This window comes from Tachysurus fulvidraco, chromosome 11 (assembly GCF_022655615.1).
Source record: "Tachysurus fulvidraco isolate hzauxx_2018 chromosome 11, HZAU_PFXX_2.0, whole genome shotgun sequence".
NCBI lineage: Eukaryota > Metazoa > Chordata > Actinopteri > Siluriformes > Bagridae > Tachysurus > Tachysurus fulvidraco.
In genome coordinates this window covers 12,736,569-12,808,367 of record NC_062528.1, presented here as the reverse complement: position 1 = coordinate 12,808,367, position 71,799 = coordinate 12,736,569, and the positions used below count along the sequence as shown (strand labels likewise).

Genomic DNA, 71,799 nt, shown 5'->3' with positions numbered 1-71,799 from the left:
GTAGTCCAGAAAGAGTGAATGGGCCGGCAGAGCCAGGTGGCATGGAGATAGGTATCTGTGTTCCCAGAAATGTACTGTGAGCAGGTATCTGTGTCAGATAGTCGCATTTTAAATAGTTTACTCTGAGTGATGTGGATTCTGTGGATAGTTTTATATTGTATGAGTTGTAAATTGGCGTTGGTGGTCATGTTGAAGGTGTTTCTACAGATCTGTGTCCATAAATCCGGGTCTGAAGGTAGCGTGAGGTTGATATCCCATTTTTCCTTGGGCAGGGTAATTGTGGGGTTAGATGAAGTCATGAGTCTGTAAAGTTTAGATATGAGTTTTCTTGTGTGGTTGGCTATTTCCATTAACTGTTCACTGGTTTTAGAAGGCTGTAAGGTATTAGTTAAAGTTATTTTACTTTTAAATAAAGATTTAAGCTGTTGGTAGTGAAGAAATTGGTCTTTCTCAATCCCAAAATTCTGGATAATTGAGGTGAATGGCATAAATTTGTGATTTTCAAATATGTGGTGTAGGTGAGTGATGCCCTTTTCTGCCATTTAGGAAAATGGATTGATTTATTGTGAAGATGGAAGTCAGGGTTGTGCCAAATTGGGGTGTATCTACATGGTGCTAAAAGTGATTTGCTAATTTTATTGGTTTTCCACCAGGCTGCCAGAGTTGTTGATATTGTAATGTTATTATAGAAGTCGAGTTTTTGATTGACTGTGGTAAAAAGGGAAGGTCTGCGATTGAATTCAGGTAGCACAGATATTGCTCAAGATCAAGCCATGAGTTGGAATATGTATGTTGTTGAGTCCATTTACAGTATATAAGTGCTGTAGTTGATTTGCCAGGTAATAGTGCAAAAAATTTGGTGCTTCAAGTCCGCCTAACTGTTTTGAGTTTTGGAGTGTTGTAAGTGCTATCCTCGGTTTTTTATCTTTCCAGTAAAATTGAGTGGTGAGAGAGTCTAGTTTTTTGAACCAATAGTCTGTCGGAGTAGTCGGAATCATTGAGAATAGGTAATTAATCTGTGGAAGAGTCTTCATTCTAACTGTTGCGATACGGCCTATGAGTGTAAGAGGGAGCTTGTTCCATCATTTATAATCATCTTCTATACTCATAAGAAGTGGGGCATAATTGAGGTTGTATAGTTCTGACATCTTGGGGGAGATTGAAATACCTAAGTACTTGATGTTGCCTATGTTGAGGGGGAGGGAGAGATCATGAATTGCTGAGTCCACACCGTCTCCTGATAGTGGAAGTATAGTTGATTTGTTCCAATTGATTGTATAATGAGAGACTTTGGAGAATTCATTAATGACATTGAATGTTTTGCTGAGTGATTGGAATGGAGTTTGTAAATATAATAATAAATCATCTGCATATAGACTAATTTTGTGTTGAGATTTGTTGACTTGGATTCCTTTAATTTTTTTGGTTTTGGCGTATTGCTACAGCAAGTGGTTTTATGAATATGGCAAAAAGGGATGGAGAGAGTGGACAACCTTGTGTAGTTCCTTGGTGCAAGGTGAAGCTTGGTGAAGTGATCCCATTTGTGAGGACTGTTGCCTTTGGGGAAGTGTATAGGGTTGTAATCCATTGGATAAATGACTTTCCAAAACCAAATTTTTCGGAGGGTGGTGAATAAGAATGTCCAGTTGACCTTATCGAATGCTTTTTCTGCGTCTAATGATGCAATTATGGTTTCCTGTGGCTGTCTTTGTGCGAGGTTGATAATGTTGAAAAGTCTGCGAATATTATCTGTTGCGTTTCTGTTCTTGATGAAACCTGTCTGGTCTGGGGGAATTAGTGAATGCATAACTGTTTCAATCCTGGTTGCTAGAGTCTTTGTGATAATTTTTAGGTCAGTATTGATTGATGATAATCTATTAAAAGTTGGTGATAAAATATCCCAAAAGTGTTTGTAAAATTCTGCCGGTAGTCCGTCGGGTCCAGGTGATTTGTTATTTGGCATGCTTTGTAATGCTTTGCTGAGTTCTTCAGAAGTGATGGGTTGTTCTAAAAAGTTTGATTCTTCTGCGGTTAATGAGGGAAGGTTCAGAGTGTTAAGAAAGGATTCAATTTCAGATTGTAGAGGTTGAGTGCCGGGAGAATACAAACAGCTGTAGAACTGGCGAAAGGTGTTATTAATTTCTTGAGGATCCTGTGTAGTTTTACCAGAAGAGTCCAAAATGGATGGGATGAGTGACTTTTCTTTTTTTTATATTGTAGTATATTTGCCACATATTTACCTGCTTTATTGCTGAGGTGAAATTGATCATATTTGAGTTGTTGTATACAGAACTGTATTTTTTTGTTTATGATACTATTCAATTGGGTCCTAAGTTGCTTTATTTCGGTTTGTGCTTCTTCAGATGCGGTGGTAGACTGTTGATTACTTAGCTGTTTAATTTTCTGTTGAGAGTGTTTTCCAATTGTTGATGCTGTTTATTCCTTGTGTGAAGAATATGATATAATTATGCCTCTTATGACTGTTTTGTCTGATTCCCAAAGTATTGATGGTGAGATTTCTGAAGAGTCATTGATTTCCAGAAAAGATGCCCACTCTCTTTTTATAAGAGTGTTGAAGTTGGGCAAGTCGTGGCCTAATGGTTAGAGAGTCTGACTCGTAATCCTAAGGTTGTGGGTTCGAGTCTCGGCACTGTACCCCCCAACTGCTCCCCGGGCGCCGCAGCATAAAATGGCTGCCCACTGCTCCGGGTGTGTGTTCACTGCTGTGTGTGTGTTCACTGCTGTGTGTGTGTTCACTGCTGTGTGTGTGTTCACTGCTGTGTGTGTGTTCACTGCTGTGTGTGTGTTCACTGCTGTGTGTGTGTGTGTGTGTGCACTTTGGATGGGTCAAATGCAGAGAACGAATTCTGAGTATGGGTCACCGTACTTAACCGTATGTCACGTCACTTTTTCTAGGAGAGAGGTGATGAAGCGCCATTTTGTGGAGGTTTTCTTAGTACTGGGATGTTTAATGTTAAAGATACAGGGGTGTGATCACCGATAATAATTGAATAGATAGTATTTTCTGATAGCTGTTGAATTAGTGAGTTGCTAACAAGAAAAAAATCTATGAGAATATTCTCTTAGTAGTGGGTTCCTTGCTCTCCGGCTATCGCTAAGGCCATAGGCCATTATGTATTGTTTAATTACTTCTGATGAGTGACCAGTTCGTGTGTTGCTGTGGTTGTGTGTACGGTCAAGTGATGGGTTGAGAACAGTATTGAAATCTCCAGCTACTATGAGATTTGTGGTGTTATACAGCAAAGAAAAAAGATCATGAAAGAAAAGTCTGTGTTAAAGTCAGATGGATCTTTGAGACTTTGTGGAGATGTTAACTGGGAATCGTAACTAGAGCAGTATCCTATTCCTCGCATGGAAGATATGTTCACAGTTCTGTCTGGAGGTGACAAATACACTAAACTTCACTTACACCAGATTACCTTTTTGAGTGAGTTCTAGTCCAGCAATTTTTCAGAGAACTATGGAGGGAATTCTAAAGGATGTTTCAAGAGTAACAGTGTACTTAGATGACATTCTGTTGACAGGAAATAATGATCAGGAACATCTGAGGACATTGGATCAAGTGTTGCAACGGCTTGAGGAGTATGGATTAAGGTTGAAAAGAGGAAAATGTAAGTTCATGGAAAAAGAAGTGGTGTTCTTGATACATAAAGTTGATGCCACAGGTATTCATCCTTTTCCAGAAAAGGTGCAAGCTGTAAAGAATGCACCAAGGCCGACATCAGTGACGGAGCTGAAAGCATACTCTTCTGGATCCTTTGCATAAGCTTTTAAGGAAGGATGTGTGTTGGGGTTGGAAAGAGCAAGAAAAAGCTTTCCAGAAATCTAAAGAATTGTTACAGTCCAACCATGTGTTTGTTCATTATGATGAAATAAAAGAACTAATCCTTTCTTGTGATGCTTCAGCATATGGTGTGGGAGTGTATTAGCACATCGTATGAAAGATGGAACTTGAAAGACCCATTGGATCCTTACGAAATCAGAGAAGGACTACTCACAGCTAGAGAAATAAGGAATGGCTGTTGTGTTTGGAGTTAAAAAATACCCTAAATATCTGTATGGACATACCGTTCAGGACATTACAGGACCTGTATCCTATAAGGTGGCTTTGTGAAATGATCAGGTATTGCGGCGTCATGTAGATCAATTGTTAATTTGCAAAAGGAAATAACTGATTTTCAACCAATCAGAGAGGTTCAGTTGTGTGATTGTGTCTATGGATACTGATGCTAAAATGTTAACATCACCCAGTAGTCCCTCAAAATCCACTCTTCCAAAATCTACTCCTGAGAAAAATGAACTGGAATTGGTACAACCTACACTATCAGAATTGTCAAGTACTCCTAAAACACCTAAAGTAATACCCAGGGCAGAAATACCTGAATCTGTAAGGGAACAGAAATTACCTACACACCTTAAAGACTTTGTAATTTAAATTGTGTTGAAGACTTCTGAACTTTGTGAACTTTACTGTTGAATAGGTAATGGGTAATGCACTTTATTAAATGGCCATTGAAGGTGAAAAAGGTACTGCCTATTTTTGAAGAAGAAAGTGTTTGACTTCAGTGTGGGGGAATGTTGTATGGTGAGATCTATCTATGTCTGTCCAGCAGGTGGCAGTAAAGTAATGGCTGGGCATTGTTAAAAGCCTGTGAAGAAGAGCTATCTGGGCTCACCACTGTTAAACACTTAATGTGTGTATGTTTGGCTGCTGTGATGTGTCCTAAATAAAGCGATCATCAAGAATGACTTCTCTGTGTATTTTCTGGTTGGTATTTCAAGATACTACAGTGGGGTCATCCACAATGATGTTGGCTTTGCAGATGCAGCATGTGGTGTAAATGTCCATGATCGATTGAAGAGAGACTCCAATGACCTTCTCAGCTGTCCTCACTATCTGCTGCAGGGTCTTACGAGCCAAGATAGTGTAGTTCCCAAACAAGACAATGATGCAGTCAGTTGCTCAGAATGCTCTCAATGGTCCCTCTGTCAAAAGTAGTAAGGGTTGGGGAGGATGATGTGCCATTCTCAGACTTCGTGAGAAGGAAAGACACTGCTGGGCTTTCTTGGTGATGGAGCTGGTGTTGAGTGACCAGGTGAAGAAATTTGGTGCTCTTGACGATCTCTACAGAGTGGTTGCTCTGTGCTCTTCTGAAGTCAACATCTATCTCTTTAGATTTTTATCAACATTCAAAGACAGGTTGTTGGCTCTACACCAGGTAGTTAGCTGTTGCACCTCCTCCCTGTATGCTGACTCGTCGTTTTTGCTGATCAGATCCACCACGGTCGTATCATCTGTGAACTTGATGATATGGTTCGATCTGTGCATTGCTGCACAGTCGTGAGTCAGCAGAGTGAACAGCAGTGGGCTGAGCATGCAGCCCTGTCGGGCTCCAGTTTTCAGTGTGGTGGTGCTGGGGATGCTGTTCTAGATCCAGACAGACTGAGGTCTCCCAGTCAGGAAGTCCAGGATCCAGTTGCAAAGGGAGGTGTTTAGTCCCAGCAGGCTCAGCTTCCCAATCAAGTGCTGAGGGATGATTGTATTGACTGCTGAACTAAAGTCTATGAACAGCATTTGGACTAATGTGTCTTTATTGTTCAGGTGGGTGAGGACTAAGTGAAGGGTGGTGGCAATGGCATCATCCGCAGAGCGGTTTGGACGGTACCCGAACTGCAGGGGGTCCAGTGAGGTTGGTAACTTGGTCTTGATGTGCTTCATGACGAGCTTCTTCATAACGATGGGTATGAGTGCGACGGACTATAGTCATTGAGGCAGGACACCGTAGACTTAGTATAACAGAGCTGTGGTCTGAGTAGCCGAGGTGGGGCCAAGGCTCCGCACTATACGCGCCAGGAATGTTTGTATAAACAAGTTCTAGCGTGTTTTCCCCTCTCGTTCCAAAGTCCACAAACTGATATAATTTAGGGAGCACAAACTTGAGATTTGCATGATTGAAATCTCAGCTGATGATAAACAGTCCGCCGGGGTGAACATTCTGCAGATTGATAATAGCCCCACAGAGCTCCCATAGCACCTCTTTAGCATTAGCGCTGTGGGGAATGTACACTCCGACATGAAAACCATGGTGAATTCACATGATAAATATAATGGACTGTATCTAACGGTCACAAACTCAATCAGCAATGAGCAGTGATTACAAAACAAACACAGAGTTCTTGCACCATTCTGTGTTGATGTAAACACACACGCCACCACCGCGAGAGTTACTTTTTTCACATTAGCGCCACACTTGTTGCCATGCTTATTCCATAGACTAACATTGTGGAGTGTTCTGACTATAGTTGTGCTGTGAATAGCTATCATATGAGCTGATTCCTGAGTTCTAACAGGAAACCAAAGTTAGAGAGAAACAACGATGTGTATTTATATTCCTAAACAAGATAATTATGGACTATCTAAAACTGAGAAAATAGGAGAGAATATAACTGATCTAACTTTAAGACTTTAGGAATGTTTTAACTCACTCTATAGTCAATTGTAATAGGTGTTGGTGGCATTATTGTATCAGGTTGTCTGTGCATCTGTCTGTCCATACATATAGAATCAGAATCAGAAAGTTCTTTATTGCCAAGTATGTTTTCACATACGAGGAATTTGTTCTAGTACAGGAGTTCCACAGTGTAAACAGAATGGCAATGATAAGAAATGAACACATATAATACAGTTGTATATACAGTGGAAAAAAATGTGCAAATTGAAACATAGATGTGCAAATTCAAATATAGATGTGCAAATTGAAATAAATGAGTATGTGTAAAAAATGTAAGAATAGGGTTTGTTCTGTGTATGTTAGGTGTTCATCAGATATGTTACATGTTCATCAGATGGATTGCCTGAGGGTAGAAACTGTTCCTATATCTGGTTGTTTTGGTGCTCTGGGCTCTGTAGCGTCGACCAGATGGCAACAGTTCAAAGAGGGAGTGTGCTGGATGTGAGTGATTTTCTTTGCCCTTTTGCTCACTCTGGAGAAGTACAGGTCTTGGAGAGTGGGGAGTGTTGTGCCAATGATTCGCTCAGCAGTCCGGACTACCATCTGTAGTCTCCTGAGGTTGGATTGGGTGGCTGAGCTAAACCAAACAGTCACCGAGGTGCAGAGGATGTATTCAATGATGGCAGTGTAGAACTGTTTCAGCAAATCCTGTGGCAGGTTGAACGTCTTCAGCTGACGAAGGAAGTACAACTTCTGCTGATTTTGGTTCCCAGGAATCTGAATGAGTCCACTGCTGTAACAATGCTGTCCAGGGAGAAGAGCAGTGGGGAGAGAACACAGCCCTGGGGGGCACCAGTGCTGACGGTGCAGGTGCTAGATTTGAGTTTTCCCAATCGCACTAGCTGCTGCCTGTCTGTGTAGTGAACCATGTGCAGTGAACCATGGTTCATCATTGTAAGTTAAGTGAGTCCTGGTAGGAATACACAAATTTTCACAGAAACTAATATGTGATGTTAGTGTCTCTGTGAGCTCCTCCAGGTCGGTGGCAGCATCTTCAAAAAAAGACCAGTCAGTGAGCGAGAAACAGGCTTGTAAATCCTGCTCCATTGTCCATCTTTTTACAGTCCTTAATACAGGTTTAGCTGATTTCAGTTTCTGCCTGTGGGTTGGTATCAGATGATCTAAGCAGTGATCAGAGAGCCCCAGAGCTGCCCGTGGGACAGAGTGATATGCTTCCTTTATTGTAGTGTAGCAGTGATCCAGTGCGTTACTGTCTCTGGTGAGACATGTAACATGCTGTCTGTATTTAGGCAATTCACGTGAAAGAATCGCTTTATTAACGTCCTCAAGAATTATTACTACAGAGCCCGGGTGTTGTTGCTCACTCTCTGTGATCAGATCAGCGAGTGTCTGTAGGGTCGAGCTTACGTGCGCTTGCGGTGGAATGTAAACACTCACCAGAATGAACGAGCAAAATTCCCGTGGCGAATAGAACGGTTTGTAGTTAATGAAGAGTGTTTCAAGATCTGGGCAGCACATCTTTAACACAGTTACATCAGAACACCACCTTTCATTGATGTAAAAACACGTCCCACCGCCACGCAATTTCCCCGTTGATTCTACATCGCGGTCCGCTCTAAAGAGGTGAAAGCCCGGCAAACTTAAAGCTCTGTCCGGAATGGTGTCGTTCAGCCAGGTTTCCGTGAAGCAGAGAGCAGCAGAGTTCGAAAAATCCTTATTCTTCCGGGTGAGCAGAAGGAGTTCATCCGTTTTGTTGGGTAGAGAGCGGAGATTCACAAGGTGGATGCTAGGCAGCGGTGTTCTTAAACCGTGCTGACAGTTCCATTGGCGCGCCAGCGCGTTTTCCCCGTCTGCACGTCTTGAAGCACTTAAACAACGCAGCCGCTCGACCAACTACAATATGCAGCAAAACGTCAGAATACTCAAAAACTGATAAAAGGTCTTGTGGTGTGTACTGCCGAATGTTCAGCAGTTCATCTCTGGTGAAACTGACCGGATTTTCTTGACAAACAGCAGAAAAAACTAACAAAAACAGAGTAAACACTGAGGAGCTAAGCATTGAGGCTGCCATCCGCGGCACCATCTTGCATATATTAGAGATTTTCATTTGCTTAAATTTGAGCAGTTGAATGATTGTAGGATTTATATGAAATTATTGTTCTAATGAACAGATAAACTGAAGATCATAGTGAGGTCAAATGTCTGAGTGTTTAAATATTCTTTTAAGGGCATTTTTCCTGTAAGTGTATGTGAGGTATACAGTTTAATAACACAACGGACTAAACTTGTACGTGACCGAAGGATCATTTTTAAGGCCTTTTGGTATCAAGTTCTATTTCTTGTTTCTATTTCCTTTTTGGAGATTCCATGGATTGATTATTGTATTCTTTTACTAATTTTATACAGACATTTCTCACAAACTATATGGGTTTCAATTAACACTGGTACATTGTTTTTCTGAGTTATCAGTAGAAACAATGTGCTTTATGTGCTTTAAAATTGTATACATTAATAATAGACAATACATTTAAGAGATGAAATGAAGATTAATATAATCAAACAATATGCAGGTTTTAGGCAGTTTACATATTTTATCTCTATAACATTGTGACAGACAGACAAAAACATTCATGCCAGTTCTAAAGCACATGAGTGATGTGTTCTTGGCTAAACTCAGTCTGTCTAAATCCTGCTAGCCAAAAGTGTATTTCACATTGTTTGATTGTTTTGTTGTTGTGTATTGTTAATATTTAAATGGACACATGAATAATTTATTTAGACTGTAATTGGATACTGTTGATCAAAATGTCTTAAAGCCTTCAATCACATCAGCAAAACAGAAAAGAGTGCCTACACACTCTGTATAGATGACAGATTAAAAGTGTTTCATTCATTAAAAGATATTAATCAAACATTTTTGAATAAATGAATCAGTGCTCATTATTGTAAAAAAGTAAAAGAAAAATAAATTGTCAAATTTGAATGATTTACCTCAGGTGATGAGACAGTACTGATAGGGATTATGCTGATAATTAAAGAAATCACTCGTTTCACAGTGTAAACTAATCATGTTGCAGTAATGATTTTCCATAAGTATATTAAGATATATTATTATCGTTCAGGAGTTTCTCCTTTTATTTCTTACTTTCTAAGCAACATTTAAAACATTACAACTTTACTTCTGAACCAGTTAATAGCAAAAGGGAAAAAGGTCAACATTTTACTCAGGAACACCTGTACTTCTGAGAAATATGGTATATTTATATACTATTGATATAAATATACAGTAATACTATATATTTCTATATATTTTATAATTTATGGAATATATAAATTGGGTATCGTTTGGACGGTTTTCCCTGGCCACCACATACATTAGCTATGACGCCGAGCTTTACGTCTCTGCCGGTATATTTTAACAAACCCTTGTCTTATCTGTGTTAGTTTAAATCCATATATTATTGGGTTTAGGAGAGGAGGCACAACAAGTAATTCAATACCCAAGATGTTTCGTAGAGCTTGCAGTCCCTGGATTTTGCCATAACGTGCATACATGACATCAAAGAGCAGGGAAATAGCAAAGTTTGTGACTGCTATTAAATGAGGAAGGCATGTCTGCATGAATTTTGCCCACTGTGTCTTGGATCTTAAAGAAGCTCTGATAATGCTTATATATGACACAATGATGAATGCAGCTTGAGATGTATGAGAGACTATTAGAATGTACCCATACACATTGTTCACGGTCACATCTGTGCAAGACAGCTTAACAACTTCCCAGTTAGAACAGTAAAGCTTGTCAATGACATTACTGCATAATGGAAGTCGGGCAGTCATCAAAACCCCAACAACAGCCTCTAGTATGGAACAGAACCAAGTAATAATCAACAATTTTAAACCTTTCTGAGGTGTCATAATAGAATGATACTCCAAAGGCTTACAAATGGATATGTATCTGTCATATGACATGACTGTTAAACATGTGTATTCACAGAAAATATAACAATAAATTATGCTAAGTTGTGAGAGACACCCTATATAGGAGATGACATGATATTTTGATAATAGGTCAGCAAGGATTTTTGGATAGAAAGTGGAAGCCCCAAGTATCCCATTAACAAACAAATTGCATACAAACATATACATAGGTTCATGAAGTGTTTTGTCAAGTATGATTGTAATAGCTAGTGTCAAATTTAGGAATAAAGTCATAATATAGATAATTAGTCCAAATGCAAAATAAATATATCTGTTTGTCCATGTGTCATTCAGTCCATGAAGCACAAACATGAATTCTCCAGAGGAATTTTCCATCACTTCTTTTTTGTGTATATGAGGACAAAAACACACAGCGAGCTATGAAATAGTCCTTTAAACAAATCACACTATGACTCCTCAGTATAGTTTACAACTGTCTACAGAGTTGATCACAGCTTGGTCACTGACTGTCTATCCTTTAGTAGGAGTCTCTGATTCTCTAGCTTATATACATTATTTTTATGTTCAGAATTTGCTGTTCCCAAATGAGCATGTAGGACGTCTCCCTGCAGATTTGTCAAGGATGATTCCATCTGGGACCACTTTCATCAGTGGCTTTAGCCAACTTTTTAAGTTATCCTGGTGACGAGAACATGGGTAAATGAGTAAATGGCTAAACTTGTATGTCACTGAAGCAACCCTTTTTGGGCCTTTTAGTATCGAGATCTATTTCTTGTATTTAATTATCATTTTGATTTGATTAACAACTTTAAAATATAATATAATATAACTAACACAGCATACAGCATACTTCCACAATATGGTATGCTATACACTGCACTCAAACTTCAACAGTTCAACACTGGACTATACACACACATGCACACTGCATTCGTACTGCATCAATACACACGGGACTATACACAGACACTGCATTTAATTTAAAATAACAATCTATCTGACAATAAGCTATCGGTACCACAGGACATTTCTGTATCTATACAGTCCGTCGCACCTTACATGTTACACATATATTACATGTATATAATACTTATACTTATTTATATTTATACTTATACATACATGTATGGGTATATATATATATATATATATATATATATATATATATATATATATATATATATATATATATATATATATACATATGTGTGTGTGTGTGTTTAGTAGTACACTGTGTGTACTGACTATGTATGAGCACATTGCATCCTTTCCACATTTTCCGCATTTGCACATTTCAAATGGTACTAAGCATTTTGCACATTTTTTTCAACCTGTTTGTAAATTGTTCTATTTATGTTTCTTAACTATTGTATGTGAATGGTTCTACAATTTCTGGAGCTCGCTCCCAAGAATTTCACTCACCATGGCACGTGTCGTGGTGATATGACAATAAAGGTGACTTGACTTGACTTAAAAAAAAATTGCTGTTTAGGCATACATGGATTTTGGAGTAGTTAGACTAGACTACCTATTTTTACATTAGCTTCTGTAGTGGCAATTTTAAATATCATGAGTGTTGTATGTGCTTTCATGTTAAATTCTGTGTGTCAGACTAGGGAGAGAGAGAACAGGAGGCCATGTCCCTGCCATAAACATTCCTACCACAAATGCCCCTGCCATAAGTGTTCCTGCCATAAACATCCCTGCCATAAGCATTCCATGTGTTAAAAGGATGGGAACTTAGGGGAGAGTGGGTGCACGTGCTTGAAAAGATCTGACTTTAATAAGGTGACTGAGAGGTCACATAAACACAAGCACATATCTAGGGTATAAAAGGGAGAGCTGAATCAATAATCTTTGTCTCTTCACTGTGTAGACTTGCAATTCTGCACTGGATGGAAGATGCCTTTCGCTGCCGCAAAATAAATATCATTTTTATATCACTTTGCTTTTACCACCAACTCTGAGTCTGACTTTTTTATATGTAGATCAAAACTGCCACCACATTCCACACTTGTTGCTATGGTTAATTTTTTTTTTTTTTTTTACCGGAATATCATTTTTGAAGCCTTTGGAAGTGTTTTGTCAAGTATGATCGTAATAGCTAGCGTCAAATTTAGGAAAAAAAGTCATAATATAGATAATTAGACTAAATTCAAAATAAATATATCTGTTTGTCCATGTGTCATTCAATCCTTGAAGCACAAACATGAACTATCCAGAGGAATTTTTCTTCACTTCTTTTCTGTGTACATGAGGCCAAAAGCACACAGCGAGCTATGAAATAGTCCTTTAAGCATAGTTTGCAAAAAAAAAATATCACAATACGAATTCTCTGTATGGTTTATAACTGTCTACAAAGTTGATCACAGACTGTCTATCCTTTCGTAAGAGTATCTGATTATCTAGCTTATATACTGTATTATATGGCACTTAAAGAGATGAGTCACAGAAGAACAGGCACAGAAATGGGATTAAAGCAAGCAGTGTCGTGGCTAAATTTTTCTTTAAAAGTCTCTAGTGCAATTTCTCTAAAAGAATTTAATTCTCTAAAAGAATTTAAAAGTCTCTAGTGCAATGTAGTGCAACAGAAAGTCAGTGATAAAGAAAAAACAAACTAGTTCCTTCCTTTAAGGGGTTATAGGTGTTTTTGGGCAGAAGACCAGGCTCCAAGCCTAGGCAGCAGGAGGGGGGACATCAGTAGCAATCTGAAGTCTTGGATCAGCTGGAGGTTTCTGAAAAAGAATATCAAAGAGATAATGTCCATTAGTTCCATCAGACACGCCCCCTTGAATCTTTCTAGCCAATGAGCCTAGCTTTCTGTGGTGCTCTCCACCTGGAGGGTGAATGCTCCAGTGGCGATCCTGATTTCTGCCGCCCTGCCTCACTCTTATGCCCAGCAGTGCTGACCGTGGTTCTGAAGTTTGAAAGATTATGCTACGCGCCGCTGGCCGAGGTGCTGAACCGTCGCCTTTTACACTCTCTCTCTTCTTGGCTGTCAATGCAGAAGGCGAAGAGCGGTTTTTCCTTCATGAATTTGCTCTGAGCCACAGAGGCCATAGTGCCTCGAGAGGCCATCAGCGTTCCCGTGCCACCTCCTGGCTCGGTTTAGGACCTGAAACGAGAAATCTTGTAAAGAGAGGAACCACCTAGTTACATTGGCATTGGTGTCCTTTGCCTTGGCCATCCAGAGCAGAGGGGCATTTTCCGTCACAAGGGTAAAGTGCTGCCCTGCCAGGTAGTACCGGAGGTCCTCAATGGCCCACTTGACCACCAGGGCTTCTTGTTCCCCTGTGGCATAGTTTTTATCAACTGAGGTCAGTTTCCGGGAGATAAAAAGGACCAGGTGCTCCTCCCTATCGAACAACTGCGAAAGAACGGCTCCTAGTCCCGTCTCAGATGCATTCATTTGTAGCCTGTAGGGGCGATCGAAATCCAGATTTTGCAGTACTGTCTGGGTGGTGAGGGCCTCCTTGAGCTGGGAGAATGCCCGTTCTGTGCCGTCTGTCCAGTGCACCCAGTCCGGGTAACCTTTCTTGGTTAGATCTGAGAGGGGGCAGCTAAAAATGAGAATTTAGGAACAAAACATCTGTAATAGCCCACCAATCCCAAAAAGGCCCGTACCTGTTTCTTTGTAGTGGGTCGGGTGTATTTATGGGGATTTGCCGTAAGGCTAGCTGTCCAGAGCGCTCCCAGAACCTCCGCCAGATGGAACAGGTGGTCAGACCAGGTGGAGGAGTGGACTACCACATTGTCCAGATAGCAGCGAAAGTACGGAGGGGTCAGAGGAGGATGTCCATTAGGCGCTGGAAGGTGGCCGGAGCCCCATGTAGGCCAAAAGGTAGGACCCAGTACTGTCAGTGGCCATTTGCGGTGCTGAATGCTGTCTTTGGTTTCGCCTCCAGTGCAAAGGCCACCTGCCAATATCCATTTGTCCGGTTGAAGGTGGAAATGACCCGGGCCTTCCCCAAGCGCTCCACCAGGTCATCCACTCAGAGGAGGCGATAGCTGTCAAAATCCAAGATCTGGTTGAGCCTCAGGAAGTCGTTCCAGAAGCAAATGGTCCCATCCAGGTTAGGCACCACCACAATGGGGCTGGACCAAGGGCTGGCAGACTCCTTAATCCTTTCCTTCAACATTCATTCCACTTCCTCCTCAATAGCGCAAAGCCAGGACCCTTTATGGCTGCTGTCAGACCACCATCCCAGGAGGGGTCTTGATCTCATGGTGCACCAACCAGTACGTCCTGGACGGGATGAGAAGATATCTGAGAACTGGTCCATGAGGTCGTGCTGCTGGGCTGGTGTGAGATCATCTACCTTACTAGGGCACACTCTTTGGCTTCTTTTCCACCGTTTTTTTCAACATGTTGATGTGATATACTTGTCTGCATGCTTACCTGGTTGTTGCAACCGATAATTTACAGGTCCCACCTTCTCATGGACTGTGTACGGGCCCTGCCACTTTGCCAGAAACTTGCGGTGCTAGGAACGAGTAGCATTACTTGGTCCCCAGGGTGAAGTTCCCTATCCTGGACGGGCCGCTTGTACAGTATGTCCTTTGCTGTGCACGCTGGTTTTCTTCGAGGTGTTCCTATACGATGGGCCTGACTGTGCCTACATGTCCTGGAATAACTCGATGATGGACCAGATGGGGTAGGGTTGTTCCACCCCAGGCCTCCTGAGCCACATCCAGCATGCCACAATGTCTGAAGTGGAGTTCAAACGGTGTGAAGCCTGTGGACGCCTGGGGCATTGCTCGGACAGAGAAGTGTACCTAAGGAAGGAGGTGGTCCCAATTCCTTCCCTCCTGGTCTACCACCTTTCGTAGCTTTCATGTTTGACCTGCAAATGCTGACACAGATCCACCATTAATTTCGACATGAATGGTGTACCTTGATTGCTGAGGATGTCCTTTGGGATCTCGGCTCAGCTGAAGAGCATGAGCAGCTCCCTGGTAACATTCTGGGAGGTGGCCTTTCGAAGTGGGACCACCTCGGGGTAGGGGGTGGCATAGTCCACTATCACCAGGATATATTCATGACCTTGGGGCTACTTCAGTAGTGGCCCAATGAGATCCATGCCAATCCTCTCAAATGGGATGCCAATGATAGAAAAGGGAATAAGAGGGGCTGGCACTCGCTTCTTTGGGGAAGTCCGCTGGCATGGGGCGCAGGCCCTGCACAAGCCCAGGACCTCTGTGTTCATTCCTGTAAATCGATCCCGCCGCTTCTCTAGCTTGTTCTTGGGTCTAAGATGGCCCTGGAAGGGGTGCATGTGAGCTAGGTGGAGAAGAAGGGGAGTACGCTGGCTTGGAACCACTAGCAGGTCACAGGTTTCTCCTCTCCTGTGTGTGGAAGTATAGAAGTCCATTCTCTCACCTGTAGGACCTGGCCCCAGCAGTGCTTCAGCGGGTCATGCTTCTTTTGTTCCTTCTTGAAACCCCTCTCCTGGGTGGCCTGCTGAATGAACAGTGAAGAGAAAGGGTTAGTAGGTGACTAGGACTCCCCTGAGAGGAGTCTCTGGAGCCGCGTTACTCACAAGCCATACATGCGTGTCGGTCCCAGCCCTTTTTCTTTTGTTCCGGACCACTCTGGGTAGTGGACTTCATGGTGGTGGCAAACCCTGGCCAGTCATTTCCCAGCAAGAGTGGAACAGGGAGTTCTGGGATAAGGCCAATGAGGAGTAGCCACACCCCTGCTTTGCCCCGGTTCTTAACCTGTGCAGTGGGGACCAGACGGGCATCATCATAGACTTTACTGAGGGGGGAAGTATGGCCAGCCGGGTACTCCCCGAGTCCAAGAGCACAGACACATGGTGGGGTGGCTATCCAATTTTCTCTTCTCCCACATGAGTTCAGGCACCTGTTGTTGGGGCTGGTGGTGGCAGGGACTGGACTGGATGTCTCGTTGTGCCTCCCGGCCGATTTCTAGGGTAGCCATGGTACATTCTAGAGTTCTCAAGAAGTCTTGTGGTTTCTTGGGCCCTTCAGCCTTACTGCCTTTCATTCCTCAGTTGGTAATGCCGTAGGAACCGGTCCATGGCCACTCCCTCCATGGCCTCCTTGGCGGTAAGTTGATCATACTTTAACCACTGCCTGGTGATGCGCAGCAGCTTGACCATCTGTAGATGGGGGTTGCTGGTTGTCTCATACCACCATCTATGAAAATCACCAGCTGCAGTCATGGAGGATTGACCACAGTGGAAGAGAATCTCTTCTTTTGCTGTCTCGTAGTCTCGGGCGCTCTCTGGGTCAAGCACATAATACGGCAGTTGGGCGTCTCCGCTGAGCAGCGGAGCCAGGGCATCGGCCCAGTCCCGCTTAAACCAGCTCTCTCGGTCCCCAGTCCGCTCAAAGGTGTCCAGGAATGCCTCCACATCACCTTTGGCACTGAGCTTAGGGAGAATGAGCTAAGCATCGCAGCCGGGATCAGGGAGGGAAATCGATACTGCCGGGGGCCCCCACCGAAACTCCAGTAATTCCTCTTTGGTGCTCTTGACACTTTTGTCACCTCATGCTGATGCACCACAGTGGGTTCGGGAGCTTCCTCTGTGTCCAGTGCCCACATTCTCCACCAGTCTAGGGCACTTAGTGAAATGGGACATGGAAGAAAAAACACAGAAACAGGATTAGAGCAAACAGTGTAATGGTTTAATTTTCTTTAAGTCTCTAGTGCAATTTAGTGCAACAGAAAGTCAGTGATAAAGAAAAAACAAACAAGTTCCTTAGTTTAAGGGGTTATATGGGTGCTTGTGCAGAAATCCAGGCTCCAAGCCTAGGCAGCAGGAGGGGGGATGGCAGTATCAAGGTGAAGCAGTCCTCTCCAGGAGTGTAGCATTGGCTCAGTCTGAAGTCTTGGATCAGCTGAAAAAGGTTTCTGAAAAAGAATATTAAAGAGATAAAATCCATTAGTTCCATCAGGCACACCCGCTTACCTCTCCCTAGCTGAGACTCGCTTTCTTCTGTGCTTGTCTTCTGGAAGGTGAATGCTCTAGAGGTGCTCATGATTGGCCTGTGCTTTTTGGTGGAAGTTTCTGCAGCCCCGCCTTATTCTCCCTGCCAGCGGCGCTGACCATGGTCATGGAAGTTTGAAAGATCGCGCTCAGCGCTGCTGGCTGAGGTGCTGAACCGCCGCCTTTACACTCTCTCTCTTCTTGGCTGCCGATGCAGGGGGCAAAGAGCATTTTTTCCTCCATGAATTTGTGGAGGTGCGCGTGCCGCCATCACAATATACATTTATTTTTGTGTTCAGAATTTGCTATTCAAAAATGAGCATGTAGGACATCTCCTGCCCCTTTTCCTCCGGAAAGAACCGGGTGCTGGTTCAGAGCTAGCGCTAGTGCTGGTTCAAAGTTGGTTCCACTGGCGAACCTTCTAAGAACCGGTTTGATTTTCCACCGGCTAGAGAGCCATCACAGTGCCGAGTGTGACGTCACTATATACGCTATGTCCTAGCAATGTTAGCGCAGCAGCGGCAAACACAACAACAATGGCGGATGTTGCTTTACTGTTAATGCTCATGGCTTTGCGAACCTACATTGGCATCCAAACGCGGCGAATAAAACGTGTACGTGCATCTCCGTGTAATCTGCATAAAGTACATAACGTTATTTTATCGTTAACACAGAAAAAAAATTAGCCTTAGCATGTAGCTACCTACTATCATGTGTGCTGATAATGTATCATATCGCGGTAAAGTAAAAGTGTATTAAACATTAGTAAACTTAAGGTACATTATCAAATGCGCTAACACTAGCCCCGCCCCCAGCTCCCGCCCCAAGCGGTTCTTAAGTCTAGACCAGCAACGTTTTGGTGCTATTTAAGAAGCACTTTTCCTGGTGCAGAGCCGGTGCTTTGGCGGTCGAAACAGAAAGAACTGGTTCTAAATTAGGCTCTGGCTCCAAACCAGCACTCGAACTGCCTCGGTGGAAAAGGGGCATTTCTGTAGATTTGTCATTTGTCATTACCATTTTATTCAGTGGGTTTGGTTAATGTCCAACTTTTCAAGTTATCCTGATGAGGTATTGATCCTTTTGGTATTGAAATCAATTTCTTGTATTTAATTATCATTTTGATTTGATTAACAACTGTTTAAAAAAATATTGATGTTTTATGATTTCATGGATTTTGGACTCATTAGACTAGAGTAGCTCAAGTCAAGAAACTTTTATTGTCATTTCAACCATATATAGCTGTTGCAGTACACAGTGAAATAAGAAAACATTTCTCCAGGACCATGGTGCTACATAAAACAAAGACCGATTTGGAGAAACGTTGTCTCATTTCACGGTGTACTGCAGCAGCAATATATGGTTGAAATGACAAAAAAAGCTTTTTGACTTGAAAAGAGATTCCAATGATCTTCTCAGCTGTCCTCACTATCCGCTGCAGGGTCTTGCTATCCGCGATGGTGCAGTTCTCAAATGAGACGGTGATGCAGCTGCTCAGAATGATCTCAGTGGTCCCTCTGTAAAACGTAGTCAGCCTGGGGGGAGGGAGATGTGCCTTTCTCAGACTTCGTAAGAAGTAGAGACGCTGCTGGGCTTTCTTGGTAATGGAGCCGGTATTGAGTGACCAGGTGAATTTCTCCGCTAGAAGAACAAAAATAAATTTGGTGCACTTGACGATCTCTACAGATGAATGTTCAGCGGAAAGTGTTCGCTCTGTGCTCTCCTGAAGTCAACAATCATCTCTTTGATTTCATCAATATTCACTGACAGGTTGTTGGCTCTACACCAGGCAGTTAGCTGTTGCACCTCCTCTCTGTATACTGACTCATCGTTCTTGCTGATGAGACCCACCACGGTCATGTCATCGACAAACTTGATGATATGGTTTGATCTGTACATTGCTACACAGTCATGAGTCAGTAAGGTGAATAGCAGTTGGTTGAGCATGCAGCCCTGAGGGGCTCCAGTGCTCAATGTGGTGGTGCTGGAGATGCTGTTCCCGGTCCAGACTGACTGAGGTCTCCCAGTCAGCATTTGTTTGTACGTAGACTTCTTTGGGATGGGGACAATGGTGGTTGTCTTGAGGCACATAGGAACAACATCGCTGCTTAGGGAAATGTTGAAGATTTCAGTGAAGACATCTAGCTGTACTGTGCATTCCTTGAGCACCCTGCCAGGAATGTTGTCTGGTCCAGCAGCCTTCCATGGGTTAACTCTACGTAGAGTTCTCCTTATGTCGGCCGTTGATAGACAGAGTCCTGATCTTTGGGCGAAGGATGGTCTTCCTTGCCATTACATTGTTTTGCACCTCAAACCGAGCATAGAGTCATTCAGCGCATCTGGGAGGGATGCATCACTATCACAGGCAGGTGAAACTGTCTTGTAGTTCGTGATTGCCTGTATGCCCTTCCACAGGCTCCGTGTGTCTAGGCTGTCCTGGAAGTGACTGTGAAATGTCTGGGCATGTGCACACTTTGCCTCCCTAATGGCCCTTGCTGTTCTTAGGGCCACCTTTTCACCTGTTCTTAAAGACTAGGTCTTTAGTCTTCAGCAGTGCATGCACTTTAGCAGTCATCCATGTCTTCTGGTGTAGCTGGTCACTAAAGCCGTATATTCCTCCAAGTTGATAGAGTCGCTGTTGGTTGCACCCCCCCTAAAGAAGTTCCAGACAGTGCACTGAAAGCAGTGATGAAGAGCAGAGGTGGCTCGTTTAAGAGCATCTGATGAGTGGCTTATATGCTGGAATTAGCATAACAGAGATGTGGTCTGAGTAGCCGAGGTGGGGGCGGGGCTCTGCACAATACGTGCCAGGAATGTTTGTGTAAACAAGATCTGCGTGTTTTCCCCTCTTGTTTGAAAGTCCACATACTGATGGAACTTAGGGAGCACTGACTTTAGATTTGCATGATCGAAATCTCCGGTGATGATAAACAGTCTATCAGGGTAAACATTCTGCAGATCGCTAATAGCCCCATAGAGCACCCATAGCGCCTCTTTAGCATTAGCGCTGAGGGGAATGTATGCGATAAATAAAATGGCCCGCATCTAACAGTCACAGACTCCACTAGCGATTAGCAGTAATTAGAAACAAGCACAGAGATCTTGCACCATTCCGTGTTGATGTAAACACACGCATCACCACTGCGAGACTTACCTTTTTTCACATTAGCTCCACACTTGTTGCCATGCTTATTCCATGGCCTAGCTTTGTGGAGTGTTCTGACTATATTTGTTTTGCTTTGGGATTGTTTTATCTCACTCTGTAGTCAGTTGTAATAGGTGTTGGAGGCATTATTGTAGCAGGTTGTCTGTGCATATGTCTGTCCATACATATATTACAGATTTTTATTTGCTTAAATTTGAGCAGTTGAATGATTGTAGGATTTATATGGAATTATTATTCTAATAAACGGATGAACTAAAAGTCATAGTGAGGTCAAATGTCTGAATCCTCATATGTTCTTTTAAGGCCATTTTTAAGTGTATGTGAGGTATACAGTTTAGTAACATAGAGGGGCCAAACTTGTATGTGACTGAAGGATCATTTTTGAGGCTGTTTGGTATCAAGTTCTATTTCTTGTTTCTATTGCCGTTTTGGGGATTCCATCAATTGATTATTGTATTCTTTTACTAATTTTCTACAGACATTTCTCACAAACTATACAGTATGGGTTTCAATCAACACTTGTAAGTACACTTGTTTTTCTGGGTGTTCAGTAGCAACAGTGTGCTTTATGTGCATTAACACTTAAGACAATAGACAATAAATTTAAGACATGAAAAATAAGATAAATATCAAACAATATGCAGGTTTTAGCCAGTTTACATAGGTTATCCCTATAACATTGTGACAGACAGTCAAAAACATTCATGCCAGATCTTGCGCACATGAGTGATTGTGTTCTTGGCTTAACTCAATCTGCCTAAAACCTGCTAGCCAAAAGTATATTTCACATGGATTGATTGATTTTGTTTTTTTTTGTATGTGTGTTTTTTATTTATTTGTTTGTTTGTTTGTTTGTTTATTTATTTATTTAAATGTGATAGTTACTGTAAATGGACACATTATTAATTAATTCAAACTGTAATTGGATACTGTTGATCAAATTGTCTAAAAACATTCTATCACATCAGAAAAACAGAAAAGAGTGCCTACATATTCTGTATAGATGACAGATTCACAATTTCATTCATTAAAAGAGATTAATAATTCATTTTTTAAACAAAACAGTTTTTAATGAATCAGTGATCATTTCCTCATTATTGTAAGAAATTAAATAAAAAATTAATTCTCTATATTTTTTCAGTAATGGCTTTACATAAATATATTAGAATGTATTATTGTCTTTCAGGAGATTCTCCTTTTTTACATTTTTAATCCACTTTCAAAACTTTACAACTTTACTTCTGAACCAGTTAACTGCAAAAGGGAAATATATTTAATTCAGGAACACCTGTAATTCTGGAAATATATAGTATATTTATATACTATTAACATAAATATAATCCTATATATTTCTATATAGATTTTATAATTTATAGAATATATAAAATAGGTACTGTTTGGAGGGTTTTTCCTTTGCCACCACGTGTATTAGCTATGCTGTAAAGCTTTACGTCTCTGCTTGTATATTTTAACAAACCCTTGTCTTATCTGTGTTAGTTTAAATCCATATATTATTGGGTTTAGGAAAGGAGGCACAACAAGAAATTCAATACCCAAGATGTTTCGTAGAGCTTGCAGTCCCTGGATTTTGCCATAACGTGCATACATAAGATCAAAGAGCAGGGAAATAGTGAAGTTTGTGACTGCTATTAAATGAGGAAGGCATGTCTGCATGAATTTTGCCCACTGTGTCTTGGATCTTAAAGAAGCTCTTATAATGCTAATATATGACACAATGATGAATACAGCTTGAGCTGTATGATAAACTATTATAAAATACCCATACACATTGTTCACTGTCACATCTGTGCAAGCCAGCTTAACAACTTCCCAGTTAGAACAGTAAAGCTTGTCAATGACATTACTGCATAACGGAAGTCGGGCAGTTAACAAAACCCCCACAACGGCCTCTAGTATGGAACAGAACCAAGTAATAATCAACAATTTTAAACCTTTCTGAGGTGTCATAATAGAATGATACTCCAAAGGCTTACAAATGGATATGTATCTGTCATATGACATGACTGTTAAACATGAGTATTCACAGAGAACATAAGAATAAATTATGCCGACTTGTGAGAGGCATCCTATATAGGAGATAACATGATATTTTGATAAAAGGTCAGCAAGGATTTTTGGATAGAAAGCAGAAGCCCCAAGTATCCCATTAAAAAACAAATTGCATATAAACATATACATAGGTTCATGAAGTGTTTTGTCAAGTATTATTGTAAGAGCTAGTGTCAAATTTAGGAAAAAAGTCATAATATAGATAATTAGACCAAATGCAAAATAAATATATCTGTTTGTCCATGTGTCATTCAGTCCATGAAGCAAAAACATGAATTCTCCAGAGGAATTTTCCATCACTTCTTTTCTGTGTATAAGAGGACAAAAGCACACAGCAAGCTATGAAATAGTCCTTTAAGCATAGTTTGTAAAAAAAAAAAAAAAAAAAAAATCAATCAAAATACGAATCCTCTGTATGGTTTATAACCTCTCTACAAAGTTGATCACAGTGTGGTCACTGACTGTCTATCCTTTATTAGGAGTCTCTGATTCTCTAGCTTATATATACATTTATTTTTATGTTCAGAGTTTGCTGTTTACAAATGAGCATGTAGAACGTCTCCCTGCAGATTTGTCATCTGGGACCATTTTCAGTGGGTTTGGCCAATGTCCAACTTTTCAAGTTATCCTGTTGATGAGAACATGGGTAAATGAGTACAAGGATAAACTTGTATGTGACCAAAGCATGACTTTTGTTGCCCTTTGTTATCGAGATCAATTTCTTGTATTTAATTGTCATTTTGATTTAATAATTAAAAATAATGATTTAATAATAATTAATTTGATTTTATTGTCATTTCAACCATATATATCTGTTGCAGTACACAGTGAAATGAGACAACGTTTCTCAAGGATAATGGTGCTACATAAAACAAAGGCAGAGCTAAGGACTTAGTAAGTATTCCTAGTCACATAAAGTGCATCTGTGCAACCTGGTGCAAACCGTGCAGGACAAGACAAAAATGACAGTGCATGGCAAAAGACAGTGCAAAAGACAATAAACAGAAACAATGCTGACCAGTTTAAATACTGTATGTTCAAACAATATTGTGTGAGCTTAAATACTGGAATGAACACAGTATTATAGCAGCAGTTACATGAGATATTGTAAAGTATTGTGCAAAACAGCAATTTCACTGAAATGTGAGACAGCATGTGCAAAGAGCAAAAAACAGTGGGCAAAACAGCATGCAAACAGTTTGATGGATATATATTGGAAGAGTGTTTATATGGTGTGGGTCTGTGTAGTCCATACAGTTGATGTGTGTGTTGTGCACAGTACAGTTCAGTTCAGTTCAGTTGTTAAGGAGTCTCATGGCTTGTGGAAAGAAACTCTTACACAGTCTGGTTGTGAGGGCCCAAATGCTTCAGTACCTTTTTCCAGATAGCATGAGGGTGAATAGTGTGTGTTAGGGGTGTGTGGTCAACCATAATGCTGTTGGCTTTGTGTATGCAGCGTGTGGTGTAAATGTCCATGATAGAGGGCAGAGAGACTCCACATGATCTTCTCAGCTGTCCTCACTATCCTCTGCAGGGTCTTGCGATCCGAGATGGTGCAGTTTCCAGTACAGTGATGAAGCTGCTCAGAATGCTCTTAATGGTCCCTCTGCAAAAAGTAGACAGGATGGAGGGGGAAGATGTGCCTTTCTCAGCCTTCGTAAGAAGTAGAGATGCTTTCTCAGCAATGGAGTTGGTGTTGAGTGACCAGGTGAAGTTCTCCTCTAGATAAACAAAAATAAATTTGGTGCTCTTGATGATCTCTACAGGTAATACAGTGATGTTCAGCGGAGAGTGGTTGCTCTGTGCTCTCCTGGAGTCAACAACCATCTCTTTGGTTTTATCAACATTTAGAGACAGGTTGTTGGCTCTACACCAGGCATTTAGCTGTTGCACCTCCTCTCTGTATGCTGACTCATCGTTCTTGCTAATGAGACCCACCATGGTCATGTCATTGGTGAACTTGATTATATGGTTCAATCTGTACATTGCTGCACAGTCATGAGTCAGCAAGGTGAATAGCAGTGGGTTGAGCATGCAGCCCTGAGGGGCACCAGTGCTCAATGTGCTGGTGCTGGAGATGCTGTTCCCGATCCAGAATGACTGAGGTCTCCCAGTCAGGAAGTCAGGATCCGGGTGCAGAGGGAGGTGTTCGGTCCCAGCAGGCTCAGCTTCCCAGTCAGGTGCTGAAGGGTGATTGTATTGACTGCTGAACTAAAGTCTTTGAACAGCTTTTGTACGTATGTATCTTTATTGTCCAGGTGTGTGAGGGCTAAATGTAGGGCCATGGCAATGGCATCGTCCGTGGAGCGGTTTGGATGATACGCAAACTGTATGGGGTCCAGTGAGGGTGGTATCTGGGTCTTAATGTGCCTCATGACAAGTTTCTTCATAACGATGGGTATGAGTGTGACGGGATGATAGTCATTGAGGCAGGAAACCGTAGACTTTTATGGGACAGGGACGATGGTGGTTGTCTTGAGGCACATAGGAACAACAGCGCTGCTCAGGGAAATGAAGATGTCAGTGAAGACCTCTGCTAGCTGTTCTGTGCATTCCCTGAGCACTCTGCCAGAATTGTTGTCTGGCCTACCAGTCTTCCGTGGGTTAACTCTGCATAGAGTTCTCCTTATGTTGGCCGTGGATAAACAGAGTACCTGATCGTTCAGGGGAGGGATGGTCTTCCTTGCCGTTACGTTGTTTTGCACCTCAAACCGAGTGTAGTAGTCATTCAGCACATCTGGAATGGATGCAGCACTATCACAGGCAGGTGAAGCTGTCTTGTAGTTTGTAATCATCTGTATGCTCGGCCACATGCGCCGTGTCTCCCCTGTTCTGGAAGTGGCTGTCTATTGTCTGGGCATGTGCACACTTTGCCTTTCTGATGGCTCGTTTCCGCTTGGCCTTTGCTGTTCTTAGGGCCACCCAGTCACCTGTTCTGAAGGCTAGGTCTCTAGTCTTCAGCAGTGCATGCACTTTAAAAGTCATCCACAGCTTCTGGTTGGAGCGTGTGGTGATGGTCTTGGAGATGGTCATGTCATCAATGCACTAGCTGATGAAGCTGGTTACTGATGCCAACCAGCGGTGACTCCAAGTTCATGGAGTCGCCGTTGGTTGAAGCCTCCCTGATGCCTCCCTAATGAAGAGCAGAGGTGGCTCCTGCTGGCCAGGTTTTCACCTGCTTCACAACCAGTTTAGATCGTCTGATGAGTGGTTTGTATGCTGGAATTAACATAACAGAGATTAGGTCTGAATAGCCGAAGTGGGGGCGGGGTTCTGCACAATACAGGCTGGGAATGTTTGTGTAAACAAGATTTGCGTGTTTTCCCCTCTCGTTCCAAAGTCTACATAATGATGGAATCTAGGGAGCACTGACTTGAGATTTGAAGATAAACATCTACATATTGCTATTAGCCCCACAGAGCTCTCATAGTGCCTCTTTAGCATTAGCACTGAGGGGAATGTAACCTCCGACAATGAAAACTATGGTGAATTCATGTTGTAAATAAAATGGCCCGCATCTAACAGTCACAAACTCCACTAGTGATGAGCAGTAATTAGAAACAAGCACAGAGTTCTTGCACCATTCCGTGCTGATTTAAATACACACACCACCAGCAAGAGACTTACCTTTTTTTCACATTAGCTCCACACTTGTTCCCATGCTTATTCCATAGCCTAACTTTGTGGAGTATTCTGACTATAATTGTGCTGTGAATAGCTATAATATGAGCTGATTTCTGAGTTCTAAAAGGGAACCAAAGGAATATAACTGATCTAACTTTAAAACATTAGGAATGTTCATTTGCTCAAATTTGAGCAGTTGAATGATTGTAGGATTTATATGGAATTATTATTCTAATGAACAGATGAACTGAAGGTCATAGTGAGGTCAAATGTCTGAATGTTCAAATGTTCATTTAAGGCCATTTTTAAGTGTATGTGAGGTAAACAGTTTAGTAAAACAAAGGGCTAAACTTGTTGACTGAAGCATAATTTTTGAGGCCGTTTGGTATCAAGTTCAATTTCTGATTTCTATTGCCGTTTTGGATATTCCATGGATCGATTATAGTATTCTTGTAATACTTGTCTACACGCATTTCTCACAAACTATATGAGTTTCAATTAACACTCGTACAGTAAGTTGTTTTTCTGGCTGTTCAGTCGCAGCAGTGTGCTATAACACTGTATGCGTTTAAAGATAGATTTAAAAAAATAGATTTAAGAAATGAAAAAGAAGCTTAATATCATCAATCAGTGTGCAGGTTTTAGCCAGTTTGCATAGTTTATCTCTATAACATTGTGACAGACAGACAAAAACATCCATGCAAGATCTTGAGCACATGAGTGACTGTGTTCTTGGCTAAACTCAGTCTGCCTAAAACCTGCTAGCCAAAAGTGTATTTCACATGGTTTGATTTTGTTGTTGTTGTTATGTTTTTTTTATTATTTTTAAACGTGATAGTTAAATAGACACATGAATAATTAATTTAGACTTTAATTGGATATTGTTGATCAAAATGTCTAACAGCCTTCTATCACCTCAGCAAAAAAGAAAAGGGTGCCTACACATTCTGTATAGATGAAAGATTAAAAGTGTATTATTCATTAAAAGAGATTAATAATACATTTTGTCAACAAACAGTTCTGAAGAAATTAATCAGTGATCATTTCCTCATTATTGTAGGAAAATTAATGAAAAATGATTTGGTATGTCAAATTCGAGTGATTTACCTCAGGTGATGAGACAGTAACTGATAGGGATTATGCTAATGATCCAAGAAATCACTTGTTTCACAGTGTAAACTAATCATTTTGCAGTAATGGTTTTACATAAGTATATTAGGATGTATTACTATCTCTCAGGAGTTTCTCCTTTTTAAGCCACTTTTAAAACATTACAAGTTTACTTCTGAACCAGTTAATTGCAAAAGGGAAATACATTCCATTCAGGAATGCCTGTAATTCTGAGAAATATATAGTATATTTATATACTATTAACATAAATATAATACAATATATTTTTATATATATTTTATAATTTATAGAATATATAAAATATTTGTACTCCAAATGTTTGGAGGGTTTTCCCTGGCCACCACAGGTATTAGCTATGCTGTAAAGCTTTACGTCTCTGCCTGTATATTTTAACAAACCCTTGTCTTATCTGTGTTAGCTTAAATCCATATATTATTGGATTTAGGAGAGGAGGCCCAACAAGTAATTCAATACCCAAGGTGTTGCGTAGAGCTTGCAGTCCCTGGATTTTGCCATAACGTGCATACATGACATCAAAGAGCAGGGAAATAGTGAAGTTTGTGAGTGCTATTAAATGAGGAAGGCATGTTTGCATGAATTTTGCCCACTGAGTCTTGGATCTTAAAGAAGCTCTGATAATGCTTATATATGACACAATGATGAATACAGCTTGAGATGTATGAGAAACTATTATAAAATACCCATACACACTGTTCACTGTCACATCTGTGCAAGCCAGCTTAACAACTTCCCAGTTAGAACAGTAAAGCTTGTCAATGACATTACTACATAATGGAAGTCGGGCAGTCAGCAAAACCCCAACAACAGCCTCTAGTATGGAACAGAACCAAGTAATAATCAACAATTTTAAACATTTCTGAGGTGTCATAATAGAATGATACTCCAAAGGCTTACAAATGGATATGTATCTGTCATATGACATGACTGTTAAACATGTGTATTCACAAAAAATATAACAATAAATTATGTTAACTTGTGAGATGCATCCTATATAGGAGATAACATGATATTCTGATAAAAGGTCAGCAAGGATTTTTGGATAGAAAGCAGAAGCTCCAAGTATCCCATTAACAAACAAATTGCATATAAATATATACATAGGTTCATGAAGTGTTTTGTCAAGTATGATCGTAATAGCTAGTGTCATATTTAGGGAAAAAGTCATAATATAGATAATTAGACCGAATGCAAAATAAATATATCTGTTTGTCCATGTGTCATTCAATCCTTGAAGCACAAACTTGAATTCTCCAGAGGAATTTTCCATCACTTCTTTTCTGCATGTATGAGGACAAAAAAACACAGCGATCTATGAAATAGTCCTTTAAGCATAGTTTGTAAAAAAAACAATTCACAATATGAATCCTCTGTATTGTTTACAACCTCTCTACAAATTTGATCACAGTGTGGTCACTGACTGTCTATCCTTTATTAGGAGTCTCTGATTCTCTAGCTTATATATACAGTAGATTTATTTTTATGTTTAGAATTGCTGTTCACAAATGAGCATGTAGGACGTCTCCCTGCAGATTTGTCAAGGGTAAATCCATCTGAGACCACTTTCATCAGTGGGTTTGGCCAATGTCCCACTTTTCAAGTTATCCTGGTGACGAGAACATGGGTAAATGAGTAAATGGCTAAACTTGTACAGGTGTGACCGAAGCATCACTTTTTTGGGCCCTTTGGTATCGAGATCTATTTCTTGCATTTAATTAGCATTTTGGTTTGATTAACAACTGTTTTTAAAAATATATTGTTGTTTTGGCATCCCATGGATTTTGGACTCATTAGACTAGACACCTTTTTTCACATTAGCTCCACACTTATTGCCATGTTTATTCCATAGCCTAGCTTTGTGGAGTGTTCTGACTATAATTGTGCTGTGAATACAGTAGCTATCATATGAGCTGATTTCTGAGCTTTAACAGGAATCCAAAGTTAGAGAGAAACAATTATGTACATACAGTATATATTCCTAAACAAGATAATTATGGACTATCTTAAACCGAGAAAAAAGGGACAGAATGTAACTGATCTAACTTTAAGACTTTAGGAATATTTTAACTTACTCAGTAGTCAGTTGTAATAGGTGTTTGGAGTCATTATTGTAACAGGTTGTCTGTGCATCTGTCTGTCCATGCATATATTAGAGATTTTCGTTTGCTCAAATTTGAGCAGTTGAATGAGTGTAGAATTTATATTTTATTTTTATATTTTATTTTAAAATTGTTTGTGACCAAAGCATAATTTTTGAGTCCTTTTGGTATCAAGTTTTATTTCTGATTTCTATTGCCATTTTGGAGATTCCATGGATTGATCATTGTATTCTTCTAATACTTTTCTAAAGACGTTTCTCACAAACTATATTAGTTTCAATTAACACTGGTAAGTTGTTTTTCTGGGTGCTCAGTAGCAACAGTGAGCTTTTTGTGCTTTAACACTGTATGCATATAAAGATACAATAGATTAAAAGATAAAAATGAAGATTAATATCATCAAACAATATGCAGGTTCTAGTCAGTTTACATAGTTTATCTCTATAACATTGTGACACACAGACAAAAACATTCATGCCAGATCTTGAGCACATGAGTGACTGTGTTCTTGGCTAAACTCAGTCTGCCTAAAACCTGCTAGCCAAAAGTGTATTTCACATGGTTTGATTGTCTTGTTGCTGTTGTTTTTTTTTTATATTGAAATGTGATAGTTAAATAGACACATGAATAATTAATTTAGACTGTAATTGGACACTGATGATCAAAATGTCTAACATCCTTCTATCACATCAGCAAAACAGAAAAGAGTGCCTACAAACTGTATAGATGGCAGATTAAAAGCATTTCGTTCATTAAAAGAGATTAATCATACATTTTGTCAACAAAACAGTTTTGAAGAAATGAATCAGTGATCATTTCCTCATTATTGTAAGAAAGCAAAAGAAAAATAATTTGGTCTGTCAAATTCGAGTGATTTACCTCAGGTGATGAGAGAGTAACTGATAGGGATTATGCTAATGATCCAAGAAATCACTTGTTTCACAGTGTAAACTAATCATTTTGCAGTAATGGTTTTACATAAGTACATTAGGATATATTACTATCTCTCAGGAGTTTCTCCTTTTAAAGCCACTTTTAAAACATTACAAGTTTACTTCTGAACCAGTTAATTGCAAAAGGGAAATATATTTCATTCAGGAGCACCTGTATTTCCGAGAAATATATAGTATATTTATATACTATTAACATAAATATAATACTATATATTTCTATATATTTTATAATTTATAGAATATATAAAATAGGTACTGTTTGGAGGGTTTTCCCTGGCCACCACAGGTATTAGCTATGCTGTAAAGCTTTACGTCTTGGCTGGTATATTTTAACAAACCCTTGTCTTATCTGTGTTAGTTTAAATCCATATATTATTGGGTTTAGGAGAGGAGGTACAACAAGATATTCAATTCCCAAGATGTTGCGTAGAGCTTGCATTCCTTGGATTTTGCCATAACGTGCATACATGACATCAAAGAGCAGGGAAATAGTGAAGTTTGTGAGTGCTATTAAATGAGGAAGGCATGTTTGCATGAATTTTGCCCACTGTGTCTTGGATCTTAAAGAAGCTCTGATAATGCTTATATATGACACAATGATGAATACAGCTTGAGCTGTATGATAAACTATTAGAATATACCCATACACATTATTCACTGTCACATCTGTGCAAGACAGCTTAACAACTTCCCAGTTAGAACAATAAAGCTTGTCAATGACATTACTACATAATGGAAGTCGGGCAGTGATCACAAGCCCAAAAACAGTTGCTAGTATGGAACAGAACCAAGTAATAATCAACAATTTTAAACCTTTCTGAGGTGTCATAATAGAATGATACTCCAAAGGCTTACAAATGGATATGTATCTGTCATATGACATGACTGTTAAACATGTGTATTCACAGAAAATATAACAATAAATTATGCTAAGTTGTGAGAGGCATCCTATATAGGAGATAACATGATATTTTGATAATAGGTCAGCAAGGATTTTTGGATAGAAAGCAGAAGCCCCAAGTATCCCATTAACAAACAAATTGCATATAAACATATACATAGGTTCATGAAGTGTTTTGTCAAGCATGATTGTAATAGCTAGTGTCAAATTTAGGAAAAAAGTCATAATATAGATAATTAGACCAAATGCAAAATAAATATATCTGTTTGTCCATGTGTCATTCAATCCATGAAGCAAAAACATGAACTCTCCAGAGGAATTTTCCATCACTTCTTTTTTGTGTATATGAGGACAAAAACACACAGCGAGCTATGAAATAGTCCTATAAACATAGTTTGCAAAAAACAAATCACACTATGACTCCTCAGTATAGTTTACAACTGTCTACAGAGTTGATCACAGCATGGTCACTGACTGTCTATCCTTTAGTAGGAGTCGCTGATTCTCTGGCTTATATACATTTATTTTAATGTTCACAATTGAGCATGTAGGACGTGTCCCTGCAGATTTGTCAAGGGTGGTTCCATCTGAGACCATTTTCATCAGTGGGTTTGGCCAATGTCCAACTTTTCAATTTATGCTGGTGATGAGAACATGGTTAAACATGGAGAACATCCTTAAGAATTGTTTAGCAATGATCCAGTGTATTTTTCTCTCTTTGGGACAATTAAGCCAAAGCTAACGCTAAGGCTTGCCCATGGGAGCAACACACCTCCCCGCTTCACATGTCTAACAGGTTTGCTCTCCTCAGTGAAGCACCCGCTGAGAAACCTGGAAGAACTCTGGTTATAGGAGACTCCATCTTAACTCTGTAAAACCCAAATATTGAAAAAATAAATGTTTGACCTCTCGTATATTGTTTTAGGAGGCCTCTGATGTAGAAATTATCGGTTGTCTCAAAGCAGCTTTACAGAACAAAAACATAGACCAAAAGGTTATTATAAAGAATAATATAAAAATGAATATAATACAAAATTTGAGATCAATATTAGATATATATTTAAATGTGTTTGTATTTATCCTGTTACGAACCCCACTTTCAACACTGCTTGTAGGAGGTGGCAAGTAACATAAAAGGACACGCGAGTCAGAAAGGACAGTTTTATCAGTTTATTAATTAATTAGCTGCACTCACGCATCACAGGCAACTAGTAACTTCCCTAAACCATTCATGAACACACACAACACAGAACAAAAAGGAGAATATAATGGAAACCAAAAGGAACACAGCGTATCAGCAACACCTGGGCAAGACGCACACATGAAGCTCAGTTCGATACAAAATGTCAACACGAATGTGACGGAAGAGAGGAAGAAAGAGCTTCCCTCCAGTGGGTGCCGCGCTCACTGGAAGCTAAGCCAGGGGTAGTGGCCATGACCTGCTGACTGGAGTTCTTCGTGGAAATAGTGCAAACTCAGGCCCCCTCTTCGCTCGTTACTCTCCCCTTTTATCTCTACCCGATTAGGAATGGCCGCAGGTGTGCAGGGGCGGAGCCTAACCTGGGAGAAAAAAAAAAGAAGAAACCAAGTCAAATTGAAAACACCACACTAAAGTAAGAATAAAGGCTTAAGCCGTAACACTTCCCCCCTAAAAAGACAGAAACCGTTCTGTTTAACTCCTTTTGGAGCAACAACGAAAAAACAAATAAAACTGGTTCTGTAAACAAAATGTGAGTTTAAGCCCGTGACAAAGCATCCGCCACCACATTCTCAGATCCCTTCTTATGACGTATCTCTGGATTATACTGCTGCACCATTAGAGCCCACCTCATCAAACGTTGATTGTGATTGTACATTTTACTGAGAAAGACTAACGGATTGTGGTCCGTATATACTATGACCGGATGCATACTGGCTCCCACATAAACATTAAAATGTTGTAATGCCAATAAGAGGGCTATTGTCTCCTTCTCAATGGTTGAGTAGTTACGCTGATGACAATTAAATTTGGAAGAGAAATAGGATACGGGATGAGCTATTCCATCAGCACCCTCTTGTAGGAGAACAGCTCCTGCTCCGACATCACTGGAATCTACCTCCAGCTGGAACGCCCGATATACATCCGGAGCAGAAAGGACTGGAGCACTGCAAAGAAGAGATTTTGCAGACAGAATTGCCTGTTGTCAGTCATTAGTCCAACTGAAATCAATCTTAGGACTACACAATTGAGTTAAAGGAGCAACAACACTCGAAAAGTTCTTGCAGAAACACCTGTAGTATCCGACCATTCCGAGGAATCTACGCAGCTCTCGCCTCGTAGTGGGCACCGAATACTCAAGAACAGCAGCCACTTTCACATCTAATGGTCGAACCTGCCCATTTCCGACCTGTTTCCCCAAGTACGTGACCGAAGCTCTAGCAAATTCGCACTTTTTTAAATTTAATGTAAGAGACGCTGCAGACAAACGACGGAACACTTCATGCAAAATTGATAAGTGTTCAGCCCAGGTAGACGAATAGATAACTACATCGTCCAGATAGACGTTACAGTTCGAGACGTCACTCAAAACCATGGAAATTAAACGCTGAAACGTTGCCGGTGCATTTCGCAGGCCAAACACTAACTCAGAAGGGCTAAAGCCCAACGAATCTTGTCGTGCCTTCCGCCGGTCTGGCAGACGTGACATGTTTGACAGTATTTAGAGACATCAGATTTTAAACCTGGCCAGAAAAAATGTTGGAGAACTCGATTATAGGTTTTATTAACTCTGAGGTGTCCAGACCAAGGATGATCATGAGCCAAACTTAGTACATGCTGTCGAAATTGTGAGGGAAGCACAATTTGATGCACCACATTCCAATCATCTACCTCCTCAGCATTACGTGGATGGTTCCATTTGCGCATCAGCACATCGTCACGCCAATAAAAATGTTGATTACACGGCGACAGTAGATTCCAGGCACTCGCACGACATTTTTGTAAGGTCGCATCATCTTTCTGCGCATCAGTCAGGGTTTCACGAGAAATTGACGCATCAGAAACAAAATCAGAGTACACTTGTGAACTCTGAGTCATCGTAGTAGCAGGCAAAGATTCTGAAAGTGAATCATTTCCTAGAATATCTGAGAAGGCAGTCTCACGAAGACTAACCTTCTCCTGAACGTCCCGTTTTGCTTGTGCTCGTGTTGTCACAGCACTTATAGAAAAAACATCAGGTAACAATTCAGCCAGCACATCAGACTGCATCTCTCTGCTCGGAGCATCAGTTACCCTTACAACCGGCATGACTTTACCACCAGCAACATCATTCCCCATTATAAAGTCAATACCTTTCACAGGTAGCGATTGGCGAACTGCGACTTCAAAACATTCAGATGCTAATTCGGAAGTTATCCATATGCGATGGAGAGGAGCGGTTACAAACCCCATCTCAATACCCTGCACAATCGTGCTGGTTTCACAAGCAGAACTCCCAGAAAAATCGAAAACATTTGACATTATGAAGGATTGAGATCCTCCAGTGTCACGTAAGATACGCACTGGTTTACGACTTTCGACCCCATCTAAAGATACGAATCCATCAAACACAAAAGGCTGGAAACAGGGATCAAGAGTAGAAGTAGTGCCGGATGTAGAGACGGTTTTTACTAAAACAGTACCGCGAGGCTGAACAGGCAGAGAATCCTGTCGCTCGCGTTTTTGTTTCAAGCTATGACATTTCGCCATCACATGTCCCATTTTGTGACAATAACTACACTCTTTACGAGCGTTTGCACTACTGGGAACCAATTTGCTTTTAGCATCTGAGTCAATCTCATGTGGTGCGGTACCTCCAAAATCACTTGAACACTTATAAAACACTGTTTTATGCATCAGAGCATATTCGTCTGCTAATACAGCAGCTTGCTGCACCGTACTGACTTTCTGTTTATTTAAGTACAAAGCAGTGTGCTCTGGAACACAGTTCTTAAATTCCTCAATCAGTATCAGCTCTCGCAAAGAAGTATAATCCGTAACCTTACACGCTTTAATCCAGCGGTCAAACAACATTGCTTTCTCACGAGCAAACAACGAAAGTTTGAGACGCAGATTTTTTTGTGGTACGGAAACGTTGTCGGTAATGTTCGGGGACCAATTCATATGCCCTCAGAATCGCAGTTTTCACGCCATCATATTGAACGCTCTCTTCCAACAAAAGAGACGCACACACATCTTGTGCTTTACCGTTTAATTTACACTGCAACATCAGGGCCCAAACTTCAGTTGGCCACTTCAGAGCACTTGCGATACGTTCAAAAGCTTGAAAATAGGCTTCAACTTCTTTCTCACGGAACGGTGGAACGATTGCAATATTTTTAGCCACATCAAAATGTGGAGATGACTCAACTACAGACTCAGATACATGACCTGATGGAACAGAGTGATTGGAGACAACATTTGGATTTGGTGGACCAGCAGCTGCCTCAGAATGATCATTGAAACTAGTAGATGTTTTAGCAATCGTTTGCTTAGAGAGATCTTGAGCAGCCTGCAACTCCACCTGCCGAAGTCCCACTTTTGTGTCAGCATCAATTCGATACATTTCAATCTGACGTTTTAAATCATCTTGTCTCGCCTGAGCTCTATCCTGAGTTTCTAATTGTAGACGAGCTAAACGAACTTTTAAGCGCACATCCGCATTAATTTCAGGCGAAGCCCCGGAAGAAAGAGAACTTGGGTCGAATTTAGGCATGGAGAACGGTGGACCTACCGCGGCACTAACAGTCACAGGAGTAGACTGATCACCAACCGGAACTCGTGAGGGAGGACTTCCTGCAGCAGTTATCGCGGGACCCGCTGTCTCCACAGAAACAGTCTCCATAGGAGGAAAAACCCCTGTCTCAATCAAAGCAGACATAATAAAAGATTTGATTTCCGCTTTACGCTGTGTTTTCAAAATAGAAATCTCATAATGCTGAGCGATCAGAAACAAATCAGTTTTCCGACACACCTCTAACGCCTCAACACTAGGCTGATCTATGAATTTGTGAATGTCAAAAGTTGCCATCTTACAAAACCAGGCGAAGCGAATACGCAAAAATCCACACAAACTCCGGTCCTACCTACCTAACCAGAAGCCTAACTATATCCTACTGCTAGTCTTCGAAGGGTACCGATTAAGAGATTTCTCTTTCCCCCCGGAATACCTCCAAACAAAATAAACTAAAATAATAAAGAAAACAACAAACAGTAAACCGTAGCCAGAACTGGCGCTAAGCACAGTCCTGTTGGCTTACTCTGACTCACCGGAGAATGTGTAGGACAAACTCAATGCGTGCGCACACGCAACACGTTAATTACTAACAGGTGAACTCTCGGGAAACAGTAACACAAGGCATATCCCGGACGAGCCCCCATTTATCTTACGAACCCCACTTTCAACACTGCTCGTAGGAGGGGGCAAGTAACATAAAAGGACACGCGAGTCAGAAAGGACAGTTTTATCAGTTTATTAATTAATTAACTGCACTCACGCATCACAGGCAACTAGTAACTTCCCTAAACCATTCATGAACACACAAAACACAGAACAAAAAGGAGAATATAATGGAAACCAAAAGGAACACCGCGTATCAGCAACACCTGGGAAATACGTACACATGAAGCTCAGTTCGATACAAAACGTCAACACGAATGTGAGGGAAAAGAGGAAGAAAGAGCTTCCCTCCAGTGGGTGCCGCGCTCACTGGAAGCTAAGCCAGGGGTCGTGGCCATGACCTGCTGACTGGAGTTCTTCGTGGAAATAGTGCAAACTCAGGCCCCCTCTTCGTTCGTTACTCTCCCCTTTTATCTCCACCCGATTATGAATGGCTGCAGGTGTGCAGGGGCGGAGCCTAACCTGGGAGAAAAAAAAAAGAAGAAACCAAGTCAAATTGAAAACACCACACTAAAGTAAGAATAAAGGCTTAAGTCGGAACAATCCCCAATGAACAAGTCTGAGGTGACTCAGGCAGCAGTGGCAAGGAAAAACTCCCTTGAATGGAAGGAAGAAACCTTGAGTAGATCCAGACTCAAAGTGGAACCCATCCTCATATCTGAGTCAGTTCCACTTATTGTTATTTACAGACCTCCTGACTTATTTTTCTGACTATTTTTCCTTCAAAAATTATCAACCTGCATACTGGATCCTTTACTCAAGTGTTTCTTTAAAAAGATACTACCAGTGGCTATGTGCCAAAATCTTTTAATATTTAATAACAGTTATCAAACCTTTTGTTTTTCAAAAGCACTGGTTAAAGTAGCAAATCACCTGTTACCGGCCTCTGACCAGGGTTGTGCCTCTTTGCTAGTATTACTTGATCTTAGTGCAGCTTTTGATACCATTGACCATTCTATACTACTTGATAGGCTGGAACATGTTGTTGGTGTTACAGGGACAGTTCTCTTCTGGATCGGGTCTTATTTGACAGAATGATATCAGTTCATAGATCTAAATGGTGACCACTCTAAACAAACTAAGGCAATGTTTGGTGTTACGCAATGTTCTGTTTTAGGGCCATTGCTTTTCTCCCTATATATGCTGCCCCTTTTTGCAATCATTCGTAATCATTGTATTGACTTCCAATGTTATGCTGATAACACGCAGCTATATGTTTCAGCTACAGTAAGTCAGATGTGAGTCACCAGCTTGAAGATTGTGTGAAGGACATTAGACAGTGGATGCTTACTAACTATCCTCCTCAGGGATAGGGATAGATATATAGTATTTAAAATTTAAGTTAATCTTTTTTTTTATGAATTTTAAACTTTTATTGTATATATTCACTGATTTATTTTTATTCTTATTTTTTCTTCTTTTTATTATTATATATTTATTTCTTTTTCTCTCTCTTCTGTTTCCATACTTCTGTAAAACTGCTTTGAGACAAGGTGAAATTGTTAAATGTGCTATACAAATAAAATGAATTCAATTGAATTGATATCATAAAGTTCACCGATGACACGACCATGGTGGGTCTCATCAACAAGAACGACGAGTCAGCTTACAGAGATGAGGTGCAATATCTAACTGTCTGGTGTAGAGCCAACAACCTGTCTAATGTTGATAAAACTAAAGAGATAATTGTTGCCTTCAAGAGAGCACAGAGCGACAACTCTCTGCTGAACACTGACGGATCACCTGTAGAGTTTGTCAAGAGCACAAAATTTCTTGGTGTTCATCTAGCGGAGAACTTCACCTGATCACTCAACACTAGCTAAATCACTAAGAAAGCCCAGCAGCGTCTTTACTTCTTACGAAGGCTGAGAAAAGCCCATCTCCCTCCCCCCATCCTGACTACGCTTTACAGAGGGACCATTGAGAGCATTCTGAACAGCTGCATCACTGTCTGGTTTGGGAACTGCACCATCCTGGTTTGCAAGTCCCTGCAGTGGATAGCGAGGTTAGCTGAGAAGATCATTGGAGTCTCTCTTCTTTCTATCATGGACATTTACACAACATGCTGTATCAGCAAGGCCAACAGCATTGTGGATGACCCCACCCACCCTTCACACACTCTTCACCCACCTGCGGTCTGGAAAAAGGTACTGTAGCATTCGGGCCCTCATGACCAGACTTCAGCCATCAGACATTTCAATAAATGATCTGAACTGTACCGAGCACAACACACACACTCTCACACACATACACACACACACACACACACATATGCACAGTCAACTGTATGGACTGCAATGACCCACACCAAATACACACTCTTCCAATTTACATACATGTCTACAGCACCATAATATCAAACTGTTTACATGCTGTTTTTGCATACTGTTTCTGTGCTGTCTCACATTTCAGTCGATTGCTGTTTTGCACAATACTTTACAATACCTCGTGTAACTGCTACAATAATACCAATGTGTTCATTCCAGTATTTCTGCACACCTAATATTTTTTTAACATACAGTATTTACACTGGTCGGTGCTGTTTTTATGTATTCTCTTGAGTGTACTCTCTTATATTTTTTGTTTGCACTGTCTTTTGTCCTGCACTGTCTTTTTTGTTTTTTTGTCCTGCACTGTTTGCACTAGGTTGCACAGATGCACTTTGTGTGGTTAGGACTATTTACAGTAGAAGTCCTTAGCTCTGTTTTTCTATGTAGCACTATGGTCCTGGAGAAACGTTGTCTCATTTCACTGCAACAGCTATATATGGTTGAAATGACAATAAAAGCTTCTTGACTTGACTTGACAATTAAAAGTACCAAAGACTACTTCTGTGTGTACTGAATTTATATAATACACAAGTTGCACTATTTGAGTTGACTTACTGAATTAAATGAACTTTTCTAATTTATTGAGATGCACCTGTAATCCTAGATGCATAACTGTGTTTAAATCTCTACACACACCTGTTAAAATGTCAGAAAAAATAAATATTTATTTTTAAACAAATATGCAATAATATTTGTAAGAAAATATGTGAAATTACTCCAAAAACATTTTTAGTTATAAAAGAAAGAAAGAAAATAATGCATTACCCTAGATGCCTATGTGTGCATACAACAAAATGAATACCTTGTTGAAACATCTTTTCAGTTTATTACTCCACTCAATCTTTTGGAGTCTATCAGCTTGGTACAACATTTTCCCAATCGTTCTTGCAAAATCATTCTAGATCAATCAATTTGTAATTGTTTGTCTATGTGTGTGTAAGTTTGGTGAAGGATTTAGATCTGCATTCTACTAATTAGTAGATATCACCAAACTTAGTAAATATTTATTGATAAATAAGGTAAAGGAAACTGGTTCCTCTCAAGGTTTCTTCACTCTAAAAAAAATTATTCATTGGCTGAACAACCATTACTTATAAAAATAAATAAACTAAACACAAATAACAAAGTAATTTTAACTTTTCAACCTCTACTTAGCATATATAGTGTCTGTAACATAAATATATAAGTTACAAGGTGAACCTAAGTGTATGCCTAAATATAATGAAAAAACATAAGTCACGTCAACTAGTATTAAAATTGCATCAAAACTAAGTAATTATAACATAATATTTTAAGTATATGACTGAGCCACGTGATATGCAAATCTGGAAAAAACTGGATCCATCTGGTGATGCACATGTGAAGACGGTGGAAAGGGGTAAGCTTAACTTTCTATAAACTAAGCAAAATATTTGTTTTGACATTAATAAACACTTGTTTGTAGTGTTAGGTGAAGAGATGAAGGCAAAGAGGCGAAGACGCTGAAAAGAGGTAAGATTTGTTGTTTTAAGGTACATTCGTTTATTTGTGTTAATGCGTTTGTGGTCAAGAAAGAAACTTTTTTCAATTGAATTTCTGAATTGCTACGAATTTAGCTTCAGCAATTAGAAATGTCTTACTTAAATACTTATGAAAGTCTAGGTTGTACAAGTAAGTTATTGTATGAAAGGAGGAATGAGTGTGCACGTGATTGTGCGACTGCTAAAGCAGACTCCCTCGAATGAATGTTCCAGTGGTTAATTTGTTTATTTCAGAGGAATATGACCATGCATCGCATTGGCACGTTTGCATTAAGATAATTCTGTTCCTGTGCAAGAAAGTGTTGCAAAGGGGGCAGCATGTAGGAAGTGTCCTGTTGGAAGTGAACTTTCATTTGTTAATGTGACACATTTGGTGTACATTCATGATGTGTGGTTTTAGGCACCATTGCATTGCAGCCTGTTTCAAAAAATAAATTGAAATGCTTTATTTTGTGTGATTTGCATGTGTAATTTATTTTTCGTGAAGTGACATATGGTGACCCATACTAGGAATTTGTGCTCTGTGTTTAACCCATTTAAGCAGCAGTGCAATATGCAGACCAAGCTGATATTCTACAATAAGTTAAAATTTTACATTGGTTCAACTCAATTAATTGTCTTTTTTTAACATAAATGAGCTTAAATTTTAAGTTTACTTAACTTGCAATTACTTAGTAGATTCTATCATGTTACATATATTTTTAAATAAACAATGTTATGTGTACTCAAAAATTTAAGTACATATAACAACGGTTTTCTTGTTAATTTTAAGTAATTTTTTTCCAAGTTGGGTTTACTTAGAAAGTGTGATGCAAAAATGGTGCATACATATTTTAAGTATATCCAACACATCATTTTTACCAGTGCTCTTTACAATCTAAGGCAGTTTTTCCTTGCCCCTGCTGCCTGAGTCACCCCAGACTTGCTCATTGGGGATAAATACAAACACATTCAAATATATCTAATATTAATCTTGAATTTTGTATTCTATTAATCTTTATATTATTCTTTATAATAACCTTCTATTTTATGTTTATGTTCTGTAAAGCTGCTTTCAGATAATGTCAATTGTTAAAAGTGCCATACAAATAAACTTGGATTGAATTGAATTTGAGTGTCATTTTTTTGTTTCTTTAGGAGACTCTGCATAATAACACATTTTTTATAAGACAACAGGTTGTTGAACTGACTTTTAATTGTTTCTTAAAAGTAAAAACTGAACAATTTACAGAGAAATGCATACAAATTAATCAGGAAGAATTCTATTGTGCAGCAAAGCAATGACACCAAACACACTGCCAGATCAACAAAACATTTTATTAGGGGAAGAATTGTAATGATTTAGACTTCTTATCTATCACCTGAACTTATTATTTCCTAAAGATGAAAGTGAACATTTGAAAGTGAGTGCAGTAAAATCCTGGAAAAACATTACAAAAAAAAAATAATAATTGATGTCAATAGTTGCAAACTTGAAGACGTTATTGCATACTGTACATGTGTGATTTACTTCAACTTCTCTGTTTCGATATTTTTGTATCAGACAAAAATTGTGTTGTCTGATGCAAAAGATTTTATGTAACACATGTAGATCTAAATACCTTGAAATAAATGCTCAAATCCCACAATCTCATCTTTTGATCTCCTACACAAATGTCTTTGGTGTAGACAAATTAATTGGCCTTGCCATTTCAGTAGTTTCAGAGAAGATAGTATATTCTTTAGATGTCCACAGAATTATGAAAAAATAAAAATAATCTAAAAACTGCTTAGCAGGAATTCACTTCCAGCTTTCAAGTTCTTGGAGTCAATTTCCTGATAGTTTCAGCAGAAATACTTGTTTTACATAGAGGATGAACATTGAACGATATCTATAAAAAAAATAAAATAAAAAAAAACTCACTCATGAACAGTCTTGAGGGAACTAAGCAGCTATGGGTTATACTTTTGTAAGCTTTTAACTTAAATGTACTAAATAAAGTTTCCAACTGTATGCAGCATATTTTATTTTGTTTGCTGTTTTAGAGAGTTATAGTCAAGGTGTTTGGTCCTGCCATGTGTCAAAATTCATTACATTTGTAGTTGCATTGTCCAGGTTACTTCTGTTGTTACTTTAAATCGAACCATTTCCAGTTTATGTTTTAATTATGTTGATTTTTAAGATCGTTCTTATCACTTTCTTTCGTATTTTTGCCAGTTTTAGTCCATAAATAATGGGATTTAAAACAGGAGGTACAAACAAAAAGTCCAATGCCATGAAGTTTCGTAAACTTTGAGGTAAAGATGTGTAGCCATATCGACTGTAAAAAACATCAAACAACAAAGCAACAGCGATATTCAACAGAGCAAGTAGATGTGGCACACATGTCTGCATAAATCTATATTTGCTCTCCTTTGATTTTGTGCAGTTTCTAATCAAGTGAATGTAAGAATAAACAATCAATACCGCATGTCCAAAATAAACAATAATAACTATATATCCAATCACATTGTTCACTACTGTAGAGGAACAGGCCATTTTAACAACCGCCCATGTTTCACAGTATAATTTTTCGATATTTGAACCGCATAGCGTTAGTCTTGATGCTAAAAAAACAACAATAGTCATACAAATTAATGGTGGAAACCAACATAGAAGGAGACATTTTACAACTTTTTGGCTGTTCATTTCTGTGTGGTATTCTAGTGGTTTACATATGGCCACATACCGGTCATATGCCATTACTGTCAGAGTTGATACATCACATAAAGCAGATGAATAAATAACAAATACCTGAATCAGACATCCAACATATGAAATTTCATGAAACTGGCTCAGTAAATCATATATAAATTTAGGGTAAAAGCCTGTAGTGCCATAAACTGCATTGATACATAAATTACACAAAAATATGTACATAGGCTCATGAAGCTGCTTATCTAAGACAATACATGAAATAACAATAATGTTGCACAACAAGATAACATGATAAACCAATGTGGTCAATGAAATAAAAACATATCTGGTTTCCATTGTTACATTTAATCCAGAGAGGGAGAACAATAAGACGTTGGAAACATTATTCATTCTGGATTGAGTCTATAATAGAAAAAGTAATTAGGTTTAATTTCTGACTACAACAATAAGTTACACATATTATTTAATTTATATTTGCAAATGAACATATGTTCAAATTATGTAAGTGTGTTATTATTAAACTCTAAACAGATTAATATGATTCATAATTTAGAGGAATTTAGAATCTTATTAGTTTTTAACAAGTAAATAAATAATTATGCCATACCATCTCATGTCTTTGTGTTTCTTCCAGTGAAGAGACGACTGGATCCTTTTTATAAGAAGCTTTGTACTCCTCTACTGACAATTCTCTTAAGAATTCCCCTAAGTGAAAAACATTATTTAATCACAATAAACAATTAATTAAATGTTCCACGTAATAATTTGTTTTTACTGCTATTTATTCTGATAAATGTTTTATACACTGAAAAAAGAACAACCTTTTACAAATTGCTAAATTGTCAGTATATGTTATAATTCAAACCATAAGGTAATGACTTAATTTTAACTGTTTAATTTTATGACTGCAAGCGAATTTCCCTAGCAAATAAAAACACTGCTAGCTTGTAAATTTAATTCTGTTGATGTCTTCTTTAAAAGTTATGTCTCAGGTTTAGGGGGTACAGTAGTTGCTTAATGGTTAGCATGTTCTATTTTTAGAAATTTCTAGTGATTTTATTCATGTATCCCTCTTCCTCACACTCACAAGTTTTTTTCCAAAGAAAAAACTATTTTTATCTATTTCAAAAAACCATAAACGTAATCATAAACATAATCAGATTTTTTAGTATTATGTTCAAGAAAGATCTACATTATAGCACAGAGGCCCATTATTATCACCAGTCCTCTGGGCCAATCTCATGTTCATTCGTTCATCATTCATCATCATCAAAATTTTATTAGGTTAATTGATTATTAGAAAACCCTTTTGCAATTGTGCTAGTAAAACTAACAACTGTTGTACTAATGGGGTCAATAAAAATCTTCTGTTCACAGGCCCTAAATTTCTAGGAAGAACTTACTTTTTTCATATAACTTATTTTAATACGCTTTGAACTAATCTGAACTGTTTTGGAAAATGTTATGGGGTTTGATAGAATCATCTCCAGGGTCCTAAAGACCTTCTCCTGCCACCTTTGTTGTGTGCTACACCATTTTTTCTCTCAGCTCTAATATTCTGAAAACAATATCTGTAAACATCTACCACACTGGTCCCTTGAATGTCTCATGCTTTTATGCAAATTTTAACACATCTATACAAATACAGTGAATACAGTTGTCTGTGCTTAAATCTGTATATGTATAGTTTTAATAGGCTACAAAATAACATAGATAATTTATCATAACAAGATAAAAATTACATTGAGTTGCATTAGTAAGCATTTACTGTCAAAGAAAAAGCAGAATGAGACGGACACTTCCAGTGTCAACTGTCAGAATGACAAAACATCTAAACTTCTTTGTCACTAAACTTCTAAACGTCTTGGCCACTACTGCTTACACAATTACAGAAGAACTACTTTTAATCAAAGTTTTGGTTAATTTGGTTAATTATGGAAAACCTGCAATACTATCATGCCTGTGTTTTTTCTTTTTTCTTTTTCTTTTTTTTTTTTTTTATCTTATCCTGTCTCTTGCATTGAAGCCTTTTTCAGTGTGTGGTTTTTTATATATAAATTGAATGTCTGCTAAGCACCCAAATTTCCCCTCAGGTGACAATTTGCCTTGATATACTGTACATGACAATCTTATAACAATAGCATGTATATTTCTGTAAAATACTTCTCTTTTTATGGGTACCATCATTTCAGTAAGCCAGGTTAAAACGTACTATATGAATACAGCATTCAGAATTGTTTACAGCACGCCTTTGTAACACGCTTTGTACTCAATCATATTAAATCAGTTGCAGTCATACAGTTTATTTATTTATTTGGAAAACACTTTACAAAAAAAGAAAAACTAAACATGAAGGAGAAACAAATACATGTATAAACCTGAGCAGTTGATGGTTCATACTATCTGTTCAAAGGCCGTAGAGCGCAGATTTAACCATGGACTGCAGAACCAAACCAAAAATGATAATGAAATGAAACAAATGACAAAATAATATGGTGTTTCAGGTGTTCAGTTCATTGAATTGATCAAATAATACATTCATGTTGTAGTTTATCCACATAATAAAACACATTCCCTTGGCTGACTGGCCTTTCGGCTCAGAGAAATTCAGATAAATTATCTATGTGTAAATATTATATATTAGTTGTGTCTGAGGAACAATCTCGTGACTTGCTTCCGTATTTTAGTAAGTTTTAATCCATAAATTAGGGGATTTAAAATGGGAGGTATGAAGAGGACTTCGAGTGCCATGAAATTTCTCAAAGTTTGAGATAAGAAATGTGATCCATATCGACTGTAAAAGACATCAAACAATAATGCAATGGTTATGTTAAACAGTGCCACTAAGTGAGGCACACAAGTCTGCATGAATTTATATTTGCTCTCCTTTGACTTCCTGCAATTTTTAATCAAGTGAATATATGAGAATGCAATCAGTACTGCATGTCCAAAATATGTTAATATAACTATGTATCCAATTACATTATTTACTGTTGTAGAGGAACAGGCCAGTTTAGCAATTGCCCAGGTTTCACAATAAAGCTTTTCGATAGTTGAGCCACATAAGGTTAGTCTTGCTGCTAATAAGACTACAACAGACATGCAAATAAATGGTGGAAGCCAACAAAAAATAATACATTTTACAATTTTTTGATTTGTCATTTCTGAATGGTATTCTAATGGTTTACATATTGCAACATATCTGTCATAGGCCATTACTGTTAAAGTAGAATAATCACACAAAGCAGAAGAATAAATAACAAAAACCTGAATAAGACATCCCGCATATGAAATAACATGAAATGGGGCAAGTAAGTCATACATGAATTTAGGGTAGAAGCCAGAAGTGCCATATAGTGTATTTATACACAAATTACACAAAAATATGTACATAGGCTCATGAAGCTGCTTATCTGCAGCAATGCAAAAAATAATAGTAATGTTACACAACAATATAAGCTGATAAATCAATGCAGTGAATGAAAAAATCACATATCTGTCCTCCATTGTCATATTTAATCCAGAGAGAGTAAAAACTAAGATATTGGAAGCATTCTCCATCTGTAATAAAAATAAGCAATTGTATTAAAAATTTGTCTGCGATAGCAGATGCTGTAAAACTGGTATTAAACTTCCTATTTGCCATTGAGCTTTTTTGCAAGAAAAACACACACTTACACAGCAAAGAGTACAGCAAAGTAAATAAGTATTATTATTATTTTGAAATGCTTATAGCTCTTGACTCTTTTACTATTTTATTCTGGAAGAATATGTACAGTATACAATGGTTCAACATAGAGAATGCACATAGTAAGACTAGTAAAAGTAAAGCTTTGTTTTATATAACATATAAAACATGTATCTTCATATGACGTTAAACCTTATTTGTTCATGTTACTTCTTTGAAGGTAGAACAATTAAGAATTGGTAAATTTGTGCTGAATCACAACTCTCCAGTAAACATTAGTTTTAATATTAGAAAGCTTTATCTCTCAATGTATACAAAAATATTTTAAAAAAGAAAATAAGTAAATAAATGTCATACCATCTTGTGTCTGTGTCTTCCAATAGGAGGGCTGAATCATCTTTTATAAGCAGTGTTGCAATGCTTCAGCACCTCTGTCCAATTCCCTTTAGACTTCTTCCAATTCTGTGTCTTTTCAATAGTATTGTAGAAAAATAACTTTGTACTTTGTGTACTCCACACTGCAGATGATCTGGGGCCAATAAACTTGTGCCTTGCATAATTACAAAGTACTAAATACAATTTTATATTTCACATAATACTGTAGATAATAATATATACATTCAACACTTTATTTGGAACATAATTATAATAAATGGCATTGTAATGTTCATAAAACCTTTGTTTCAAAAAAAAAAAAAAAACAACAACATTGTTTGTGCCTAGAAAACCTTTCCCACACCGTTACACCACCTCCACCAGTCTGGACAGATGACACAATTTTGAGTTCAGGGACTTATGCTGAAGGTATCAAATTATGATCCTACAGTACCATCTTATGCCTCAGCAGAAATCAAGATTCATCAGAACTGGTTAAATTTTTAGAAGCTGAACCCAATGTGGGCTTCTGCTGTTGTAGCCCATCAGGCTGAAGTTTTGGCATGCTGTGCATTCTGATATACTTTTCCAGTCCTGTCACAGTTGCACAGAGTGGTTATTTGAGTATCTGTAGTCTTTCTGTTAGCTCAAACCACTCTGGCCTTTCTCCACTGACCTCTGTTGACCTCTTTTTTCAGCAAGGCTGTACTGTTCACATAACTGCTGCTCATTCGATTATTCTTTGCTGTTACCTGCTGTCTGAAGTCCTATGTGTAATTTTTTTCTGGTTTTTTTTTTTTTTTTTTTTTTTTTTTTTTGTATTTTTACCTTTTATGTAGCCTGTAGCCATATTGGATAATAAACCTCTGTATTTTGTTGCATCACATCTACTGGGTCTGTTTCCTTTGGACAATGCCTGGCAGTTAGTGCTCAGTAATCCTGAGAGCTACTAGAGAGCTCTTTGACATTGTCAGCATGGAAAATGTTTCAAAGACTTATGAATACTGTTTCATGTTTTGTTCATGTCATGTGGTTTGTTTGTTTTGACTTTGTTGTGATATTTGACATTGATTTTGGGATTTTTTCCAACCCCCTGATCACAGAGTTTTTGCCTCCATGGTCTCTGATGGTGCATGGTGTCATTTTTAGTTGTATTAATGCCTTCCATGCCATTTACATTTTGTCAAAAGTATTCATTTGATTAGAACTTTGTTTATTATCATTTATTTATTTTCTAAACTTGGTCCACTTTTTTTACAGCAGGTTTTTTAATCTTGATCTTACACAGAGAATATATTACACCCTAGGGTATTATTATTATTTAAAACACCACTTTGTAAAACTATTTATAATAATGTAATTTATGGGAGACTTTAAATACACAAAGACAAAATACAATAAAACTGAACTTTTATGGTTTCACTTTTTTCTTTTTCATTTTTTGTTGCATTTTTTTTTTTTAAAGAAAACAGAGTTTACTGGATAGGATTTCATGCTTGCTACCATTCATGTGTATCTCTATTTCTTTACTTTAAAACAATACATTTTACCTGTAAATGAAAGAAAGTTTGGGAAAAAAGCACAGATAAACAATTTTCCAAACTATGAAGAACATGCTTATATTATAACACTTTACATGTTTATATTGCTCTAACACTTCATTCTAATCAACAAAGACTCTTAATTTTAATCTCCGTCTGCTTTGATTCAAATACATGAACTCATTAATTCCTACTATTCTGAATTCACTCTTTTTTAATAAGAAGAGTAAAAAAAAAAAAGAAACTTATTTAACTTTTCACATTTTGACAGCAGCAATGACTGAGTAGTATTCCCATCACTTGCTTGCGGATTTTAGTGAGTTTTAGTCCATAAATAATGGGATTTAAAATAGGGGGCATAACTAGGAAATCCACAGCAAAAAAATGTCTTAAGCCCTGTGGAAAGGAAGCTGAACCATATCGACTGTAAAGAACATCAAATAGCAAGGCAATAGAAACATTGAACAATGCCAGCAGGTGTGGCATACACGTCTGCATGAATTTGTACTTGCCCTCTTGTGAAGCTTTACATTTTATAATCAACTGAATATATGAGCTTACAATCAACACGGCATGTCCAAAATACACAATTATAATTATGTATCCAATTACATTATTCACTGCTGTAGAGGAACATGCCAATTTAACAACTGCCCAATTTTCACAATATAGCTTTTCAATATTTGAGCCACACAGGGTCAGTCTGGAGGTTAACGAGACTAAAATAGCCATGGAAATAAATGGTGCAAGCCAACAAAAAAGGATACATTTCACAATTTTAAGGTTTGTCATTTCTGAATGGTATTGTAGTGGTCTACATATTGCAACATATCTGTCATAAGCCATTACTGTTAAAGTGGAAAGGTCACATAAAACAGATGAATAAATAACAAATATTTGAATCAGACATGCTGCATAAGAAATTGAGTGAATACGGGACAGCAAGTCATACATTAATTTAGGGTAGAAACCAGAAGTGCCATAGAGTGCATTTATACATAAATTACACAAAAATATGTACATAGGCTCATGAAGCTGCTTATTTGATGCAATACAAAAAATGATGGTAATATTGCATAATAAGATAAAATTATATGCCAGTGCTGTAAAAGAAAATAACATATATCTGTTTTCTATGTTTCCATCTAAACCAGAGAGAGTGAACATTAAAATGGTTGTAATATTTTCCATTGTTAATAGTTATCACTGCTTTCTTTTGTTCTAAAGTCTGTAAAGGAAAAAAGGTGAATAAGTTATTAAATATTATACTTCCATACATAGATATTTATACCTGTAAAACTCTCTTTGACTCTACCTCTATGTCACAACTACTGCACAGTTCATTTCTGCTCTATGTGAACTGTTATGCAGATATTTATCTGAGTTTGTTTAGAGGTGTGGCTTCAGAGGTGTGGTAGTAGATTTTAAGATGCCTTCTCTGTCTATATTGTTTCACAGCTACTGTACCCTTGAGAATTGTTGGCAACCTTAATGAAAATGAGCTTTGTCTAATTTTGTTTAAATATGTCCATGACACAAGGTGGACCAAAAGGTGAAATGAGCAGATGTGATGTAGGAGCAGCTGGAGCAAATTAAAATGATGGCTCTGTATTCATCATCAGTATGCTTTAAATTTCAACGCATTTATCTTCCTCTGTACATGTGTATACATACGTAGATAGACAACTGACATATTCATTAATTCAGGCTGTGTACCACCATCACTGGCGGTAGTAAAGGGTTTGACAAGGCCAACATGAGTTACTATTTAAGCCTTATTTCTAGCTAGGGGTGTTCCTAGTATAAGAATTTGTATCTTGTCAGAATTACATAGCAGGTAGTTAATAAGCGTCTAATGTCTAAGTTCCTTTGCACATTCTTAAACTTTATTAAACTGGTGCTTTTAAATTTTGATTGCAGGTGCTGAGGGCACACCAGTTTATTTACAAGTGGAACTGAGCCATTACAAATAATATTTTTTTAATTTTATGAAATTAAAGAAGCACTCAGATTACAATATGAAATGATTTCACATAGACATTAATTGAGCACTTCAGAACAAACACCTGTAGCACTGGGGTTATTTACCAGATACTGCTTAATAATAGTTACCAGTTATTATTTTGAGTCTCAAATGACCAGGACAGTGCAACTTAATTTTTTCATAATTATATGAAATAAAAGAAGCACTAAAATTTAGGCAAATTTATCAATGATACGTTTAGCATGCAGGGCCTTCGCTCTTCAAGTGTCAGAGATGCGGGGTAAAAACAGGCCGAAATGCAGGATGTCATAAAGATATTTATTTAATATATTTAATATTTAAGCTTTATTAACTAAAAAACACAAAACAGGAAAAAGACACAACCAAATACATGACAAGACTTGACACGAGAAATACTACAGAAACACCAAGAAATGTTTTCTAATATACAGTAAACTGAAAGCAACAAAATGAAATAAATATTCAATATCACCATCTGTGCATTGGTGTTTTTACATGTACACTGTTGAGAGGTTTACATAGTGGTTGGTTTGCATAGTTCCCTTTAAAAGAGCTTTCTATTGTGTATCTACAGTACAAAGCTCAGTTCAAACTGATACTAATAATGGTGGGTTTAAAGTTACTCATTGATTAAATATATTTATTGGTTGTTATTATTATTATTATTTAAAACACCACTTTGTAAAACTATTTATAATAATGTAATTTATGGGAGACTTTAAATACACAAAGACAAAATACAATAAAACTGAACTTTTATGGTTTCACTTTTTTCTTTTACTTTTTTTATTGTGCTCATTTTTTGTTGCTTTTTTTTTTTTTTTTAAAGAAAACAGAGTTTACTGGATAGGATTTCATGCTTGCTACCATTCAGGTGTATCTTTATTATATCTGTAGTAGAAGAAATTTTGGGAAAAAAGCACAGATAAACAATTTTCCAAACTATGAAGAACTTGCTTATATCATAACACTTTACATGTTTATATTGCTCTAACAATTACTTCTAATCAAGTAAGACTCTTAATTTTAATCTCCTTCTGCTTTGATTCAAATACATGAACTCATTAATTCCTACTATTCTGAATTCACTCTTTTTTAATAAGAAGGGTTCAGTAAAAAAAAAAAAACTTATTTAACTTTTCACATTTTGACAGAAGCAATGACTGAGTAGTATTCCCATGACTTGCTTGCGGATTTTAGTCAGTTTTAGTCCATAAATAATGGGATTTAAAATAGGGGGCATAACTAGGAAATCCACAGCAAAAAAATGTCTTAAGCCCTGTGGAAAGGAAGCTGAACCATATCGACTGTAAAGAACATCAAATAGCAAGGCAATAGAAACATTGAACAATGCCAGCAGGTGTGGCATACACGTCTGCATGAATTTGTACTTGCCCTCTTGTGAAGCTTTACATTTTATAATCAACTGAATATATGAGCTTACAATCAACACGGCATGTCCAAAATACACAATTAAAATGATGTATCCAATTACATTATTCACTGCTGTAGAGGAACATGCCAATTTAACAACTGCCCAATTTTCACAATATAGCTTTTCAATATTTGAGCCACACAGGGTCAGTCTGGAGGTTAACGAGACTAAAATAGCCATGGAAATAAATGGTGCAAGCCAACAAAAAAGGATACATTTCACAATTTTAAGGTTTGTCATTTCTGAATGGTATTGTAGTGGTCTACATATTGCAACATATCTGTCATAAGCCATTACTGTTAAAGTGGAAAGGTCACATAAAACAGATGAATAAATAACAAATATTTGAATCAGACATGCTGCATAAGAAATTGAGTGAATACGGGACAGCAAGTCATACATTAATTTAGGGTAGAAACCAGAAGTGCCATAGAGTGCATTTATACATAAATTACACAAAAATATGTACATAGGCTCATGAAGCTGCTTATTTGATGCAATACAAAAAATTATGGTAATATTGCATAATAAGATAAAATTATATGCCAGTGCTGTAAAAGAAAATAACATATATCTGTTTTCTATGATTCCATCTAAACCAGAGAGAGTGAACATTAAAATGATTGTAATATTTTCCATTGTTAATAGTTATCACTGCTTTCTTTTGTTCTAAAGTCTGTAAAGGAAAAAAGGTGAATAAGTTATTAAATATTATACTTCCATACATAGATATTTATACCTGTAAAACTCTCTTTGACTCTACCTCTATGCCACAACTACTGCACAGTTCATTTCTGCTCTATGTGAACTGTTATGCAGATATTTATCTGTTAGTTTGTTTAGAGGTGTGGCTTCAGAGGTGTGGTAGTAGATTTTAAGATGCCTTCTCTGTCTATATTGTTTCACAGCTACTGTACCCTTGAGAATTGTTGGCAACCTTAATGAAAATGAGCTTTGTCTAATTTTGTTTAAATATGTCCATGACACAAGGTGGACCAAAAGGTGAAATGAGCAGATGTGATGTAGGAGCACCTGGAGCAAATTAAAATGATGGCTCTGTATTCGTCATCAGTATGCTTTAAATTTCAACGCATTTATCTTCCTCTGTACATGTGTATACATACGTAGATAGACAACTGACATATTCATTAATTCAGGCTGTGTACCACCATCACTGGCGGTAGTAAAGGGTTTGACCAGGCCAACATGAGTTACTATTTAAGCCTTATTTCTAGCTAGGGGTGTTCCTAGTATAAGAATTTGTATCTTGTCAGAATTATGTAGCAGGGTAGCTTATAAGCATCTAATGTCTAAGTTCCTTTGCACATTCTTAAACTTTATTAAACTGGTGCTCAGGGGTGGCCAAAAATCAACCAGAGAATTTTGATTGTGTTATCTATGCTTATACACTCAACACTTGCTACATACAAAAAGTCAAAAAGTCATAAAACTAAAATAAATTAAATAATTAAACATTGCTTTTTAAATAATGATTTAGAAATTAAAAAAATATTCACAGGTTGAACTTTTCTGAAGTTTTCCAAATGAATTATATTTTGTGAAAATTTTACACAATTTTCAAAACTCCTTAATTAACGTTTTCTTTTCCCCTAAAACAATCACTATTATTGTTGAGTAACTGATACAAGTCAAATAAGTATGTGCAAACAACATTTTTTTCAATTTTGTTTATTATATACAAGATCTGGTAAGCCAGTATCCATTTAATTTTATATGTGGTAGAATAAAAATGCTCGGCAAAAAAGTGGGCAAAAAGACTGGGACACTAACAGAATGTTGCAAAATGATGTATGAATAAAATGATCATGAATTATAATCTAATATTATGTTACAATATAATTGTAGGTCAGAATCAAGAATAGAACATATTCATGTTGTATTTGTGACAGTGTATTTGTTTAAGATTTAAAATATTTCCCAATATTAGTAAACCACGGTAGCTACTTTCTACACAATAGCATGGCAATAGGTTCAGCCTGCACGTTGAATAACAGCACATTTCTTTGATATTTTCAGACGATGTTGGATTTTTCTGCGAATTTCCGGAAAATTAAGGCCATAAATAACAGGATTTAGGAGAGGAGGTATAATCAGAAACTCTAATGACAGAATTATAGCTATTACTGGAGGTAAGTTTTCAAAACGTGTAAAGGACATTTCACAGAAGATAGTAATTGAGTAGTTCACAAAAGTCACTAAATGTGGCAAGCAAGTATGATAAGCTTTTCTCTTTAACTCTTTTGAAGATTTCTGGCAAATCATAAGAATTTTAATATAAGTATATAAAATAAAAGTAAATGGAATCAAAACTGTAGTTACTAGCACAACAAAACCATAAATGTTTGAAAAAATAGCATTTTCACAAGACAGCTTTGCAATGATCCAGTTGTTGCAATACAGTTTGCCTAACTCATTACCACAGAGTCTCAGTTTAGCGGTAAAAACTATGCCAAGACCAATGTAAAGCATTGGATAAATCCCAGAAATAGTTATCAAAATAATAAGCACCTTGGGTGTCATAATGCTATGGTATTGCAATGGCTTACTTATAGCAACATATCTGTCATATGCCATTAATGTTAAGATTGTAAATTCATATGATGCATAGGTATAAATAACAAATGTCTGCATATGGCATCCAGAACGAGTGATTGAGTGAGAATATAATAACAAATCAAATAGTAATCTTGGAAAGAAGCCAGCAGTACCGTAAAGAGAATTGATAGATAAACATGCTATCAAAATGTACATAGGCTGGTGCAAAGGAGATTCCATAAATATTACAAGAATAATAATGACATTGAAGAATAAAATAGTACAGTATAGGAGAGATCCTAAAATGAAGTAAATGTATTGAAAGTTGCCCAGGTTTTCAAACAGGGAGAAAAATAGAAGAGTGTCATTTTCAATTACACTGAAAGATTTTGATGTCATTGTCTTGAGCTGAAATGAAGGAAGAACAGAGAATTTGCATTATATATGGAATTTTAACCCAAACTCGACTCCCATTATTATAAAAAAAAAATTAACTAGCTAAATTCACATAAACTTTACTAAAATATTATTTAAAATAAAATCTTTAGTATAATAATGTAATAACAAATTATATAATAAACTTGTGCCTAAATGTATAACAAAAAACATTATTTAAACTGAGAAGCATACTGTACCTCATTACAATTAAAATAAACTGCATTAATGTTTACAAAAAAAGGTCCACGTGAATATGTAAGTATTCAACACTCTGAGCTTATATAGTACTGTATATGTCAGTAAGGATGTCCCTTTGAGCGAATGTAAGTACATTGCTTATTAGCTGTTTCTAATTGGCTGGTAGTATCTGATGTTTACTAAGTCATATGCCATATTTCAAAAGTAGTGTATTATCTTTATTTGTGCTGTGAGTAGTTCAATAAGTAGGATATTCAAATAAAAAAACAAAAGAATATTTCCCATAATGTATATACAGCTGTGTATATAGCAAATTTTTGTTTTTTTGAAGTTAAAAGCAGTATGTTTGTGTCTGAGAATAAAAAAAGAATCCCCAGATTATGGTGTTGCCACCACCATATTTTTCTGTAGGGATGCTGTTAATTGGAGTATGGCCTTTTGGCCTGTAACTGTGACTGTTGACCTCACTATGATTTCCCTCACTTGTGGCCATCTTATTTTTGTGCTGTCTTAGTTTTGAGAGTGGGCCTTATATATATATTGATTGTGTTGTGTGATACATTTTCCATTTATTTGTTATTGATCCAGCCGTGCTTACTGGGATATTCAACCTCCATATTATATATTATACTAACACTTATTCTAAGCTCTGAAATTCTAGTGCATTATCTTCAACTTTCTTAGAAGGCTCATCATGGTAGATGGTCAGTACAACAAAAACTCCACTTTTGCAAGTCATGGATCTTGAGTATCAAGATTATATCTGGATAGAGATTAACCTGTTTGCACATTGTGTGGCTTTGTGCCTGTTACTTGACTCTGATCGTTGTGTTACTATTTGATTTGTTTGTACAAGGCAGTCGGTTTTCATAAACACATTCACTGCAACTATCTCCATCTCTGACATTATACTTTGCCATCATCATGGAAGCAGTGGGAATGAATGACTTACAACATGCAATATTGGCTCAGGGACACAACAGCTAGACGCAACAGCATTAATATTTTGGCAAGCTTTTGAATTGGATCCTCCCTCATCACTTGCCCCAAGTATTAAGGTGACCCAGCTAAATGTCAGGGGCTCCTGTACAGGATTCACTATTTAATCTCTCTTTCTTATTTGACAACCTACTGTGCAACTGACAATACTAAAAGTTCTTAGAGAATGACTTGACAGATGCAAGCTTGATGCATATTGTTCAGGCCAAACTCAGATCTTTACTCATTGTTGTCTCAGGCCTTATCCCGTGCCTTTGCTTTGCCTTTTTGGTTCCATTCATGATCAGCTCTTCGTCTTAATAATCTTGCTGTAACTGGACCCATAATGTGTCTCCATCAGCCCTGACTATCAATTTGTATATACTGTATGAGTATGCTTGAAAGTTTATTACTAATAGCCATTACCCCTAGGCCCCTAGCTAATAAAGGAGCTTTCTTACTCATAAGGAATTCTCCCTAATTTTCATACCAGAATCAAATTATTTTTTTTTTCCCTTCTTTAAATTTTCACATAAAAATCCTGGCATTTCATTAAACTGCCACTGATGCAATGCAATGCATTTGTTCTGTCAGTCCTATTCAACCATATTAAGAATGGTTGTGTCACCATTCAGTCAGACTAAAATAATTTTTTTGTTTTTACTTTTTAATTGTCTTTCGGTTTTATTAAATGTTATTTCTTTCATTAGTATTCTGCATTTTACTGAATGTCTTCCAGGTTAAATGCAACTGCTCCTATTTGAAGTTGTTGGCCTAGATCAACCAGAAAATCAGCATAAATAATGTTTCTGAATATGTGAAACCTTCCACTAATCAGTTCTGAGAACAAAAATTGGACTTTAGTTGTCATGCATCAGTTTGACTGTGTTTTGAGTGAGACATCAAATTTAATTAACCAATTTTTGGAAAAATGTTTGTAAATATAAATCATTTAATGCAGTTTGTTTTAAAAAGATCACTTGACATTGTTTTTGTTGTAAATCATTATTATTTTTTCCAGTCTTTCAAATGTTTCCCTAGTTCATTAATCCCAATTGAGCTCTGTGTCCACCGTTTCCCAGTGGCCTTCTTTGTATAGACCTTTGAATATTAAAAACAAATTGAAGTTAATTGTTGTTCATGTTAATTAGTCCCACTGGTGAGCTCATTAAAACAAACACATTGACCACAGCTGTTATGTAAGAAAGGCTGTGATTATGGCCTGACCTAGTATCTAACAACATACATAATATTGAAAATATTATCTATTCATCCAACCATCTATCCATCCATCTTAATACTGTTTGGTAGATTGGGTAAACTAAATTGCCCCATTTTGTAAATAGGTGCCAGTGTGTAATCTCAAATCATGGTCAATTTTCCCAAGATGCTTTAGATGAAGTTTCATGAAATGAATGGAAAAATCAAAAGATGCAATGGATTTAATAAGAGCAGGTGTGCAAAATTATAATAGCTAGTCAAAATTTAACACAAAGTTTTAGTCACATCATAGGACTAGTAGTCATAAGAAAGTTTGCAGAGCTCCAAATATAAAGATCAATGACCCGATATTGCCTTAAATTTTAGATAAAATACAACAAAGCAGGTTTTTGTAGCTTTCAACTTCAGCTTTTCACCTGTCATTTAAACACACTTTTACAGTTGTCCTACTCAAGTTTACCAAATAATAGTCCTTAAAGTCTTTAAATCAGCCTAAGGATGAATATAACTTTTCCATTTTAGCCACAGCATCCATATCATGTTTTACTGCATTTTCCTAACTAGTGTCACAATAGATACGAATTTTGCTAGTCTTGACTCCAAGAAAAGTTAAACCTTAGTTGCTTGGGTAAGGGTTTGGGTTAGGAGCCTTACTCCTAACCCACCTTGGACTCATTGTGGTTAATGTATACCGATTCACTATCAATGTCTTTATCTTATATTAATTAGCAGGATCCTGGAATGCCATTTGAAACATAAAGAGCAGTAATGTGCTGTGTTTGGCCTGCTGACCTCATGAATAGGCCTGCATTCACCAAATTTTATCTTAACCTAGGTATACTAATGCATAGCATCATTTACTGCAGGTTCTCTCATCATCTCTCCTGTATCCCCATGTTACTACACACAGATAAACATGTTTTGTTACACACTACAAAACAATCCACCCTGAAACCTCTCAAAGCAATTTAAGCCATTTATCCCTAAGGAACATAGTACAGCATCCCTTGGTTTGGGTCCAGACTTTAATATGTTTTGCAATTAGAGCTCATATAATTAAGTCCCACTGGTCAAGCAAACCACAAGTAACTTAATTTGTGTCATTCATATGAACAGTACACTGTGAAAGAAATGACCATAAATGATAGTAAACAAAATACATTGGCATTTCTTAATGTATAACAGATATTTTTTATTTATGAAATGAAACACAAAACATGTCTGGCATTTTGCAACCAATCATTAGTCCACTATTTCTTATTGTCCTCCAGAGGCCACTTGTTTTTTAAGTCTAGCAACTCCATAACAGTGTGAATTCTCTGTGGCCAGAACAAAAAGGAACAAATGTTTAGCTTGATAAAGCCATAGGGAAGTACCTATGATGTAAACAGCCCAAATATAGTCATATAGTTAATATAATAATTATAATACAAAAATAAAGGCAAAATACTGGTGTGAATATCAATATTGTGTTGTTTTGTAATTGCCACTAAAGCATTTACAAAAATAAGTACATACTGTATAATATGAAACACAATGACTGTAGATCATGTATATGAAAAACACCAGATGCCACAGGAATTCATGAGAATAATAAGAATTCATCCTTCTACAAGCATCTATCTAAACCATTTTGATTTTGTTAACACAAGCTGCATACAACATATGAAGCAAACAGGAGATAGAACAGAGTAGAAAAAGTGGTCTGAAGCTATGGTTTGGTCTAGGCCTCAGTTGTAGCAAATTGCAATAATATGCTATAACATACAATGCCATTCTAGAGAACTGTGTGTTTATGTTGAGGATAGTTTTGTGTTGGAACTATACACTCTAGCAAGGTGCAAATGTGCAACTATTTTATCTTATTGAAAAAAAGACATATAATTGTTACAGTTATGTGATTTGAATGTATGTTCACTGAATTCATCTTTACTAGTTACTCATTGCAGAAAAAACATGATGATTTGCAAGGTTTTGAAATAGTTCAAAGACTATAGGCCTTATTCTATGCTCCTGTAGGTCATTCTCACATGTAAAAACAGTAAATGGAACTGACATATTAAATGTATGATTTTATTCATATTTAATATGTACTTTAACCATGATTGGGTGTAAGACTGAAGATAGAAACCAGTCCATCACAAACCACCACAGATATAATTATTCACAAATTTATTTACACCTTACATATTCGTACAATACTTACACATAAGTACTTGATCCACCTACTGGCATGTTTGAGAAAAATAAGAATAAATAATTATAATATATTATGTCTCCAAACATGGTCTCTTAACTAAGATGATGTGAAATATAGATATTTTGGTTATTTCTCTATGATGAATTTATCAGGGATTTTGATGTGGTTTCCTAATTGAAAAGTAATCAATAAGAAATCTCTAGACTCTGGTAAACACCACACATCACTCTTTCCCACACAATAAATATAGGTGATTTCTACAACACACCAAAGTCCTGCTGAACTCAGACAAATGTCTATTGATATGTGCCTATTCCCAGCATTTTCTTTGTTTAGTACAGGCGAACATTTGTGCATGGTGATCTTTCCATTTAACACTAGGTAAAGTAATTAAAGTAAGTAATTATAACGCTTTGTGGTAATTCTGTATGCCTGTGTTTGACTATTTTGACAAATTTTCAGTTATTATAAATGACTCTGTTGATTCCTGATAGCTTAGTTGTTGAACCAATCTGTCTTGTTGTTTCTAAGTAACTGCAACTTTCTTTGTAACTTTCAAGAACTCCTTGTGCCACTGACACTGAGGTGATATGAACTCCTAAGAAGAATTTTAACCAAGCTTCTGATGCAAACACTCAACTCCAGAGATCACTGCAGATTTTTGTTTGACTTACTCTATTTGCCCATGTAGTCTCATTTTACAATTCTTAAACTTGCCTCTAAATCTGCTTCACTTAAATATATAATTAACTATATAACTATATAAATGATCATGGTGAACTCAACACATTTCACTACTATTATACTGACTGGATACCTTGACGTAGCACAGGCTAACTACTATTATTTTGCCCTTTTAATAATATTGTACATAACAATCATATTAGCAAATTCACTACTTATTGGTGTAATTGTTGTAGAGAGTTCCTTACATGAACCCATGTATATTTTACTTTGTTGTTTGTTTTTTAATGAATTATATGGGAGTGCTGCATTTTTCCCATTTATTTTAAACAATTTATTAAACACATCCCATGAATTTACACTTGGTTCTTGTTATGTACAGATATTTTTTCTGTACACATATGGATGTGTGGAATTTGGAAGTTTAGCAGTTATGTCATTGGACAGGTATATGGCTATCTGTCATCCTTTTTTATATAGGAGTGTAGTTACTTGTAATAGGGTGTGCATATTGATTGTACTGGTTTGGCTTACATCTATCTTAAATTTAACCATAAATTTTAGTTTAAGTTCACCCTTAAAGTTATGTGGAAATGTAATCGAGAAAGTGTATTGTGACAACTTTCTTCTTGTGAAACTTGCTTGCTCTGATACTAGTGTGAATAACATTTATGGTATAATTGGTTCCATAGTCAACATAATTCTTCCCTCTCTGCTTATTGTATATTCATACATGAAGATTTTAAGAGTTTGCTTAAATTCCTCTGTAGAGACAACTCAAAAGGCCATGACCACCTGTATTCCGCAATTTGTTTCATTCTTCAATTTCTTTCTTGGCTGTTCATTTGAGATTTTCTCAAGTAGATTTGAAAAGGTAAAAATGCCTTTTATGTTGCGTGTAATAATTTCAGTATATTTTGTGATCTGTCCACCATTTCTTAATCCTATTATGTATGGTATAAGGCTATCTAAGATAAAGTCTGCTGTTAAAAAACATTTCAGGTACTTTCAACAGCCTCTGAAAAAGTGCAGAATTAAATGAGTCTAAATCCCTGTAGCAGAATGAATAAATTCTATATGATAAAGTAACTGGTCCTGATAAAGGTGTATGTATAGGTTGCAGTAGGTTACCATTTGGGGAGTAGCAATCTGAGTGTTCTAAAGTTTGAAATATTAATGAAAATTTCATTTGATATGCCAAGTGTGAATGCTAACATCTGTATATGTATAAAATGGCATCTGAATGCACAGCCTATTGTTTACTTTCCATATGTGAATTATTTTTGAATCATCTTCATTCTTAGATGAATATAGTATATTCAATTGAAAGATGGTGGTGGTGTACTTCATACTGTATAAAACTTATTATAATGTTCATGTGATATGTTCTGCCATTGTCCCTAGAAAGCAGGAGTGCTCACTTACAATGATACAAATATATATGTTCCAATGAAATGTACAATTAAAATGCTGTTTTTGTTGTTCCATGTCTATTCCATTTGTTCAAATGATTTTAACAAAAATAATATCCATAACAATTGTGGGGGACCCAATTGCAAGAATTACACACTAATAACTACAAACCTTAACTATTAGGTTTACTCTGTTAGGGGAGTTCAGGAAAACATTTTACATGCGTGTTTTCTCTAACTGTACACATCTACCTGAGAGTTCATCAAATGCATATACAGCACTTCTCCATATCTGTGTGATAATGGAAAGAAGGATTATTTTGTGCTGGATATATCTGTCTGAACGACATTGTGTTCAAATCTGAAAAGTGTTCAAAACCAATATCTTTACATTTCTCTATAGCACTGTGGTGCTGACAAAAGTGTAGGAATATGAAATTTCAACATAAATACTATTTCATCTTTATTGAGTGGAATTTGATATAACACTCCATACATAAGCTGCATACAACATAAGGATCAAACAGGAGATAGAACAGAGTAGAAAAAGTGGTCTGGAGCTATAGTTTGGTCTAGGCCTCAGTTATAGCAAATTGGAATGCTATAACATACAATGCCATTCTAGAGAACTGTGTGTTTATGTTGAGGATAGTTTTGTGTTGGAACTATACACTCTAGCAAGGTGCAAATGTGCAACTATTTTATCTTATTGAAAAAAAGACATATAATTGTTACAGTTATGTGATTTGAATGTATGTTCACTGAATTCATCTTTACTAGTTACTCATTGCAGAAAAACATGATGATTTGCAAGGTTTTGAAATAGTTCAAAGACTATAGGCCTTATTCTATGCTCCTGTAGGTCATTCTCACATGTAAAAACAGAAAATGGAACTGACGTATTAAATGTATGATTTTATTCATATTTAATATGTACTTTAACCATGATTGGGTGTAAGACTGAAGATAGAAACCAGTCCATCACAAACCACCACACATATAATTTATTTACACCTTACCTATTCGTACAATACTTACACATAAGTATTTGATCCACCTACTGGCATGTTTGAGCAAAATATAAATAAATAATTGTAATATATTATGTCTCCAAACATCCAAACATGGTCTCTTAACTAAGATGATTTGAAACATTATATATATATATATATATATATATATATATATACATATATATATATATATATATATATATATATATATATATATATACACATATAGATAGATAGATAGATAGATAGATAGATAGATAGATAGATAGATAGATAGATAGATAGATAGATAGATAGATAGATAGATAGATATCTTATTTCCCTATAATGAATTTATCAGAATTTATATATATATATATATATATATATATATATATATATATATATATATATATATATATATATATATATATCTTATTTCTCTATAATGAATTTATCAGGGATTTTGATGTGGTTCCCTAACTGAAAAGTAATCAATTAGAAATCTCTATACTCAGGTAAACACCACACATCACTCTTTCCCACACCATAAATATAGGTGATTTCATACAACACACCAAAGTCCTGCTGAACTCAGACAAATGTCTACTGATATGTGCCTTTTCCCAGCATGGTGATCGTTCCATTTAACACTACTGTAGGTATTAAAGTAAGTAATTATAACGCTTTGTGGTAATTCTGTATGCCTGTGTTTGACTATTTTGACAAATTTTCAGTTATTATAAATGACTCTGTTGATTCCTGATAACTTAGTTGTTGAACCAATCTGTCTTGTTGTTTCTAAATAACTGCATCTTTCTTTGTAACTTTCAAGAACTCCTTGTGCCACTGACACTGAGGTGATATGAACTCCTAAGAAGAATTTTAACCAAGCTTCTGATGCATACACTCAACTCCAGAGATCACTGCAGATTTTTGTTTGACTTACTCTATTTGCCCATGTAGTCTCATTTTACAATTCTTAAACTTGCCTCTAAATCTGCTTCACTTAAATATATAATTAACTATATAACTATATAAATGATCATGGTGAACTCAACACATTTCACTACTATTATACTGACGGGATACCTTGACGTAGCACAGGCTAACTACTATTATTTTGCCCTTTTAATAATATTGTACATAACAATCATATTAGCAAATTCACTACTTATTGGTGTAATTGTTGTAGAGAGTTCCTTACATGAACCCATGTATATTTTACTTTGTTGTTTGTTTTTTAATGAATTATATGGGAGTGCTGCATTTTTCCCATTTATTTTAAACAATTTATTAAACACATCCCATGAATTTACACTTGGTTCTTGTTATGTACAGATATTTTTTCTGTACACATATGGATCTGTGGAATTTGGAAGTTTAGCAGTTATGTCATTGGACAGGTATATGGCTATCTGTCATCCTTTTTTATATAGGAGTGTAGTTACTTGTAATAGGGTGTGCATATTGATTGTACTGGTTTGGCTTATATCTATCTTAAATTTAACCATAAATTTTAGTTTAAGTTTACCCCTAAAGTTATGTGGAAATGTAATCGAGAAAGTGTATTGTGACAACTTTCTTCTTGTGAAACTTGCTTGCTCTGATACTAGTGTGAATAACATTTATGGTATAATTGGTTCCATAGTCACCACAATTCTTCCCTCTCTGCTTATTGTATATTCATACATGAAGATTTTAAGAGTTTGCTTAAATTCCTCTGTAGAGACAACTCAAAAGGCCATGACCACCTGTATTCCGCAATTTGTTTCATTCTTCAATTTCTTTCTTGGCTGTACATTTGAGATTTTCTCAAGTAGATTTGAAAAGGTAAAAATGCCTTTTATGTTGCGTGTAATAATTTCAGTATATTTTGTGATCTGTCCACCATTTCTTAATCCTATTATGTATGGTATAAGGCTATCTAAGATAAAGTCTGCTGTTAAAAAACATTTCAGGTACTTTCAACAGCCTCTGAAAAAAGTGCAGAATTAAATGAGTCTAAATCCCTGTAGCAGAATGAATAAATTCTATATGATAAAGTAACAGGTCCTGATAAATGTGTATGTATAGGTTGCAGTAGGTTACCATTTGGGGAGTAGCAATCTGAGTGTTCTAAAGTTTGAAATATTAATGAAAATTTCATTTGATATGCCAAGTGTGAATGCTGACATCTGTATATGTATAAAATGGCATCTGAATGCACAGCCTATTGTTTACTTTCCATATGTGAATTATTTTTGAATCATCTTCATTCTTAGATGAGTATAGTATATTCAATTGAAAGATGGTGGTGGTGTACTTCATACTGTATAAAACTTATTATAATGTTCATGTGATATGTTCTGCCATTGTCCCTAGAAAGCAGGAGTGCTCACTTACAATGATACAAATATATATGTTCCAATGAAATGTACAATTAAAATGCTGTTTTTGTTGTTCCATGTCTATTCCATTTGTTCAAATGATTTTAACAAAAATAATATCCATAACAATTGTGGGGGACCCAATTGCAAGAATTACACACTAATAACTACAAACCTTAACTATTAGGTTTACTCTGTTAGGGGAGTTCAGGAAAACATTTTACATGCGTGTTTTCTCTAACTGTACACATCTACCTGAGAGTTCATCAAATGCATATACAGCACTTCTCCATATCTGTGTGATAATGGAAAGAAGGATTATTTTGTGCTGGATATATCTGTCTGAACGACATTGTGTTCAAATCTGAAAAGTGTTCAAAACCAATATCTTTACATTTCTCTATAGCACTGTGGTGCTGACAAAAGTGTAGGAATATGAAATTTCAACATAAATACTATTTCATCTTTATTGAGTGGAATTTGATATAACACTCCATACATAAGCTGCATACAACATAAGGATCAAACAGGAGATAGAACAGAGTAGAAAAAGTGGTCTGGAGCTATAGTTTGGTCTAGGCCTCAGTTATAGCAAATTGGAATGCTATAACATACAATGCCATTCTAGAGAACTGTGTGTTTATGTTGAGGATAGTTTTGTGTTGGAACTATACACTCTAGCAAGGTGCAAATGTGCAACTATTTTATCTTATTGAAAAAAAGACATATAATTGTTACAGTTATGTGATTTGAATGTATGTTCACTGAATTCATCTTTACTAGTTACTCATTGCAGAAAAACATGATGATTTGCAAGGTTTTGAAATAGTTCAAAGACTATAGGCCTTATTCTATGCTCCTGTAGGTCATTCTCACATGTAAAAACAGAAAATGGAACTGACGTATTAAATGTATGATTTTATTCATATTTAATATGTACTTTAACCATGATTGGGTGTAAGACTGAAGATAGAAACCAGTCCATCACAAACCACCACACATATAATTTATTTACACCTTACCTATTCGTACAATACTTACACATAAGTATTTGATCCACCTACTGGCATGTTTGAGCAAAATATAAATAAATAATTATAATATATTATGTCTCCAAACATCCAAACATGGTCTCTTAACTAAGATGATGTGAAACATTATATATATATATATATATATATATATATATATATATATATATATATATATATATATATATATATATATATCTTATTTCTCTATAATGAATTTATCAGGGATTTTGATGTGGTTCCCTAACTGAAAAGTAATCAATTAGAAATCTCTATACTCAGGTAAACACCACACATCACTCTTTCCCACACCATAAATATAGGTGATTTCATACAACACACCAAAGTCCTGCTGAACTCAGACAAATGTCTACTGATATGTGCCTTTTCCCAGCATGGTGATCGTTCCATTTAACACTACTGTAGGTATTAAAGTAAGTAATTATAACGCTTTGTGGTAATTCTGTATGCCTGTGTTTGACTATTTTGACAAATTTTCAGTTATTATAAATGACTCTGTTGATTCCTGATAACTTAGTTGTTGAACCAATCTGTCTTGTTGTTTCTAAATAACTGCATCTTTCTTTGTAACTTTCAAGAACTCCTTGTGCCACTGACACTGAGGTGATATGAACTCCTAAGAAGAATTTTAACCAAGCTTCTGATGCATACACTCAACTCCAGAGATCACTGCAGATTTTTGTTTGACTTACTCTATTTGCCCATGTAGTCTCATTTTATGATTCGTAAACTTGCCTCTAAATCTGCTTCACTTAAATATATAATTAACTATATAACTATATAAATGATCATGGTGAACTCAACACATTTCACTACTATTATACTGACTGGATACCTTGACGTAGCACAGGCTAACTACTATTATTTTGCCCTTTTAATAATATTGTACATAACAATCATATTAGCAAATTCACTACTTATTGGTGTAATTGTTGTAGAGAGTTCCTTACATGAACCCATGTATATTTTACTTTGTTGTTTGTTTTTTAATGAATTATATGGGAGTGCTGCATTTTTCCCCTTTATTTTAAACAATTTATTAAACACATCCCATGAATTTACACTTGGTTCTTGTTATGTACAGATATTTTTTCTGTACACATATGGATCTGTGGAATTTGGAAGTTTAGCAGTTATGTCATTGGACAGGTATATGGCTATCTGTCATCCTTTTTTATATAGGAGTGTAGTTACTTGTAATAGGGTGTGCATATTGATTGTACTGGTTTGGCTTATATCTATCTTAAGGTTAAGCATAAATATTAGTTTAAGCTTACATTTAAAGTTATGTGGAAATGTAATCGAGAAAGTGTATTGTGACAACTTTCTTCTTGTGAAACTTGCTTGCTCTGATACTAGTGTGAATAACATTTATGGTATAATTGGTTCCATAGTCAACATAATTCTTCCCTCTCTGCTTATTGTATATTCATACATGAAGATTTTAAGAGTTTGCTTAAATTCCTCTGTAGAGACAACTCAAAAGGCCATGACCACCTGTATTCCACAACTTGTTTCATTCTTCAATTTCTCTCTTGGCTGTTCATTTGAGATTTTCTCAAGTAGATTTGAAAAGGTACAAATGCCTGTTATGTTGCGTGTAATAATTTCAGTATATTTTGTGATCTGTCCACCATTTCTTAATCCTATTATGTATGGTATAAGGTTATCTAAGATAAAGTCTGCTGTTAAAAAACATTTCAGGTACTTTCAACAGCCTCTGAAAAAAGTGCAGAATTAAATTAGTCTAAAACCTTGTAGCAGAATGTTTTTTTTTTTACAAACTAAAGACAACTTACATTAATAAGCATATATTTTTAAGATAACATCTACAGTTTTATGAGTACAGATATGCTTACAATAAAAGATTTGATGTGGAGTATCAAAATAAGACTTGTTATGGATGGGAAACAGCAGGCATTACTCAAAATTTATAGAAAAAAAAAACATCAAAGAAATTGTATCTGATAAAGTAACAGTTTGGGGGGGGGCACGGTGGCTTAGTGGTTAGCACATTTGCCTCAAACCTCCAGGGTTGGAGGTTCGATTCCCGCCTCCGCCTTGTGTGTGTGGTTTGCATGTTCTCCCCGTGCCTCTGGGGTTTCTTCCAGGTACTCCGGTTTCCACCCCCGGTCCAATGACATGCATGGTAGGTTGATTGGCATCTCTGGAAAATTGTCCGTAGTGTGTGATTGCGTGAGTGAATGAGAGTGTGTGTGCCCTGTGATGGGTTGGCACTCCATCCAGGGTGTATCCTGCCTTGATGCCCAATGACGCCTGAGACAGGCACAGGCTCCCTGTGACCCGAGGTAGTTCGGATAAGTGGTAGAAAATGACAGGTTCTGATAAGTGTGCATGTATAGGTTGAAGTATGTATAGATTAGTGTGAATTATGACATCTGTATATGTATAAAATGGCATCTGAATGCACCATACTATATAAATCTTATTATAATGTTCATTTGATATGTTCTACCGTTGTCCCTAGAAAGCAGGAGTGCTCACTTACAATGATACAAATAAATATGTTCCAATGAAACGTACAGTTAAAATGCTTTTGTGTTGTTACATGTCTATTCCATTTTTTTCAAATGATTTTAACAAAAACAATATCCATAACAATTGTGGGGGACAAAATTGCAAGAATTACACACTAATAACTACACACTTTAACTATTATGTTTACTCTGTTTAGGGGAGTTCCGGAAAAAATGTAACGTTTGCTTTCTCTAACTGTACACATCTACCTGAGAGTTCATTATATGCATGCACCATATCTGTGTGATAAAGGACAGCAGGATTCTTTTGTGCTGGATATATCTGTCTGAACAACATTGTGTTCAAATCTGAAAGGTGTTCAAAACTAATATCTTTACATGTCTCTATAGCACTGTGGCGCTGACAACAGTGTAGGAATATAAAAATGAAACATAAATACCATTTCATCTTTATCAAGTCAGATTTGATATAACACACCATTATGTATATGATTGAGTCCAAATTCAGCTATGGAGGGCCATACAACTTTAAAGAGATTTGTATTTACCCTTTTAGAGCCCTGGTGTGTGAGGGCAAGGAGGAAGACTCATCCAGCAGGTCAAGGAGTGTTTGGTGTTAGACTTGATGCAAGTCGGAAATAAGCTTGACAATCGTGACTTCCATGGCAGGATCTGAGTTTTCTCCAATAGCATGTATCAGCACCACTGTAGAACCTGTGTGTGAGGGTGAGAGGACCACTGCATAATGTGAGTCACTATAAAAAAGGCCACTGTGTCTATACACTCTAGAAATTAAGCATAAACGTTACAAAAACTGCAGATTTTATTTAAAACACTAGAACAACTCACTAGTCCTGCCAGCTTCAGTGTGGAAAAATAAGGAACACCCCATCTTTCATCATTCATGGCGTTTGGCAGACACCCATATCCAGAGAGACTTACATTTTTGTCACAATTTGTTTCCATATCTAGGATAGCAATGATGTTGCCAGGTTAACATAAAAATAGACTTTTACCTGGATATATTATTTTGTTTATAGTAATATATTTCACAGGGTAGCAGCCTTGGAACATAATTTTAAGCACTCTTGGATTCCCTTACACCTGCATATTAAGTTGATATTATATTTTTGCATTCTGATTAGTCTCTTATTGTTATTTTCTAATATTAGTAAATGCTGCATAATTTTTGTCACAGTTAAAGAATTTTAACCCATGCACGAAGCTCATTAATAACATGCAGAACACATTTATTTAAACATTAAGCTTTGCGTTAGTTCTGGCAGGCCATGTCATCAAGCGTGCATCAGCCATTAATCAGCAGTCCGCGCACCAATCCGGTTACGTCATCCATATTACCCGACCATTTAAATTCCCATTCATTGAGCCGCTTTCTAGCACGTCGCTGCTGCTGATTAACCACCAGCACTAACTGTATGCTGTCATCTAATCAACTCTCATTTGACAAGTGGTCCTGACAGAAATTGTAGATTACAGCACAGCCACTTTTCCAGAGTTGGTCCACTACCATGCTTAAATCATGATTGCATATGCACATTTCAGACAGAAGATATCAGATAATCAAGGACCTAGCAGAAAGTGCAGGGCAGAGTCAGGAACAAGTGCTACAGTATCTATGCACTTTTCAGCAACCTTTTTCTGAGTCTCTAGTCCTTAGAATGCACTTGAAAAAGCATGAAATTATAGCATGTCCATTCAGAGTGCACCTATGGAATAAATGTGTACTCTTTGTTCAGTTCCCATAAATTACATCAGACTTAAGGCAAGATGTTGTCTTATATACCATTCCATCAATTACCAAGCCACTAGCTCTGTCTTTACTGGCGATTCCCTCGAAGAGAGTCTGGGTCAGAGCACATGTACGAGTATGATGACCATTGTGATACTTTGAATCTAAAAATGCAGCTTAAAATGAATGTAGCTTCTTTACATTCATGGACTCAAATGTTGTGTTTAGTTCTATTGCTACAGTAAGAGTGCTGAGCTGTCGGAGAAAGAAGTTTATCGAGGACAACTACACATTGGTATTGCTGATAGAATACAGCATAGAGTCATCTTGTCATACTATTGTTTATGTTTCAGTCCTTCAAATGATTCATGCTAAGACTTTCTTAGCAAGATCAGAGAACCAAACTCTGAGCCTGGTCATTATATGTCTTATTGCGATGGTTCTCATTTTCATGAAATTCAGTTATTCTTGACAGAAGGTCTGAATTTAGCAATCCAGCTTTATATTAATGAGCTTGAAATTGCTAACCCCCTTGGCACATCACGTAAAGTCTACAAACTTTGTGCAGTATACTGGACCCTTGCAAATCTGCCACCCAAATACAGATCAGCAATAAACATTATCCAACTAGCCTTGCTAGCTAAAGTGACAGACCTTCAGAAATACGAATATGGAGCTGTACTCCGAACAGGTAAGTATATGGATATGGAGCTGTACTCCAAACAGGTATACAGTTGTAGGGTTTTCATGTAATGTTACACTTACATTTATCTATTCAATTTTCACAATTGCTCTACTCAGTAGTCCATGTTTTTGCCATTTCTGTGATTTTCAGCAAGTAGTCTAACAGTTAATTTATGTAAAGATATTTTAGTGCTCTATTGGCTGGTACTGTTTAAGAATCATGTTTGTTTTTTAACTGTGTCACAGTATTTACATGCATTTAATCTTTTTAGGAATAACACAAAGTTCATACACGGTATACCACTGTTCTTCATGCCCTTCCTGTGTATCTCCGTGAGTAAGTATCTGGATTTTTCAGAACGTGTGGTAAGTATGAGGCTATTTCTCATATTTCAACCCATTAATATTTTTGCTTATTTACTAATATGAGTAAC

At 37.0% G+C, this 71,799-nt stretch overlaps 12 protein-coding genes across 12 annotated transcripts; 3 read left to right on the top strand and 9 right to left on the bottom strand.

Annotated features, from left to right (window-relative positions):
* Positions 1–9,719: 9,719 nt before the first annotated feature.
* Positions 9,720–10,808, bottom strand: LOC113642041 (olfactory receptor 1509-like). The gene has a single exon (XM_027145317.2). It carries the CDS (start codon positions 10,806–10,808, stop codon positions 9,870–9,872), a length of 939 nt encoding a protein of 312 aa, XP_027001118.1. The 3' UTR covers positions 9,720–9,869.
* Positions 10,809–21,977: 11,169 nt separating this feature from the next.
* Positions 21,978–22,947, bottom strand: LOC113643686 (olfactory receptor 1-like). Its single transcript, XM_027148074.2, has one exon. The coding sequence runs from the start codon at positions 22,914–22,916 to the stop codon at positions 21,978–21,980; it is 939 nt and encodes a 312-aa protein (XP_027003875.1). The 5' UTR covers positions 22,917–22,947.
* A 4,776-nt stretch (positions 22,948–27,723) lies between these two features.
* Positions 27,724–29,149, bottom strand: LOC113643753 (olfactory receptor 1509-like). Its single transcript, XM_027148179.2, has one exon. It carries the CDS (start codon positions 28,660–28,662, stop codon positions 27,724–27,726), a length of 939 nt encoding a protein of 312 aa, XP_027003980.1. The 5' UTR covers positions 28,663–29,149.
* A 1,584-nt stretch (positions 29,150–30,733) lies between these two features.
* Positions 30,734–31,672, bottom strand: LOC113643741 (olfactory receptor 1-like). Its single transcript, XM_027148162.2, has one exon. The coding sequence runs from the start codon at positions 31,670–31,672 to the stop codon at positions 30,734–30,736; it is 939 nt and encodes a 312-aa protein (XP_027003963.2).
* An 11,074-nt stretch (positions 31,673–42,746) lies between these two features.
* On the bottom strand, positions 42,747–43,682 carry LOC113643469 (olfactory receptor 1500-like). Its single transcript, XM_027147750.2, has one exon. It carries the CDS (start codon positions 43,677–43,679, stop codon positions 42,747–42,749), a length of 933 nt encoding a protein of 310 aa, XP_027003551.2. The 5' UTR covers positions 43,680–43,682.
* A 2,247-nt stretch (positions 43,683–45,929) lies between these two features.
* On the bottom strand, positions 45,930–46,850 carry LOC113643468 (olfactory receptor 4A15-like). The gene has a single exon (XM_027147749.2). The coding sequence runs from the start codon at positions 46,848–46,850 to the stop codon at positions 45,930–45,932; it is 921 nt and encodes a 306-aa protein (XP_027003550.2).
* Positions 46,851–49,142: 2,292 nt separating this feature from the next.
* On the bottom strand, positions 49,143–50,087 carry LOC113643467 (olfactory receptor 52K1-like). Its single transcript, XM_027147748.2, has one exon. The coding sequence runs from the start codon at positions 50,082–50,084 to the stop codon at positions 49,143–49,145; it is 942 nt and encodes a 313-aa protein (XP_027003549.2). The 5' UTR covers positions 50,085–50,087.
* A 1,943-nt stretch (positions 50,088–52,030) lies between these two features.
* LOC113643465 (olfactory receptor 52K1-like) lies at positions 52,031–52,975 on the bottom strand. The gene has a single exon (XM_027147746.1). The coding sequence runs from the start codon at positions 52,970–52,972 to the stop codon at positions 52,031–52,033; it is 942 nt and encodes a 313-aa protein (XP_027003547.1). The 5' UTR covers positions 52,973–52,975.
* A 1,350-nt stretch (positions 52,976–54,325) lies between these two features.
* On the bottom strand, positions 54,326–55,288 carry LOC113643464 (olfactory receptor 51L1-like). Its single transcript, XM_027147745.1, has one exon. It carries the CDS (start codon positions 55,286–55,288, stop codon positions 54,326–54,328), a length of 963 nt encoding a protein of 320 aa, XP_027003546.1.
* Positions 55,289–60,696: 5,408 nt separating this feature from the next.
* Positions 60,697–61,650, top strand: LOC125145941 (olfactory receptor 142-like). The gene has a single exon (XM_047820918.1). The coding sequence runs from the start codon at positions 60,697–60,699 to the stop codon at positions 61,648–61,650; it is 954 nt and encodes a 317-aa protein (XP_047676874.1).
* A 2,409-nt stretch (positions 61,651–64,059) lies between these two features.
* On the top strand, positions 64,060–65,010 carry LOC113643463 (olfactory receptor 142-like). The gene has a single exon (XM_027147744.2). The coding sequence runs from the start codon at positions 64,060–64,062 to the stop codon at positions 65,008–65,010; it is 951 nt and encodes a 316-aa protein (XP_027003545.2).
* A 2,213-nt stretch (positions 65,011–67,223) lies between these two features.
* LOC113643462 (olfactory receptor 1496-like) lies at positions 67,224–68,174 on the top strand. The gene has a single exon (XM_027147743.1). The coding sequence runs from the start codon at positions 67,224–67,226 to the stop codon at positions 68,172–68,174; it is 951 nt and encodes a 316-aa protein (XP_027003544.1).
* The last annotated feature ends 3,625 nt before the right edge of the window (positions 68,175–71,799 follow it).

What these genes read in the sequence shown, in the direction of transcription:
- LOC113642041 (XM_027145317.2), bottom strand. Translation starts at nt 10,808, where the DNA reads ATGGAAAATTCCTCTGGAGAATTCATGTTTGTGCTTCATGGACTGAAT.
- LOC113643469 (XM_027147750.2), bottom strand. Translation starts at nt 43,679, where the DNA reads ATGAATAATGTTTCCAACGTCTTATTGTTCTCCCTCTCTGGATTAAAT.
- LOC113643468 (XM_027147749.2), bottom strand. Translation starts at nt 46,850, where the DNA reads ATGGAGAATGCTTCCAATATCTTAGTTTTTACTCTCTCTGGATTAAAT.
- LOC113643462 (XM_027147743.1), top strand. Translation starts at nt 67,224, where the DNA reads ATGGTGAACTCAACACATTTCACTACTATTATACTGACTGGATACCTT.
- LOC113643741 (XM_027148162.2), bottom strand. Translation starts at nt 31,672, where the DNA reads ATGGAAAATTCCTCTGGAGAGTTCATGTTTTTGCTTCATGGATTGAAT.
- LOC113643467 (XM_027147748.2), bottom strand. Translation starts at nt 50,084, where the DNA reads ATGGAAAATATTACAACCATTTTAATGTTCACTCTCTCTGGTTTAGAT.
- LOC125145941 (XM_047820918.1), top strand. Translation starts at nt 60,697, where the DNA reads ATGGTGAACTCAACACATTTCACTACTATTATACTGACTGGATACCTT.
- LOC113643686 (XM_027148074.2), bottom strand. Translation starts at nt 22,916, where the DNA reads ATGGAAAATTCCTCTGGAGAATTCATGTTTTTGCTTCATGGACTGAAT.
- LOC113643463 (XM_027147744.2), top strand. Translation starts at nt 64,060, where the DNA reads ATGGTGAACTCAACACATTTCACTACTATTATACTGACGGGATACCTT.
- LOC113643464 (XM_027147745.1), bottom strand. Translation starts at nt 55,288, where the DNA reads ATGACATCAAAATCTTTCAGTGTAATTGAAAATGACACTCTTCTATTT.
- LOC113643465 (XM_027147746.1), bottom strand. Translation starts at nt 52,972, where the DNA reads ATGGAAAATATTACAATCATTTTAATGTTCACTCTCTCTGGTTTAGAT.
- LOC113643753 (XM_027148179.2), bottom strand. Translation starts at nt 28,662, where the DNA reads ATGGAAAATTCCTCTGGAGAATTCAAGTTTGTGCTTCAAGGATTGAAT.